At 43.0% G+C, this 69,376-nt stretch overlaps 6 protein-coding genes and 1 long non-coding RNA gene across 11 annotated transcripts; 5 read left to right on the top strand and 2 right to left on the bottom strand.

Annotated features, from left to right (window-relative positions):
• Positions 1–14,408: 14,408 nt before the first annotated feature.
• Positions 14,409–16,076, bottom strand: med10 (mediator complex subunit 10). Its single transcript, XM_089023210.1, has 4 exons — positions 15,812–16,076; positions 15,651–15,734; positions 15,440–15,542; positions 14,409–15,371 (listed from the first exon to the last, which is right to left on the bottom strand). The coding sequence occupies exons 1-4, from the start codon at positions 15,931–15,933 to the stop codon at positions 15,276–15,278; spliced, it is 405 nt and encodes a 134-aa protein (XP_088879336.1). The 5' UTR covers positions 15,934–16,076; the 3' UTR covers positions 14,409–15,275.
• A 666-nt stretch (positions 16,077–16,742) lies between these two features.
• ube2ql1 (ubiquitin conjugating enzyme E2 QL1) lies at positions 16,743–21,876 on the top strand. Its single transcript, XM_089023881.1, has 3 exons — positions 16,743–16,953; positions 17,259–18,186; positions 21,314–21,876. The coding sequence occupies exons 2-3, from the start codon at positions 17,485–17,487 to the stop codon at positions 21,443–21,445; spliced, it is 834 nt and encodes a 277-aa protein (XP_088880007.1). The 5' UTR covers positions 16,743–16,953; positions 17,259–17,484; the 3' UTR covers positions 21,446–21,876.
• A 2,948-nt stretch (positions 21,877–24,824) lies between these two features.
• Positions 24,825–32,009, top strand: LOC148882805 (uncharacterized). Its single transcript, XR_016118584.1, has 5 exons — positions 24,825–25,790; positions 27,060–27,207; positions 29,621–29,712; positions 30,587–30,826; positions 31,881–32,009. It is a non-coding gene; the product is annotated as an uncharacterized LOC148882805 (long non-coding RNA).
• On the bottom strand, positions 30,169–37,388 carry nsun2 (NOP2/Sun RNA methyltransferase 2). Its single transcript, XM_089023008.1, has 19 exons — positions 37,255–37,388; positions 36,788–36,945; positions 36,489–36,593; positions 36,315–36,420; positions 36,144–36,215; positions 35,900–35,984; positions 35,456–35,651; positions 34,916–34,990; positions 33,857–33,987; positions 33,426–33,499; positions 33,207–33,337; positions 32,242–32,338; positions 31,900–32,093; positions 31,727–31,819; positions 31,498–31,633; positions 31,282–31,362; positions 31,014–31,152; positions 30,892–30,931; positions 30,169–30,815 (listed from the first exon to the last, which is right to left on the bottom strand). Exons 1-19 carry the CDS (start codon positions 37,318–37,320, stop codon positions 30,509–30,511), a joined length of 2,286 nt encoding a protein of 761 aa, XP_088879134.1. The 5' UTR covers positions 37,321–37,388; the 3' UTR covers positions 30,169–30,508.
• txlna (taxilin alpha) lies at positions 37,284–42,929 on the top strand. 5 transcript variants are annotated; one of them, XM_089023014.1, is made up of 11 exons: positions 37,284–37,402; positions 38,639–38,798; positions 38,861–39,115; positions 39,198–39,304; positions 39,380–39,550; positions 39,621–39,815; positions 39,890–40,009; positions 40,086–40,160; positions 40,251–40,343; positions 41,386–41,481; positions 41,555–42,927. In XM_089023014.1, exons 2-11 carry the CDS (start codon positions 38,648–38,650, stop codon positions 41,876–41,878), a joined length of 1,587 nt encoding a protein of 528 aa, XP_088879140.1. In that variant the 5' UTR covers positions 37,284–37,402; positions 38,639–38,647; the 3' UTR covers positions 41,879–42,927. The 5 variants fall into 5 exon arrangements, with proteins under 5 accessions (XP_088879140.1, XP_088879137.1, XP_088879139.1 ...); XM_089023011.1 differs by lacking the exon at positions 37,284–37,402 and adding an exon at positions 37,842–38,245 and having other exon boundaries at positions 38,864–39,115; positions 41,555–42,929; XM_089023013.1 differs by lacking the exon at positions 37,284–37,402 and adding an exon at positions 37,845–38,245 and having other exon boundaries at positions 38,864–39,115; positions 39,213–39,304; positions 41,555–42,926.
• A 1,443-nt stretch (positions 42,930–44,372) lies between these two features.
• Positions 44,373–57,305, top strand: trak1b (trafficking protein, kinesin binding 1b). The gene is made up of 17 exons (XM_089023007.1): positions 44,373–44,543; positions 45,379–45,573; positions 46,068–46,144; positions 47,141–47,257; positions 47,340–47,440; positions 48,839–48,944; positions 49,029–49,107; positions 49,184–49,314; positions 49,407–49,481; positions 50,594–50,731; positions 50,839–50,915; positions 51,653–51,877; positions 51,946–52,217; positions 53,479–53,597; positions 54,108–54,294; positions 54,798–54,903; positions 55,017–57,305. The coding sequence occupies exons 3-17, from the start codon at positions 46,094–46,096 to the stop codon at positions 55,810–55,812; spliced, it is 2,580 nt and encodes an 859-aa protein (XP_088879133.1). The 5' UTR covers positions 44,373–44,543; positions 45,379–45,573; positions 46,068–46,093; the 3' UTR covers positions 55,813–57,305.
• A 2,589-nt stretch (positions 57,306–59,894) lies between these two features.
• Positions 59,895–68,291, top strand: LOC148882801 (trafficking kinesin-binding protein 1-like). The gene is made up of 7 exons (XM_089023015.1): positions 59,895–60,488; positions 61,790–61,942; positions 62,934–63,205; positions 64,463–64,581; positions 65,092–65,278; positions 65,782–65,887; positions 66,001–68,291. The coding sequence occupies exons 3-7, from the start codon at positions 63,124–63,126 to the stop codon at positions 66,800–66,802; spliced, it is 1,296 nt and encodes a 431-aa protein (XP_088879141.1). The 5' UTR covers positions 59,895–60,488; positions 61,790–61,942; positions 62,934–63,123; the 3' UTR covers positions 66,803–68,291.
• The last annotated feature ends 1,085 nt before the right edge of the window (positions 68,292–69,376 follow it).

The raw sequence follows: 69,376 nt of genomic DNA, 5'->3' as shown, positions 1-69,376 counted from the left end.
CAAAAAAGGCCCAGCCTATATGTCCGATTTTTCCTTCGGCGACATGCCGCTTCCCCGTCCGGCGAAAATCTCCATCCGCAGTCGAACGGCAGAAACGAGACAAAACCGCAGCCTGGCGGCAGCCATGTTACACACAGGATAGCAGCCCTTCCATCTCTTTCGGAGTCATGCGAAGGATGTAAAGGAGGTCAAAGGGAGCGAGTCGATGGAGGAAGATGGAGGAGATCAGCAATGGGGAGGGCTCAAGATCGAGAATGAGCATCCCCGAAAGCCATGTGGCCTCTTTGCTATCCCTCTTTGACTATTGATCTTTTGTCAGCTCTTCCAAAGACTGATGAAACACCAATGGTCGCTTCTTCAACACCCCCCCGGTTGCTCTTTAACCTTGCACTGGAGCTCAAGGTTTTATTCCAGAGCATCTTGTCCTCCTTCGCTCCTTCACTCCCTTCAGTTTCATCCACCAGTTACTTTATTTCCCCTCTTTATTTTGGTTTTATGCTTTCCGGCATTCATTGTGTCTCATCTAAGACTGGAATGCTTCGCTGTTGTCATGACAACCTGGCTCATCATATAAGTCAGTAAATAAATAAGTAAATAAATGAGTAAGTAAATAATTAAGTGAATGAGTAAGTGAATACTGTCAGTAAGTAAATAAACATGTAAGTAAATAAATAAGTAGATAAGTAAGCAAATAAATGAGTGAATAAATAAATAAATAAATAAATAAATAAATAATTGAGGGTGACGGAGAGTCCAAGCGCAAAAAGTAATATTGCGGTAGTACATACATCGGCAGTACATATGCACCTAAAAGCTAGCAACCACTCATTTGACGACAATGAGGTTAAAATCTCAAGCGAAAATAAATAAATAATAAAAATAGAAATAGGTGGTTTGAAAGGGGAGTAAAAGAAGCTATTTTCATAAAACAGCTAAATCCTTCACTAAACCGCCATGGTGGGGTGGGGTTCAATTTGGATCGTTTGTACAACAGACTGCTTAGGCAACATAGGCTTAGCTATGCTGATGAGGTGATACAAGAGCAAATGGGGCAATCAGGCCAGTCGTAGACCTCATACTCAGGCAGGACAATAGAAGTAATCAGTGGAGCCCCAGGGAGTAGTCCCCTGCTCCCCCCAACCTGAGAGCAGGGACCTTTCATAGCAGTGTCCGGCACCGCCACGTCTGAACAGTAGGGATATGTAATATATAGGGCCGAAGCTACCAGCAAAAGACTTTAGTTTGCTGACGAAGCATCTTGGATAAGAAGCGAAACGTCCGACACCTTCAAAAAAGTACAGATGACTGCTGAAGAAACCTTTTCATCCATAACATTGCGGTAGTTCTTCTTTTGGTTGAGGTGAGCGGTAAAATGTCTCCTGAAAATAAAATACAACAGCGTTGTAAATTTGTGCTACTTTACTCATAAAAGTCAGTGATTGCTTCATAAATTAGTTCACAATAAAACATGGGCCCTTTATGGGACATGTAGTGTTCATAAATCAAAAAGGCATCTAAATTCTGCTCTCAGCTCATCAGTGCGGCACTAATATCTGTTCTTGTACACGGCGGATTAAGCATACGCGACAGTGTGTCGCCACGGGTGGCAAAAGTATCACGAGAGTTTCGTCTGCGTCATTCATTTCGACGCTTCTCTGGGTGTCGTGTTCCCGCGTCCCAGTACTTTTGTCCGCGTAATGTAAATATGAAAAGCACAGATATGAACAACCGACAGTCGTACCAAAAAGAACACAGTAAGGGGGGAACACGGAGCACCGTTTATCCATCTGGGTGGCAGACTGCTGCGTGTCACAATGAATCACAAGAGGACGACACGGGCGCCGGGGGGCGTGATCAAGTCGACGGCGATCATCACAACGTGACGAAAACAAAAGCAAGTCGCACGGGTGAATGCGTCGAGATGCTGTGTTGTTTCAAAGTCGGTTTGATCTGCCTCTTGCAGATGCGAAATGTTGTCGTCTCCACGTCTGTCCACTTTTTTTATGTTTTTTTTCCTCATCTTTATGGCGTTCGCCATTTACTGCCGATTGTTCCTCCGCCCGTGTGGCCCAAACCAAAAGTGGAGACAGTTCTTCAACTTCCCCATCCCTCTTTTAGCTTCTTCGTTCCACTTTTCAGCTCTGCTGAAGAAATTGCCCAAGGCCTACCAAGTTGAAGGTCTTGAGTTTTTTTCTTTTTCAATTTCGGCTGCCATGATAAGCAAGTGAGGGATTTAGCTCAGCCACCTGCAGACACACATTCACACTCACACACACACGCAAATGTGACCTTTATCCGCCCCGTCAGTAGCAGCGTGCATTGCAGATGGAGGAAGTATTTATCATGGCGCATGAGCACATAAACCCAGCACACGTGCACACATTGGGCCTTCCCTCCCTTTAAATTGTCCAGCTGAGAAAGTGACCCGCCACCATATGTCCACCGACCACCCGCCAATCCCAAATCTCCTTCAATTGTCAAACCCATCCGAGTGGAAGACAAAATGAACAGATTTGTTTCTTTCCTTTATAATGAAAGACTCTCTTCTTTCTTTGGACAAAAAAAAAGTTATTTCCTAAATGATATGGGTCTGGAGTTATATGAGCTTGAAATGAGGGCGGCTGTCCAAAATACAATGCAATACATACATATTGGTTTATATAGTGCTTTAACAACAGCTGAAGCTGGAACAAAGCGCAAATATGAAAAAAAGGAAATGATGCCCCCTTGTGGAAGGAGAAACATTGCTAGATGCCATGGTCAGCACTTTATCGGCACCCAAGCATGAAAAACCAAAACCCAAACAAATTCGGGAACGGCGCTCTACGTCATATTTTCAATTCCCAAATAAATTCGTGAATGGCAGTGAATGAGTTAATTATTCAGCAAAGTGCCGCTCGCGGAAAAAAAAGGCTCCTTCTTGCATCTGATTACATCATCGTTGCAGAGTATCCAGAGACCCCCGCCACCCCCCCCCCCCACCACCACCACACGCGTGTTAATGTAAATTGATTTGGATCAAGTAGTACCATATAAGATGAATTGAAATGTTCTCGCAATGTCCCAAATGTCAAAACATCACCCTTTTACGCCAAGGCATTCGATGCAATGAACAATAAAATACTCCAATGCAATCATCATCAATCATCAAAAACAAAAGTACTAATAAAGTGCTTCGGAAAATCAAAGCGGACATCATTCCCAGTCCCCCTGGTAGTTCGAAAAGAAAATGGAAGGTTGGCGTAATGATTTAAGGAGCTTATGGAAAAGCTTGAGCTTGTTTGGCAAAGGATTGCGGAGGGTTGCGCCGATGAGGCTGAAGTGAGCATTTTCGGACAAGAGCCTACCAGCCGAGTCTTCGCGTTGGCTTTCATCCATCTTTTTGCTCCATTTATGAGCGTAATAGATTTCAGCATCGCTATGGAAACAGAGAGGCTGTAATCAGCGCGCGACGCTCTAAGTGGGGCTTCCGAACAAAAGCGGCGTAATGACGGCGACGGCTGGTGGGAAGAAAAATTGTTGACTTTGGCACATGGATTGAAACCGAAGGGGAGGGAAAAAAACAATAGATATATTTCAGGGTGGGGGGTGGTTAAGCGCTTTGATTTATGGTCCGCCATCATTCAAAAGCGATTAAATAAAGCAGTGGCGATCAGTCATCACTAATGGCATTGTTTCCTTTTGTTTTTCAGGCATATTTACATATCTAGATCATTTTAATATTTTTTTTAAAGGACAACCGACGTCACCTTTTTGTTTTTTAACTGACATCAGAAAAACGTTTGATAGCATCTAAAATACCCAAACCACGCAGTATGATATTTTTATTCAAATGCAAAACACCAATATAAATGACTTAAAGTGTCAAAAATCTGCAAAAAAATTGAGCTGCGAATTGGGCATTTTCAGAAAGTCCCGCCCCCAGTTCGTGATGTCACGCCAAGACGTCTTGCATTGCTGGAGAATCCAAACAATGGCTTCAGATTCGGAGAATATGCCTTCTTGTTACACATCCAGTTATGAATATGATTCAAATAGTTCTGAAGAGGAAAGCATACATGTTTGCAATCGATTAAAGAATTTATTCCATGCCATATTGAAGCAACATTGGGGCAACAATAGATCACCAGGAAAGAGGCACAAAATGGCGACCTCCAGTGGCCACCTCCGCTTCCACAGGCTGATAAATTCCTTATATGGAGCTTGGACTCCCTCTTCTGGCGGCTTTTGGGTGCAACACCGTTCTCAGACCAAACAGTACAGCAATACATTGACGTGATGGAAGGACGCTACAATGCGTCTTTTTTACGGTCAGGGGGCGGTCCTTTCATGATGTCACGTACGGACTCGTCACCAACTCAAGAACAAGACTTCCGGAATATTCAGAGCGAGTCTTAAAACGTAAAATATAGCTATATGCGGTGGAATCTTATTGAAGTACGCTCAGTAGAAGTCATTTGAAGCCATTTTACAAATTATGGACACAACTTGTCCGGAGACGTCGGTTGTCCTTTAAGGCACACTACAAATGATTTTCCTTCCTGTGGCTTTTGTATTAATTCTATTTTTAACAACACGATGGGAGCATTAATGAAGGTCCCATTTGAGCTTCTTTGTGTTGTCATTCACAGGAACGCTTTTATGTCAACGTTTTAATGTTAAATTCACTCCGCTCGTCAGTCACTGATAGTAGTGGTGCAAAAACAATGCCATTGATGGCCGTGACTTGTAATTGAGTAGCATGAAAATGTCTATTTAATGAGAGTGGGTGGCAGATGAGGGGCTTAATAATACGAATCTCATAATCATAAATATTTGGATCAGAACACGTCACATCTGCCATTATAAGACAAGCTCACGCCTTTCATAAATCCTCAAGCAATGCGTTATTTTTTTCAACCAGTTTGTCCTTTTAAAATTACTTTTTTTTTCTGAAGACAGATCAGCTGCTCACGACAAAATGGGAAAAAGAAGTCCTAAAATGGCAACTCTCCCCTTTCAGATGAGTGGGCGGTGTGATGTACGCCCCCCCCCCCTACTCTCCATTCTGAGCAGATCGCTTCCACAGTGGGATAGTCTGATGCCTCACACTCCCCTGGGGAGGTGTGTGGGAGGGGGGGGGGTATGTAGAATCCAACATGTACTGTATATATATATATATATATATATATATACACACACATACATACATACATACAGAGAGAGAGAGAGAGAGAGAGAGCCACCATTTCCTTGTCAGACTAAAAGGAGAAGAAGATGATGACATCATCTTCCATCCCCTTTCATACATATAAAATGGCGGCGTGACCTTACACTGTGCGGCGGCCTTTTTATCTGTTTCCCCTTCTTCGCCGGCCCACTTAATGGTCTTATCTAACAAAAATCACCACTGTGAGAAGGGCGGTGTGGGGCGGGGGGGTTGATTCAGCCACTTTGTGTGCAGAATTGGACGTGTGTGTTCTGTCGTTACGAGGGTAAGTTGATTTTGACTGGTCTGATCAATAATGTAGGAGTGGGAGCAGGGGATTTGGATGAGGGGGGGTTTGCACAGAGAATGGTCTTTGATTCCAGTGACTGACAGGGATATAGTACATCGAAAGACCGAAAAGCAGGGCGAGATCAACAGGGAAGTTTTTTGGAAATGTTTGAAGAAACCGGAGCACCCGGAAAAAAAACCACATAGGCCCGCGGCTTCCTCCAAGTGACGAGATCAGCTGCAGTTAGCTCGATGACGCCCGCTTTCCGTGTTTTCGTTGCCCCCCGGCGGTCAGAAGTCGCCGCTAAGCCGCCGCATTATGTTGACACCCCATTACTTTTTTCATTTGCTGCCTTCTCGCGACGCCGTGTCGTCATGGCAACGGCGGAAAGCTTATCTGGATGCTGAGGAAATTGAACCGAAGCGCTGAACCCCGTGGTGATGCTTGTGAGCGTATGTGACATTTGCTGTGACTCGACTTTGCGGGTGGAGTCGAGGGGCGAGTTACCTACGTGCTGTGTGTTGTTGTGTGTTAATATCTCCCACTTTACAGAGTCCCTGAATGCATCGTCTAAAGCTTGAGTTGAAAAGATTTGAAGTGAAAGCGTTTCTTATCATCCGAAGGGATCACTTGACTGCGGCCGAGATGGTACTTTCAGTCACCGGTGCAAGAAGCCCAATGTGATTAAAACTCCATTAGAGAACCACGTTGGCGTTGACTAACATGGTTGTTATAGATTTGTACCATTCGTTGAACCGTTCCGGACATGAATTGCTTTGGCAAGAACATGCTGAATCAAACACAATGCGATTGGCTCCTGATCGGATGTCAGCGCAATGCACAAAAAACACACACAATTGGATTGGATTTGCCTTTATTGGCTGTGAATTATGAAGAATGTTTTTTTCACCTTAACTTTTACTTGCAAGTGTACTTTAATACTGGAAATAAATGGATGGATGGACGGACGGACATTGAAACATTGTCATTGAAACCCCCGTCCGCCTCCCAATGCAGTGTCGATAAAATTGGCGACATGGCGGCGAGGAGCACTGCGATGCTAATGATATGCTAATTAGGAATGAAACGGGGTTGAAAGCGAACACGAGTCTGGCTGCATAATCACTCAAGAGTCTAGCCGTTTGATCTGATGTATGCTAATTCCAGAGATTTGTCGCATGGTAATTTGATAGCGTGAGGCCAGTTCCACCACGACATCTTCGCCTTTTCTTTTTCTGCGTACCTCAGCGTTGTTGAGATGGTCCTTGGACGATTTGCGGGTCGTTAATCAATCGCCAAAAGTATCGGGAAACCTGGACTGGACAGCCAATAGATGTGAGGCAAAAATCGGTCCGTAATTTCCTTTAAGACACCAAAAATACTTGATGGATTTTGGGTTTGGGTGCTCAAACGCTTGCACACTCAACTCATCATCCAAGGTTACCTTCCTTCCAGGACCTTAAACCGAGCTGTCAGAAAATGGCCCTTGCAAAACCGTTCCCACACAGTTGACAATATTGAATTGCTCAAAAAAATATATATATATATATATATATATATATATATAATATATATATATATATATATATATATATATATATATATATATATATATATATATGACCATTGTTAAGGTCAACCTGTCGTAAAGGTCAACCCGTAATTCTGCACCAATCAGGAACTTCTGAGAAGCCAACCGAGGATATTTTACCTTAAAAATAACCCTGCTGTGGCACAACATCTCCACTGTGTTTCTGCTGAGTCGCGCTCAGATTCCTTTTCTCCAAAATAGCCAAGTCGCCAGTTCTATAAGACCTGTCCTCGCTTTGTGCAGACACATCGTCTGCCATTTGGCAACAGGCTGTTTTGTTTTTGCCGTCAAATTGTGAATTGTGCGAAGATCCCGCCTCATACAGATCAAGTCCTTTTCAACGGCCCTCCATAAGTGAATCGGTTTAGATTACGCGGCAAGATGGCTGGGTAAGCCCCTCGAAACGCCGTTGAGGATTCTATGACGAGCAAAAAGAAGCTTAGCTCCATTCAAAATGTGTGTGTGATCGTATTTTTAAGCCCCTTATTAGGGCTATTCTTGTCTCTGCCTACTGTAGCGCACAGGTGCTTACCGAAGATGAAGGAGTTGTGTGTGTGTGCGCGTGAGACAATCTCACCCGGTGACTCAAAGAGGATGACTCGAGTAACATTACGACATCGCACTCCTTTTTCGCGGTGACGTCGATTGTCCAGATGGTGTATGATATGGACGCGGGATCACTCGCCAGAGTTGGCGCAAAAACACTCAGCAATCAACACCAAAATGGCCCCCCAATGTCACATTAGGTGGTAGTAGTGGGGAGGGGGGCAGGGAGTTTGTGGGGGTGTTGATTGATTGCACCACATCACAGCCCACGATGAGAACAAAGGAGCACGGAGCGCCGATGCATTTGTGGAACTGTCGCAGCTTGGAATTGAAGCGGATTTACGTGGGATTCGTCAATGGAAGCTACAGCTTCCTGTTTTGTTTCAACAGTTAGCTTGTAGCAGACGTGGACATCCACCACTCCTCTTTTATCAGCCGCTAAAATGCAGCTGCGACTAAAATTAGCTAACGTGAGCTATCTTTAATTCAATTAAGATTAGCCTAATTCTCTTCATCCCACACGGAACCCGAAGCACACTTGGCATCATTCCTCCTCCTCCTCGTTTCCACTTTGTTTGCCCCCAGCGCGTCTTCCTCAGACTCATGACACCCCCCCACAGTCACCCACCATCGAATCCATCTTGATCCCATCCAATGAGGGTGTGAAGGAGGGAGGGGTGACCTCCGCTTCTTAATATACACGCTGACCCTTTGGGCAGGTATTGACGCGGATGTCCACGCTTTTGACGGCCCGCTTTGTCACAACAACACATGTTCTCCCTTTGTGTTTGCCGCTTTTCTGCCCCCCCCCCGTTCTCCCCTCCTGGTAAAAGAGGAAAGAACAAATCACGGAAAGAGCAGGAAAACAGCAGACGTGATGTCCGTTTGTGACATCGTGTTACATAAGTCGTAAGCCGCGGTTGGTCGCTAGCGGTTAAGCTGCTCATTTTCTCGACTCCATCCACATTTGACCGTTACGACTGATCACGCGGAAGCAATAAATATTCCACGGAAGGCCCCGCCCCTTCCCTATCTCCATATGATGATGTTATTTTTCAAGCATTTTTGAAAATCGTGTACTGCCAAAAAAGATTTTGGCCCATAGAAGGCTTTTCGGAGGGACACTTGAGCCAATCCCATTTGAATATTTCATTTGGGCTTTCTTCTGCGGCGGTAACATCTTTTCCTGTTCCGGGAAAAGAACATTTTCCCAGTCCCATTTTTGAGCTCGTTGAAGCAAAAGAACATTTGTGAGGTCACTGACATGACAGAAATTCTTCCGCAACAAATTATTCGACCGTGCATTCTCGCTGCTAAAAGGATTCTTGCGAGGTAGAAAGTAGGCCCGCTTGAAAGATTTTGACTCTCTCCTGTCATTACGATCAGATATGCCAAATATTATATGTATGTGAAATTGTCACGGCTTGGAATTGAAGCGGATTTCTTTTCGTCGCTGTATGCTACAGCTTCGTGTTTGCTTTCAACGTTGAACTTGTAGCAGACGCGCACATCCCACCGTGACATCCCTGATCCACTGGTGAAAAGGACGCTTTAATCCTCTCATTCATCTAGATCCGCTTCATGCAACAAAAAGGGTGCAGAAAGTGCTCAAGATTGAACCACTGTGTCTTTTGTGTTTTGTCATATTATTTATTTTGTTTTTGACTTCAAGATGGCGCCTCTAGAGTGGCTGCCTTTACAGCAGTTCCTGTATTTGTATTTTTTTTTTCTGCTTTGAAATGTAAATTTCTCCTTTGTGATAGGCTCATCTAATATAATCTAATCTAATCTAATCTATGAGGCACCCCTAAGTGTGTTTACAAAGCATAACAATTGATATTCGCATTATCACGCCGTCTGCATTTTTTAATACTCGTGCAATATTTCTTCTCTGTGTTCCCACCCAGTGACAAAACCCATCGGACATGGAGATCTGATATAAAAATCAGTGGTCCCGCAACATATCCTAGAAGACCTCTTCCAATTCATCAGGTAAACTTTCATTTTATTTTTTTTGCCGCGGAGGGCCACATTGTAGTTACGGTTTCGTCTCGGGTGCTGTTATGAATTTGGGAAAACCATTAGAATGTTGTATTAAGTTCATCCTGTCTACTTGATATCTAATTTAAAGCCATTAGAATGTTTAATCCCCTCCACATATTACATCTAGTGTGCACAACAAATTGATGAATGACTAGTTCATCAATTTACATAGTTACATGGGACATTTTCACATTTTGCTTTGGAATTTAGTTAACATCATGAAATTTTATAAGTTTGATTTGCTTTCACGGGCCGAATAAAATGATATCCTGCGCCAGATTTGCCCCCTGGGCCTTGACTTTGACACCTTTAAACACATTATTTTAACCTCCATAGTCACCGTTGTCTAATGTGAGATGAATTTGTTTCATCCTTTCTGTTATTTTCTCCTTTCTCAACATGCTCGTTTAAATTTTAAACAAACATTTTTCTGCAGAGATTATTTCTCCTCCCACACTCCTTCATTTTTTCTTCAAAAAACACAATTTCCTGTTATTTTGGGACATCCTTCATAAAATGCAGTGTGGATAGCACACAATGGAGGTGAGTGAAGGGCTTCCAAAAAATAAATAAAGTGGGGGAGGGTTGACCTGGCATCTTATGCGTTGACCTCGGTGAGGGTGTTGGAGTTTTATGGAGCGTGCGCATGTGTGCCCGTTGGGAAAATGCATCTTGGGTGACAATGGGACGGGGTAATAGGTCACCGCTGACTATAAGCAAAAATATTCAGGAAACAAATGAACGGTCGACTTGACCATGTGGGACATCACCCATCAAACTCCAAAATCCTTATGCGGTTGCAAATTGCCAACTATCCAGGCGCATATATTATTTTTGAAATGAGCCAGGCAAAATGTTACATCCCGATATATAGCATCTCTTTGCCCGCCCCTGATTCACACGACTTTATGCATTCAGACTTGCATTTGATGCCGAAATGAATAATTGATCACAAAGAAATGTATTGAACCGGAGGGCAGAACAGGATATCATGGCCGCACCCGTATAGCAGCCGACAAATTGCAGGGCAAGATAAACGTTATGACAAAAGAAATGTAAATTGCGTAAGAAGGAGATCGTGTTTATATGAATGTTACCGTATTTTCCAGTGTATAGGGTGCACCTAAAAGCCTTGATTTTCTTGAAAAAGATGACCCTGCCCCTTATATGCCGTTGAGCCTTTTATGGGAATTAATATTGAGCCACAACAAGTTTCGCAAATACTGCCGGCAGCCACGACTCCATGATTCACCCGTAGAAAAAGTCGTGCGCGATGCATGCTGGGATATGTACAGTAAATCAGGTGTTTCATTTCTCTTAAAATTACTTTGTAAGCTTTTTTTGCACACTGATTAGAAATGGCTTTTTTTTTTTGCTTGTTTTTGTTAGCGCTTTGTTCCAGATTCAGCTATTGTTAAAGCGCTATATAAACCAATAATTATGTATTGCATGGTATTTTGGACAGCCACCTTCATTTCAAACTCATATAAATGCAGACCCGAATAATTTATGAATGAACTATTTTTTTCTGATGAAAGAAAAGAGTCTAAGGTTTCTTACGCTGCATTGAATGTTTATGTCGTCCTAAAAGTCAATATTCTATGGGTCCTGGAATTTGAATGAAAATGACAAAAACCCTGGCACTGGAGTGGACATATTTTTTCAGTTAATCAGTTAAGAATTCAACTCAAGTCAAACTATTTACTTCCTAGCAATACCACCTTTCCGAAACATGCTGCCCCCCCCCCCCCCCCCCTAACACAGTAGTATACTGCTGCTTTTCCCAGCACCCCACTTCAAATCGCCCGGAGCACTATTCACCCCCTCTGGCAAACACCAATAGCATAACGCTGACCTGTGGACTATGAGAAGATCTACTGACACCCTTCCCACGTTTCAAACCAAAGCACCCGCGCAAAAAAACCCAACAAGTGATACGGTCATGTATGACATCGGTGGGTAATCACCTTGTTGGTTTTGTTCGGATAAACTCGTGTGCGACGCGGTTTCAACTTGACAAGTGAGATGACATCGGCGGATGAGCTTTGTTGTCAATGTCACACTCGGGGGCTCACGCATTTCAACCTTGAACATCGCACCGCGCCAGGCAAACGAAATGCAGACTTAATTAAACCAAAGGGAAATGAAGAAAAGTCGCTTCACCCACAAACCCAGCCCCCCGCCCCCTTGCTCCTCGCTCTCATCCTTTATTCATTTCTGCCTGGCTGGCTTTCCGCGTTGTTTGTTTTTCCTCCTCGCAAATTAGGCCGGCTCCAGATGCATGTAATCAGCGATGAGTGCGACGCAGAGACGAAAAAAAACCTCTTGTTCTGCACCCATTAAGGCCCATCGGCAAAGGCTTTGGAAAGCGGCGTCATTCACATCGCCGCCGTTGACGGGTCTCGAAGCGAAGGTTCAGGTGCCGGGAGCGTCATGGCTCTGATTGGTGTTTTTTTTTTTTTCATTCGACGCCTTTATAATCCTATTATCGGCACCCTCGCATCATCTGTCCTCGCGGCAGGTCAGCGGCTTGCCCGTTTTATAATGTGACGCATGAAGGCCTCACGTGTGTGTGTGCGCGGTTGGTCATTAGGACTGATGGCGCACAGATGGATCTTTAAAAATGCCGTGTCAAAAAGTGTTTTATTTTTAGTTATTTATTTATTTCTCAATGACGTGCATCTCGTGTGTGAAACCCCCCTCAGACCGAGCTCGCCCCTCTCACGTTGACTCATTCACTCACTGCCCATTCCCGAATTTATTGAGGAATTGAAAATATGACATAGAGCGTCATTCCCGAATTTGTTCAGGTTTTGTTTTTTTTATGCATAGGTGCCGATAAAGCGCTGGCCAGACCTCTGGCAATGTTTTTTCCCTTGCACGAGGGGGCAGCATTTACCTTTTTTTTCCATTTCCATTTGTTCCAGCTTCAGCTGTTGTTCAAGGGCTATATAAACCAATATTGTATGTATTGTATTGTATTTTGGACAGCCGCCCTCATTTCAAGATCAGATAACTCCAGACCCATATAATTTAGAAATTAACTCTTTTTTTCTGATGAAAGAAGAGAGTCTAAGGTTTCTAACGCTCTATTGAATATTTATGTCGTCCTAAAACTCAATATTCTGTGGGTTCTGGAATTTGAATGAAAATGACAAAAACCCTGGCACTGGAGTGGACACATTTTTGAATGAGTTAAGAATTCCCCGCATGATGTCACCTCCGCAGTTACGTACTTTGTGACTCAGATTGGATGATGTGACTTTATGCCGTGATAAGGGCGGTCTAAGGAGAGCCCACCCTCTCCCCGCAAAGCGTTCTAATTTCCATAACCATGATTGTAATTCTTGTTAGTCTGGTGTTGTGTTTCATATGAAGCATGAAAGTAGTGAACTCGTAATCTACTCAATTTGGTTTAGTCAAACATTTTGGCCTTTAAATATACATATTGGTGTGTACGTGTGTGTCAGTTCATGATGTAGGACGGGGGAAGGACTGTTGCCATAGGGACGAATGCAGCAGAAGGAAGATGGGGGTCCGCCTACTGACCTGCGACGGAGAAATCAAATGACAGTCACAGAGCTGAGGCGAGACAGGCGCTGGTCACAATGAGGCGAGTAAAGGGGTGGGGGGCGGTTGGGGCAGTCGCACCCACGCAAACAAATTGCTCGGGCTTCAGCAGCTACTCACCACTTAGCATTAGCATTAAAAAGAGATTATGCTAATATGATCAAAGGTGGTTGTTGTGTCCCGGTTGCAATCCAAGGGCATTGGGGTTGCATGAAACTACGATAACGTTATATGCATCCTGAACATTAATGTTGGATTGACTGTATATACAAGAAAATTAAACCAAAAAAAGATACCTACATAAATGCTTAAAAGCAAACTGATTAATCCATTCACTGCCAGATGATGTGCAAAAATGTGTCCACTCCAGTGCCAGGGTTTTTGTCATTGTCACTCAAATTTTAGACCTACAGAATATTGAGTTTAAAAACAATGCAGTGGATGAAAAACCTTCAGAAAAAAAGAAATAATTCCTAAATTATATGGGTCTGGAGTTATATGAGCTTGAAATGAGGGTGGCTGTACAAAATACAATACAAACTCATTTATATAGCGCTTTAACAACAGCTGAAGTTGGAACAAAACGCTCACATGGAGAAAAGGCTAATGCTTTCGCGGGCTGAATAAAATCATGTGGTGGGCCAGATTTGGCCCCCGGGCCTTGACTTTGACACCTGTGGATGAGGTGATCTCAAGATGTAACATGTGATGTCACGAGTAGGTTTTGCTTGTATGCTCAAGTTGTCCTCATGATGACAAAGATTGTCCTCGTCCACAAACCATCGTCAAAGCAGTCTCATTCAATTTCAACCGTCTCACACCTGTATCGTGATTGGATTGAAAAACCTGCCCTTGACCGCATTTACATCATCTCCGAAAGGACTGGTGGGGGGGTCAAAGGGCAAATGAAGAAGTGGTGATGGCATATCTGATTAATGGCATCCGAATGGGAAGTGGCATCTTGAGTGGGGAGAGATTATCAGGAATATTAAATTATGACTGTTGAGACCTTCAGAGAGACGATCACACTTGATTTTGATCTTCACCTGGAGTTTGAGTTGAATGATTGAGCAATGTGTCCATTGTGATTTCAGAAATACCACATCATCAGGAGGCTTTTGAAATCTCAAGTTTAATGAAGGAAAAAAATGTCAAGGTATGTCCCTCCCTTAATGTATTTGTTTTTTTACATGCCTAAAATGTTTTGTTTTCTAATCTGTCTTGAGGAACAGTAACATGTTGATGCAATTATTTTTTTATTTTTTATTTTAAAAAATATTTTTTTTTATACTTATACTTTCATGTACAGCTTAGTTTTATATTGTGATGAAAGAGAAATGATTGGACTAGTGAGAAATACAGTAAAGTCTCATTATATCGATATTCTCGGGAGTCCGAAAAAATATCGATATAACCGGGACTATCGATATATCCGACCCTGCGCGCATGTAATTTTCTCCTTGCGTTCATAGAAATAGTATCGTAATAAGCGGTACTATCGATATAACCGATATCGATATAACGAGACTTTACTGTATATCTAAAAAAAAATATCTGACTAAGTAGCTGTAGTAATATACTAGAAATGGCAAAATCAGTTAACTCTGGCTAAAAATCAGACAATAGAATGTGACTTACTGTCCGCCTCAAGTGAGCAATCAGTCCAATAACAACGATCCATGTACAAAATCTTTAATATGATACAAGTAAAAAAAAACAGACATGTTGCTGAGCAGGCCTGAAAAAAATACCTGTATTTATACATATCACAGCCTGAGCAAAAAATGTATGTACAACTGTTGTTAATATGTGCTTTGCATTACAAAAAGATATAAATAAGTACCAACGCTTAAGGGGAAAGTCAGGAAAGAGCTTCTGTACAATATGGCGCTTGAAATTTAACCTGCTGCTAATATAGCATCCAATCGACAAGGACATGTACGGACACATTTGTCACTTTTAGGTTTAAGAACATTAACTCAGTCTGATGCGAGTGCAGAGGATTTTTTTTCCTTGAAAATTTAACTGTCACAGGTTGGCAGGAATCACTAGGACAGGCCGTCGTCGCCGTGAATTGCCTTATATTTCGACATCTCCTCCGGGAAGACTTTGCTGAGCTCGGAGATGAGAAGACTCTTGAATTTCTGTAACACAACAAAGAAGCTCTGTGAATCAGCGGTGTCCTGTTATAACATTCACAATTGCTTCTTACCGTCAGGGTGTCAATTTTTCCTTTAACTTGCTCGTTGCGGGCGAGGGCTCTCTCCAAACACTCCTTTGTGTATAGCTGTGGGTTTCGACCCTGATCGATGTACCTGAATAACACCCAGCGGATAAAGGATGCACAATTGACAAGTTATTCCTAATCAATCGTTTTCATCCATCTGTTTTCAACTAACGTCAACATCCTGGCCGATACTTACTCAAATACTTCCAGAGGTACGTTGATCTCATGCAACTGTTGACGGCACTTCTCGATGTCTTGCAGTCCCGTGATCATTAAATTTCTGCAAAAAGAAAATAAAACCATCGAAATGTCCGCCGATCTGTCATATTTAAACGCGTCAATTCAAACGCGACTCACAGTTTTTGGTTGAGTCCGGCTTGGCTGCTCGATTGGAAGTCGCTGACGATAATTCCAAGCTGTCGAATATTTTCGACAAACTTTTCAAGATGCTCCTCAAGGTTTTCGTTTTTCTCCGCCATTTAAATGCTTTTTCTAAAGACGGAAATGGCTTCGAGTGATGTCGTTTATCAAAACAATCGCCGGTCTCTCGTTAGCCACCAAAACTAGCTGAGCTTAGAGTGCAGTTGCGCTTTACGGCAACGAAACAGCCCACGACTGGGAGCTGGTGTGTTACCATCGTGATCAGCAAAGAGTGCCATATTCCGTGTGAAAATGTCGTGCTTCCGAAAATAACCATGTTTTATGCAAGCGTTGAAGATAAAATCAAAAGGTTGGCATGTTCCCTCTCAAGATTAATTTAATGTTTCCTGAAAAGTTCCATGAATATTATAACGTTTATTCATCATAAGCAAAAGCCTCGAATAGGAAAGAGCCATTCGTCATTTATCAAATTCTAAACACAAATTAAAATTTAAAAGATTAGTTGTATATTGTGTGTAAAAATAATCATTATTTGAGTAAATAAATTTCATATGAAGAATAATTTATGTTTGTGTGGAAAAACAATCATTAGTGGAGTAAATAAATAGAATATTGAATGGAAAGTGCAGGTGTCTGACAGCCGGAGCCCCCACATAAACAGGAAATGATAGAACCACCTTCTCAATAAAAGCTTTAGATCATTTCTCAGAAAAGTGACATTGTAGTGTGTTCATAAACGATAAAATAATGATCGAAGGAGGAAAAACAGTGCAGCATCGCTTGCATTTGCACGCACGGACACACGCACATACACACACAATCGTTAGTGTGCGTGAGGAGCTTTACTTTGAAATGCGTCTTTGCAGGGTGAGCGCGTGTGGGTTGAGCGTTTGAGTTAGTGTGCTTGCTGGACTCGTCATCCTCTGCATTACTCGAGCTGCAGCAGCTGAATACACACACGCACGCATCCACACACACACACACACACACACGCTCATACAAAGACAAGCACTATAATAACCGCTTTCCTGCAGCTCCCGTGGATCTTCAGGATTGTCTTTTTTTCACGCATTCGTGGTGGAGATTTGCAGCAGAGATTCCGGATTTCACGCGATTGGGTAAACGAGTTGGTGATTTCATATCGGGTTCACTGGCAATTGGGACACTCGCGTTTGTCGTGCAGGTGTTCGATTTATGACCTCATCTCACGCTATATAATGTTGGAGGCGTTTTTGACAATTCTGTTCGTGTAATCATTCCACTTTAATGGAACACAATTCGACGTGCGGCGTTTATTTGTATGGTGAGACATTGTCCGTAATGTGGCTAGAATTATGGGATTCTGTTGAAATCCGAACAAAACGGTACCTACATTGTTTTTGTTTTGCGGGGTTGATGATGACATTTCTCTATCTGTGTGTAGTCACGCCGTGCAGTGATGATGCACTGAGAGGAAAGGCGCAGGATCGTGGGTTGCCATTACCCCCCACCCCCCCTGGAAGGCTGCAGTGAAGGTTGAGATCTAAGAGTGGCGCAAGCAAGGTGAACTCAACAGTCCCTATCCACGCCGGGGGAATCTCGACCCTCTGTCGGGGAGAGGGGTGGGAGGATCGGTGGAGGAATCCCCAACCAGATCCGTTTGATAAACGATGGCTACTCTACTGCGGAAGATCGGCCTGATCCGCCTTCACGACCGAGACACAGAGGACCCCAAACACCACCAGGGCTCGTTAAAGGGCACCAAGGGCACCCCGAAAAACAACAAACACTGTCAAACGGCCAACGACGCCAACATCCTCAGCACCCCGGAGATTAAGGCCAGGAAGCTGGACCAGCACGGCAAGGACAAGGAGAAGCCAGGCAAGGATGTTAAGGAGAAACAACAGCAGCAGCAGCAGCAAACCGGCGGAGGCGGGAATAAAAGCAGCGGCGCCTCCTCCGTGCCCCCTCACGCTCCTCACCGGCATCACTGCACCCAAGTGCGGACGCGCAGGCTGATGAAGGAGCTGCAGGAGATTCGCAGGTTAGGGGACAACTTCATCACGGTGGAGCTGGTGGAGGACAACCTGTTCGACTGGAACGTCAAGCTGCACCAGCTGGACAAGGACTCGGCGCTGTGGCAGGACATGAAGGAGACGAGCACCGAGTTCATCTTGCTCAACGTCACTTTCCCCGACAATTTTCCTTTCTCACCGCCTTTCATGCGGGTGCTGACGCCCCGCTTGGAGAACGGCTACGTGTTGGACGGCGGCGCCATTTGCATGGAGCTGCTGACCCCCCGCGGATGGTCCAGCGCCTACACGGTGGAGGCCGTCATGAGGCAGTTTGCCGCCAGCCTGGTCAAAGGACAGGTGAGATCACGTCGCCGTATCGACCGTCACAACCGTCGATTGCGTATGTAAATTTGCACTTGTTTCTAATTTACGTATTTGAAATCCCTTTCGTGCATATTTGGAGCCCACACACTCATTTTCCATCCTAATTAGAATCTCACCAAAGTAGTTCTAACGCGACCATGCATTTTTTTTTTGCATTGAAATAAAAAATGGAAAACAACCACAATGGGCAACTGGTGCCACGCAACCCAAAAATATCATCAACTCATTCACTGCCAGACACACAAAAATGTGTCCACTCCAGTGCCAGGGTTTTTGTCATTGTCTCTCAAATTCCAGGACCAACAGAACATTGAGTTTTAGGACGACATAAAACATTCAATCCAGTGTTAGAAACATTAGTCTCTTCCTTCATCAGAAATAAAGAGTTGATTCCAAAGTTTATTCTGGAGTTATCTGAGCTTGAAATGAGGGCATCTGTGCAAAATCCGAAAAAAAAATTGAGAATGGCGCTTTACGTCATATTTTCAATTCCCGAATAAATTTGTGAATGAGTTGTTTAACATTCAATATACAGTAAAGTCTTGTTATATCGATATTCTCGGGAGTCGGAAAAAATATCGATATAACCGGATTATCGATATATCCGATCCTGCGGCGTGTAAATTTTCTCCTTGCGTTCATAGAAATAGTATCGTAATAAGCAGTACTATCGATATAACCGATATCGATATAACGAGACTTTACTGTATATCTCTCCAGAAGAACCGGGACTGAAAAAACAACTAGAAATACAAAATATTGGACAATGAAAATAAATTCATAGCTTAAAGTTGTAAAACCACCGGTGGCCATTAGATGTGTCATTAGTTGCGCTTATGCTACTTTCCTGTGATGCGAGCAAAAACGTTGCAATATGAGCAAAATTGCTACGTCTACATTATTTCCTTGCAGTTGAAGAACAAAATCAGATGGTGGCGCTAATGGAAGACGTTATTTCTTGTACACAGTACGACACCTAAAGTTTATCAGCCATGAAATTGAAACTTCAAAAAATTAAATGAGGGAGCAGAGTGCCTTTGTGATTTGCACATTTGCCTCGCAGTTATGAGTTTCTGGGTTTGAACCTCCACTTGGCCTTCCCGCGCGGGGTTTAGTTCCTTTACCTTGGTTCTCCCTCAACTCGAATGAGGTGTGCATCCTCCAGGAGATTGACGGATGTTTGTTTGATGGCAATCCTTTTTGCCATCCCCTTCCCTTCCTCAATGCTCTCTGCAGTCCCCGTTTGATTGCCTTTCATCAGTCAGCATCCTCTGAAAACAAAGCCCCGCATACCAAGTGAAAGTCACGCAGGCTCACGATACGTGCCCTCCACCCCCACACCCTCCCCCCCAGCGTATCTACGAAAAACGAATAGACCACGGAGGCGGGTGGGAAAGCACCATTGCAGACCTGTGTGATTGAGATCAACTCCATGATGTAATCCTTTCAAATCCTGCCCCCAAGCATCCCCCCCCCCCCCCCCCCCCCCGCTCGGTGTTTTGCTGCATCTCTGCACTTCCAATGGAAATGGTCGCATCCTCAAATGCAGTCCACCTTATAACCCACCCAGCTTGACTTTAAAAATAAATCAACATCTGCTTGCTTCTGCTCAGCGAGACCGAGCAGGATGATTGATACCACCCCACTCTTCCCCCCCCCCCCCCTCAAAAAGTACCAGATTGCCCTCCACATAGAACCACGTTGCAGGGGTTCACAAAGCATCTCCGGAATTGACATCAGATGGAATTGTTAAACATTTTATTTTATATTTATTATTCTTTATGCATATATTATAAATTAATATATATTTTTAAATGGAGGGGCATAAACAAAAAAAATAAACTTTGCAGTTAGTTAGGTATTAATGTATCCTCCATGTTCCTTGCCTGTAGTGTGTAATCGCTTTCAAATTTTGTGCTGGTTATAACAGCGGATCACATTTTTTAATTTTTATCCTCTAATAACCCAATGATGAGTCCCAGAGAAGCTACGTGATAATAATAATAATAATAATAATAATAATAATAATAATAATAATAATAATAATACATTTGATTTCTAAGCGCCTTTCAAAACTCTCAAGGTCACTTTACAGTCACTGGATCTGTTTTTTTCTGTGAGGGAGCAGCGGCAGCCACACACGCCAGCGTTCACTCAACTCGCAAGTAACTCAAATAGATAAAAAAAACTAGCCAGCTAGCTACTAGTTAGCTAACAGATAACCAGCCCGCTAGCCAGCTAGCTAACAGATAGCCAGCTAACTAGGTAGCTGGCCACTAAATAGCTAATAGAAAGCCAGCTAGCCAGTTAATAGATAGCCAGCCAGCTGGCTAATAGATAGCCAATAGATAGCCAGCCAACCTGGGATGAGTCCACTATTGATCTCTTGTTTGTTCATCCCGACCTCATGATGCCGGCGTTACGCAACAGGCCGCCTCCGTTCACCCCCCTCGGGCCGATTCCCCACATGCGACATGGCGTTGGCATGTCCGTCCTGCTCCGTCCATCGAGCGATTGCCATTCATCCAATTCGCCGCCGATTAAAAGGGCCTTGTTGAATGAAAGTGAGATTATGTTCCTTGCAAGCGCGTCACCATGGCAGCAAAGTCTTTAACAATAGCCGGCAATAATGAAGGCCGTCAGTGAAGCGACGGACACCATTTTGAGGTTGAGAGCAACCATAAGTAATGGGGAAAATATGCGTGGCTAATCAGATCGCGTGTGATCCCTGCCCCCCCCCCTCGCTGCGACCGCAACCGAGCCTGCGAGCGTGTCTGCAACGTTGTGACATCACAAGCCCGTCACAATTGATCATACTAGTTTTTTTCCCCATGTAGTCAAAATGTAATTGTATGAAACCAGCTAAAAGGAGGGGGGCGTAATACCAATGAATTCAATGCTAGCATACATGCAAAATGCCATAGATACGCTAACCAATAGCATCAATGTCACAGCGTGATGTAGCAGAGAGAGGTGTACTGACATCCACTGGCGTATATTCTTTATCCTCTGCGGAAAAATCGCGCTCACTTGTCTTCTTTGTTTGCATCCGTATTATCTGACATAAGTCAATCACGATCCTCAATTTCATCCTTCGCAGGGGCGCATATGTCGGAAAGCCGGCAAGTCCAAGAAGGCCTTCAGCCGTAAAGAAGCCGAGGCCACCTTCAAGTCGTTGGTGAAGACCCACGAGAAGTACGGATGGGTGTCCCCGCCCGTGTCGGACGGCTGAGCGACGACCACTGACCTCCGACGTGTAAAATGACACCACGCTAACTCAACAATCTGTCACACTCACTTTTTGCTGTAGCTTTTATTTATTTTGTGTTTCTTCGTGTGTTTGTGTGTGTGTGTGTGTGCGCGCGCTACATGGAGGACTTTGTATTTGATATGCAGACGAGTGATCACTTTCACATCATCATCATCATCACTTTTCCAGGAAGTGATTTGCCCAGGGAATTCTTTCCCCATTTTGGGAACATACCCAAGAGGGAGGTGTATGTGGGGGGGGGGGGCGCATTTGGGAATGCATCTCTTGCTTTTCCAACATGTATTTTTTTTCTTGTCATGCACACGCATTTGGATCCCCGAGGGGACTTTTGCAGCCGAATGAAGCAGACTCACCCTCACCACCACCACCCTTGGCACCCCCCCCCCCCCCCCCCCCCCCCCCCGAAACCGGAGCCCATCCTTCCACTTCCTTTCGACATTACGCACGGTCGTCTGCGTGTGGCTGCGGGCTCATTTGCATATAAATGAAGCCGTTTATTTTTAATAGACGGGCAGCTCGCCGACTTCTCCATTCGTTCGTTCCTTTTTTTTCCTTGAATGCAACTTAAGATTGTCATGTACATGGAGCTGTTCTCTCAACCCCCCTCCCCACCATTACCCACCCCCTTCCAAGCCCGCTCGCCCACTGTCTTTGTTCTCGTGGCTCTAAATTTAGCGCTCGCTGTTTGCATCGCTGAATATTGATTTCGAATGGAAGGGGGAAAAAAGTCACATGTTGCATTATGCAGAGACTTTTGTACCATGCATAGAATGATCGTCACTCATTCCGCTGTGCGTGTTGGTGAGGAGGAAGGCCGCCCCCCCCCCCCTCGTGATGTCTATGAAAGGGGCAACAACCATCTGAAAACTGACAACTGTGAACTGCGAATGACACGAAGGCCTTGAGAGTTACTTTTGATGAATGTACGCCGCCCCTTCTGAGTACCACACGATTGAGAGCGACATCCGGGGATATTTGGGAGAGGGGCAATACAAGAGAAGTGGGTGTACAGCGGAGGGGGGGGGGCACGCTTCTCGGAAATGTCATTTAGTCGCTAGATTGTCAAAACCGCCGTTTGACTGAGCCCAATAGATGAGATTAGATTAGATTAGATGAGCTTTTATTTGTCTCACAGTGGAGAAATTTGCATTTCACAGCAGCCAAAACAAAATACAGGAGCTGCTGTAAAGGCAGCCACTTTGGCGGCGTCATCTTGAAGTCAAAAACAAACAAAATAATAATAATAATAATGTGACACAACACAAAAGCTACAGACAGTCATTCAATCTCCGGCACTTTCTGTACCCTCTTTGTTGCATGAAGCAGTTCTGAATGAAAGAGTGGATGATCAAAGCGTCCTTTTCACCAGTGGATCAGGGAGGTCACGATGGAATGTGCGCGTCTGCTCCAAGCTAAGTTTTGAAAGCAAACACGAAGCTGTAGCAAGTAGCATCCATTGACGAAACGAGATTGTGTCACATCTCCTGCCCCACGTAAAAATCTGCTTCAATTCCAAGCCGCGACAGTTCTACATACGCATGATTGCCTTTGAGCTGTTCTTAGAAAAGATTCAGGTGTGACGAAAGATAGATTCTTGACCAAAACTGCACATTTTATTATTTATTTGGTGTTAATTTGAAGAGGCATCGTTGTGGAACTTCTGATGGTTCCTTTACGCTAAGAACTAGCATCACAGTACCGGGACAATGTTGTTTACCACCCCTGATTTTAAGCACAGTGGTGTATTGTTTTTGTTTTTATTTTTTTAAATATTGTGACGGTCTAAAAAAGAAAAATGTAATAGATGCTATCGGGCGCAGGATATGCTAGACATGCAGTTATGTAAGAATGTTGCTCCAAAATGTAAAATCGGAACAGAATGTGCCCCCCCCCCCCCTCGCCACCGCGATTCCCCCCCCATCAACCCTCGGCTTCCACTCCTGCCATGTGCCGGTTAAATGTCAGAGACAAAGCTACTAATTGGGCTGACATTTCTCCCGAGCGTCATACGACAGAGAGACAGACGGGCGCTTGAGTGCGAAAAGATGGAGGATGTCAAAAGCTCCCTCCTCCGCCCGCTGGCATTTCGCTTCCGTGTTGCGTAGCCCCGTTGTGTTTGTTTTAGAAGAGGGGGGTACATGTGTGTGTATGTAAGGGGGTGATGTGTGGAATCATCCTCTTGGTCCACCGGTGCAAAAATACTGTAAATGAACTTCATATTCATTGACAAAATATCTCTTTAGGCCAAGCGTTTGCCAATCGTTTTGGCAATCTCTAGATTTAGACTAGTAGATGAGAAGAAATGAACTGAGCTAGTTCTGTTGTATTATATTTGCATGTCTATTGTGATTGGTAGCTACTTACTGTATTTTTTTTTCTTTTTCTAGAAAAGTCAAGAAAAACTGGAGATTAAAAAAGCTAAATGATTTTTTTTTTGAAGGGTGAAAAGGAGTTTCTGTACTGTGTGCGCGCGTGCGTCAAATGTCATATTGTCTTCGATGAATGTCTTTTAATTTATTTGGGATTTGCCAAAAATGACAATTTTCAAGCATGATGCAGGTAATGATGCCACAAGAAAATGAAGGGAAGAGGGTGTAGGGGGGAGATTAAAAAAAATCAAGCCACGTAGGGGATTTGTGTTCATCAGGATGACTCAAAGCCTCAACACCTTAAAAAGGGACTTTTCCCAAGGACGAAAATCCTTCGCCGGCTTCAAACAGATTTATGACAGGATCCCATCAAATCACACCATAGTCTCATCCGCCCCGTTGTGATTTGGCTTTATGCTCTTAAAATGTGGATAAAATACCCCCCCGACCCCTGCCCCCACCCAAATCACAGGTGTGCTTCACATCACATGTACAATTACGGGCATGTGCACATCAGACCCGAGATCCCCCACCCCGCCGGACATGATTGTTTGGTCAAAAAAAAGTGGGAAGAGGCTCTGTTTGCGAGACCAAACCAGAATGTGCAATAAAATACACGGCATATTCAAAGTGGTTGGATCGTCTTGGATTTTTGTTTTTCATTTGCATGAAACTGGTACTTTCCGCCATAATATGTCAAATCCTATTTCTGGCTGGAGCAAGCCCCCCCCCTTCCCATATCCCCGCGTTCGCCCAGTAAAACTGCACATTTCACAGTGGCCTTTTGTCGTTGGCAGCCAAAAGGCACACCTGTGCAATAACAGTACTGATGCGTTGACTTTTCAGTATTGGGTGAATGAACCCAGTGGCGAACCGTGCATGTCACTCCTAGGCCTTCAGTGGTGCTACAGCTGCAAGTGTGTGATTTACGTCCACTAGAGGGCTCTGTTGGCCAGGAAATAACTTGAAGAAATTATGTCATTATTAGACATATTTTTTTGAATTATTTCATAAGAATTCATGGACAAAATATAATTCACATTAGTCTGTGATTCAGATATTTTTACGCCGGCAAAGAAGGCCTTGCAAACCCTGACGGCCCACCACTGGGTGAACCAATATGACAGATCATGTCAGTTAGATTCGTCTTCGTGTGTCTTTGAAGCTTCAGATTTACCCGATAGTAGCGAACAATCTCAAACCAAAACATTTTGAAGTTTCGGATTGGAATATAGTTTCATTTAGTTATTGTTTTGCCCCCAGTTTGCAAAGGTTTACAAAATCGCCCACAACTCCGATTCTGTGCACATCAGCACATGCTCAGTAGCTTACGACAATTCTGCTGTAGTGCACAAATTGCACAAGAACCAGTACACACACGCACCTTAACATCCCATCATCATTGCAAACGAACCCTAATTAATGAATCCCCTCCGAGCGCCCTTGTTTTGGTGTAGCTGACGCTCCCCATTGCTCATTAGTGCGGCAAAACCTGGGCAGAATATGGAATCCATATTATGGATCTGTCTCAGTGAGCGAAATATCGATGGAGGGCAAACTCGCCGTGTAGAAGTTGCACAATATTCTCATTAGCCAATCATGTCATGCCGTCAACAGACTTTTGGGGGTAGAAAAAAAAATCCAGTCCATAAAGGTTACTTCAGTTTGAATTTAGAGCCGTGAGGACAAAAAATGGGACACAATAAGTTCATTTCACATTTTTACAGCAATTCTGCGATTGGTCATTGACTTCCCCTCCAGGTAAGCTAACGTTGACATTTTTCAAACATCCATCATGACTGTAAATCCCGTGTGAACATTTCTCTGTTAAATTCCTCAGGTTGTTGTCTTTCCGAGATCCGATCGGACCACACAGAGACCCCTCCCGTCATTCATTTGGGCGCCCAAGCACGTGCGTGGCAAGCAGCAGCTCTTACGTAAGCTCCAGGCCCCGGGATGGCGGCTTTGGCAGTCGCTCCGCCCTCGCCTACTTTCCGCTTCAGCATCGGGGCCATTCTTAGCAGACGAAAGCGCGCTATAAATATTTTATGTGGCCCGGTGCATGTGGGAAAATGTATTTTTAGCAAGCCGCCGTGCTTTCACGAGTGGCAGCCTCGTTCTTCACCGATGCGCAGAATGACAACTGACATAAATGTGTGCTGCAGTCTAGCGAAGGATTAACGTGATGCTAATATGTGTTGACTCTTTCAATCCATTTATTTTACCACTTTAAAAATGTTCAATACAAGCGTCTTTGGTTGTGGTATTTGAATATCAGAAGAAGGTAAAATTTGCGGAATTCCATTCTGGACCGGACAAGGGAACGTGTGAGCGGGGTGATTTCAATGCAAAGCACGGCCAAGATTAGCATGCGCGACTATGAGCGGCGTACACTGTAGCAGCGCTGCCTGCAATTGGCAGATTCGACTCACATTGAAGCTGAATATTGCGATAGGGTGAAGTCACAATTTTTTATTTATTTACTTATTTATAAATTTAAGGTTTCTTATATTGTTTATTTTTTGTTTATTATTTGTGTTTTATTTTATTCATTTTATTTTTTTATTGTATTGGTACTCACTATTATTATTGATTTAGTATTAAATTTATTTATTATATTTCTTTGTTTATTTGTTATTGTTTGTTTTTATTGATTGTTTATTATATGTAATGTTATGTGTTATTTATTTATTGTTTGTATTTTATTTATATTATTTGTACTTTATATTCACTTTTTCACTATTTTTTATTTTTTAGTTTATTGTTTATTTTTTATTCATGTTTATATTTATTTATTTGTTATTTATGTATTTTTTTTTTATTATTTGATTGTTTCTTATTTGTGTTTTGTTTTATTTATTTTATTTTTTGTTGTATTTATACTCATTATTTATTTATTTAGTATTAAAGTTATTTATTTATTGTATTTATTTGTTTATTTTTTCTTTATTAATTGTTTCTTTTTATTTATTGTTTATTTATTTTTATATTTGTTTATTTATTTAATGCTATGTGTTATTTATTGATTGTTTGTATTTTATTTATTTTATTTATCTTCACTTTTATTTATGTATTATTTTTGTTATTTAGTCTATTTAGTTTTTATTCGTATTTATATGTATTTGTTTTTATGTATTTATTTGTTTTTATTTATTTATTTATTTATTTATTTTTTTATTTATTTTTCTTGGTACGTTTTGTTCCAGGTTTGCTAGCGGATCCGCCTTGAGGACCAATAACTGCCACTCGTCAGAGTACCCTCCATCTCACCTTGATCAATTGCGCGGAATGGAACCACCGCCGTAGTGTGTGAGATACAGCAGCACATTAAGCTGATTTACTGGAGCCACTCTGGTAAGAGCCATCACACACACACACACACGAGCAGGTACATATAACGTCCCTTAAAGATTGAATTGGGAGAAAGTGTAACAAAGCAACAAATGCTATGGCAACCACACGGCCGGCGGATGTCGACTTTCCCTGCACTCCGGGCTCCTCCTCTCTTCGTCCTCCTTTCCTTATCTTCTTCCTGACTGGCGGCCGTACTGACTGCTAATGAGGAGCGACGGTTGGGCCAAGTGTGAGAATGAGAGTCAGGAATGCAGAGTGTCTTTGTTGGTGGATGTGCGTGAGTTAGCATTTTTTAAAAGCGGGGCGTTGAAGGGGACGGTGGAGGGAATAAGGCCGTGAAGTGAAGAGAGAGGCAAAACACGATAAAGCGAGGGATGTTCTTCAGCGTCTCTTCTCTCGCTCTGTCTGTTACTAGGCAACACCTGCAGGCATGCACTAAATAAAGCCTTGTGTCCGCCGCTTACTACCCCCACCCGCCATCAACGCCCACCAAACCACCCGCCTTAGCCTTGCCAACTCCAATTCTCACTGCTCATCCATTCAATCACTCTCTTCGCGTCCCTCACCTCTGCTGGTATACAAAATACCCATCAGCCTCCTTGATGGCAACCGCCGAATTGATATCAGACATGATTGTCCAACCTTCCCCACCCCACCAAAAAAAAAATAACATTCGAACTTTCAATATAAAGGCGATATAATGCTGTGTGGCTTTGACAACGAGCAAATGTGTGAGTGTCTGCGTGTGAGCTGTGGTCGACAATCATTCCCGCGTGTGTGCTATGACTGACTTTGTCATTTCCTGTTGTCCTGGTGTGACATGTGGCGGAGAAACGTTGACGTTCTGATACCACGAGGAAGCTGAATATTGTTCCATAAGTGTGTTTAGTTGCTGCCGGTGCTTCTCAGCAGCTGAAGGGAATTTAAAGAGCACTAATGTGTGCCTCTCGAGGCCAAACGGAACCCGCGTGGCTATTTGTTGATCTCTTTCATTGTGTAAACGCACTCCAGCAGCTCTCGCAGGCCGGAGATGTCGTTTGGGAAGACAACTGAAGTCAGAGATTAAATGGTGGCAAAACTGCAGCGTCACTGGGTAAAGTGCACAGAGATAGGGGCTGGGGGGGTGGGGTTTATACGGACAGGCTGAGTCTTTGCCATTGTCTAATTTTGCAAAGGATGACAATAGGCTTTGCACAATTATCAGATAAAGCTAGCAGGCGTAGCCAGAGATTTAGCAACAGATTTTAAAAGGCCTTGCAGTGTTTGTGTGTATTTTTGTGTGTGATTGGTTTAATCCAAACACAAGCGTTTTCTCCTCTGGGCGAATCCGTCTCGCTCAGTCCTTGTTGCGTTGCATAACCGCTCAATTATATAATCCCAAACTATATATGCAATGTGGACGAGGCTTAGCAAAGGCAGCAAGTGGACACCCAGTGTGCAAGCGTCTCACATCACTCGGGCATCGCTGCAAGAGGAAGAGGAGACAAAGAAAGAAAGAAAGAAACTAATCAAAAAATAACAAATAATAAATAGATAAATAGACAGATAAATAATAGATAGCTAGCTAGTTAGCTAGCGAGCTATGTAGCTAATAGATAGCTGGCTAGTTAGCTAGCGAGCTATGTAGCTGATAGCTAGCTAGCTAGTTAGATAGCAAACTATATAGCTAATAGATAGATAGCTAGCGAGCCAGCCAGATAGCTAATAGATAGCAAATAAATAAATGGGTAAATTGATGAAAAGACAGGCAGATAGACAGACAGATATTACACAAATAACTAAATAAAGTGAGGGTGGAGGGACAAAATACACATCCTCCCCATAAACAGTGTTTGAAATAACATCTGCCCGGAGGCCTGGGACGTACAACTTTTACGTCGGGCGTACAGCTTTCAAAACGTCTCTTTTTTTAATCAAACGTTTGTTTTATTCAATAAAGCAAAAGCTCAAGCAAACCGCTACAAGCCAATAGGTACTTACTTAATTAAAAAAAAAACCCTTATACTGAGCATCAATGGGTTTTTTTTTGCGATTGGTCATCTTATTGTGTTTCAAATTGTGAAAAATGGGGCAGGCAACTTTATGGCCGGCCAGGCAACTTTTCAGAGTTGTCTGCCCTGGTGTCCGCTAACTTTTTGTCATGAGTTTCAAACACTGCCATAAAGTAAAACCTGTTTGGGTATGTTTACATCCAAATTTGCTTGTTTTATGCTAGCACGTGGGACCGCCGCCTTATAAAATTAGCATAGCTGTGACGGGAATGTTACATTTTGACACTCTCTGGCACATTCTCCTGCATCGAATCATCTTTCCATTTCCCTGCAAGGCCTTGATCATTTTGCATAAGCGCTTCTGAAAATGTTTTCGGCTCCTCATTCGTCTTCCCTGACTTTTCTTGTTTGTTATGTTTTAGGAGGAAAAAACTGCAGATTTATTGCCACTCCCACCCTCATGATGCCGCGAGGTGCGTACGAGCCCCGGTTTCCTGCCTTCTGCAGCAGAGAGGTGAGAGTCCTTGTTGTCATAACAGCCGTTGTCATGGTAGCAACGCCGGGCAATCAACACCTCTCATCCATCCGTTAGGCTACCCCCACCGACAAAATGCTGAGCCGTTGTTAAATATATGCCACGTTTAAAACGGCAATTATACAACCATCCAATTAGCATTATCTATTATGCTTGCAAATGTCACGTAAGCAAACTGAGATAACAATTAAATCATGATGAAGCGCGACTTGAGCCCTGAGTCACCGTGACGCCCTTTTCGGTTCAACCGCGAGAAGCAAAATGGCCGCTGCCCCCAAGATAGATCAAAAACAGGTGTATTTTGCCGCTTCATTCATTTTTAACAAACGCAATCAAAAAGTAGAATCAAAATGGGGTGTTTTGGACAAGTGGGGGCGAAATATTGAAAAAGAAGCTTTTACCCAGAGTTCCCCTCGAACAAAATGTCAGTGTGGAATTAACGGGTGGACGATTATCTTGCAATGATTTGACATCTTTCACACTTTTATTTAGCTTCTGTGCATTCAGGTGTACAAAATAAGATGACTGCATTAAAAAAAAAATAAAAACAGAAAAGAGGGAGGAGGCTGAGTCCCTTGGGGCAGGCGGAATAGCATTTTTAGCACCCCCCCTAAAAAATAAAGAGTTATCTTCCAAAACATTGCAGCCAAGCTCTCTTCCTCTGACAGGGGTTCCTTCTATAACGACATTGTGCCGATGAATAATAACCCCCCTGTGTAATCTTCAAAATGGCCTACAGCCTTTGGAGCTTCAACTCGGTCCCCTGCGTCCACTCTCAGACGCTCGTCCCTTTACTGTCGCCGTCCACTTTGACTTCCGGTGATCCATTCTCGCTCCCGTTCTCCAAATCCAGGTCCTTCCCATCCTCCCCGACTTCCGCCATCGCTTCTTCCACCCCCTCCTCCTCCGGTCCTTTGACCTCATCTGTTGGCTTCCGACCCACACCCTGCTTGTCCCGGAAGACCTCCACTCCGAGCATTCGTAGGTAGTGGTACCTCTCGTTGCGGGGGACGAAGGCACGGATGGACGTCTTTCCCCTCCAACCGCACAGTTGAATGGAACAGCGAGGCTCCGCAGGTTTCCTGGCAAACGGGTAGGTACAAAAATCAGAACTCTGATCAAACGTCACCTTTGCTTTGACAATGAAACGAGGCTCACTCGGGGTTGGGGATGTACTTCAACACAATGCTGCCCATCACTACAAAAAAAGAGAACGGTCAAACATCGGATTTCAGAAACAACGCTCAAAGGTGTTCCGCAGGGTTCTTTTTGCAGCCCACCTATTTTTTTAGCTTGGGCGTGGGCGTCCTGTTCCAATTTGCTGAGAAAGGGGTTGTCCTCAGTCAGAAGCACTTTAACGTCCTCCACACTCACCGTGATGATTCTCGAGCGAATGTACGGCTGCAGAGTGTAGATACCCTAATAGGGGGTGGCAAAGGAGGGGGGGGGGAGTGGGACATGCTCAGAAAAGCCGAAATGAGACTGAATTAAATTCTGAATCTATTTTGAAAGCATCGAAGAAAATTCCAGATTGATTTCCTGAATCACCTGTTGAGCCAATCGAAAGGGACAACCAAATTCTTCTCCGTCGCTGTTACGAGATAACACTTTCACCCCTGTATTGATAACCTAGAATGGAAAAGTAGAGAAGATAAGCTTCCTGAATCCGAATCGGTGATTCAATCGTATTTGGCTTGGATAAAAATGTTACATGCAAAAATAATTTAAAAAAGAAATGGTGCCGCATCGGCTTTTGGCGCTTACCTTCATGCGCTCGCTGTTGTTGAGCATCACGTTGCGCAACTCTTTGGAGACCATGTACAAATGTCGCTTCTTGCCGTCGTGGGTTCGGGTCAGCACGTTCATCTTGGGGAAGTTTGGAGATAAGTCGTAGAAGGATCTAGGTGACATTCAATGACAGACGGTTGTTTTTTTTTTTCGGACACATATCATTGTCGTATGTCACTTTTGAAACAGTTTTTTGAAGACTCACTGGATGGTGGAGAAGACGGGGTCATCTTCACTGAGGAAAACAAAGGGATCTTCTTTGTATCCAAATAGCTTCAACTTTTTAGAGGGAGGCGGTCTAAGACACAAGGAAAAAAAAAATAAGTGGAATCAAATCGCATTTGTTTACCTGTTTGCAGTTTCGTCAAAGTGACTCACCCACACACGCCATCTTGTTTAGTGCCGGAAGAAGCTCCTTTGGGTGTACCCCCCAGGGCCTCCTTCTCCTTCTCTTCCTCGCCGCCACCGCCGCAGCCTCCTTCCTGCATCTCCTCACCCTCGGGGAGGTGAGGAGTCGACACCGGAGAGCTTTGCGTTTGGGCTTGCGCGCTAGACGAGGCCTCTTTCCTCAGCTGGAGGCGAGCGGGACAAGTAAGTGGAATTTGTTACCAGCTGTGATAAGGAGAAGTGCACGGGGGGAGCGGCAGAGTGCCATTTTGCCCCACTTTTTCCTGCTGAGAGTGACGGTCAAATCATCCGTGATTGTGAATGAAAACGTACCTTGGGATATCTTTTGTTCCAGGGCATGGGGGATTTCTTTAGAAGCACAGCAACGAAGAAACCTCCCGTGTTCTGGTGATGTGGCAGAATCCTCATACTGATGAGATGAGACCATTTTAGAAAAAATCTGGCTTTGCAATTTCACTTCATTAACAAAAAAGACTTTTTCCCACCCCAACTTCATCCATCCATACCTGATGTGCATTCATTCACAGCTAGGAAAATTAACTCATTCACAGCCAGACGTGTGAAAAAATGTGTCCATTTCAGTGCCAGGGTTTTTGTCATTGTCACTCGAATTCCAGGATCCACAGAATATTGAGTTTTTGGACTACATCAACATTCAATGCAGCATAAGACACCTTAGACTTTCTTCTTTCATCAGAAAAAAAAGAGTTAATTCCTAAATTATATGGGCCTGGAGTTATACGAGCTAGAAATGAGGGCGGCTGTCCAAAATACAATGCAATACATACATATTGTTTTATATAGCGCTTTAACAGCAGCCGAAGATGGAACAAAGCTCGAACATGGGAAAAAAGGGGAATTCTGCCCCCTTGTGGAAGGGAAAAAACATTGCCAAAGGCCATGGCAAATTCGGGATTGGCGCTCTATGTCATATTTTCAATTCCCAAATAAATTCGGGAATGGCAGTGAATGTTAAATGCTATTTCATGAGATGCCAGAAGGTAAAATGCAACCTGTCTATCCACCATTTGTTATTCAAACATTAAATTGTCGCTAGGCATTTTCACTGGGGAGGTCAATGCGTTTTTTTTTTTTTTTTTTTTTTGGGGGGGGGGGGACTTTCTGTTCCTTTATGAGCCATGAGATCTTGTTGATGTAACACACAAAAAAAGACTGAATCGTGAGGCAACACTGCCATCTGCAGGCCACATCTTTTGACTTTCCTCCAACTGTGACGTAATCAGCACAAGATGGGTGACGCAAGCATACCCTCTTACCATCTTTCCAGATGCATGCCAGCCAGCTTTTCTGGATGTGTCGGCGCGAACATGGTAGGTCGGATTTGAGTGTGGCGACTGGTGGGCACCTCCGACCAGTCAGCGTACCACTTTCCCTCTTTCGTCATTAGCTGGAGAAAAGAATAGATATATATTCTCAGCATGGTTTGAAGTCAAAGCCTTTAAAATGGCCTCTTTGGCGTTTTCTTTTTGTGGTACCTTCCAGGAATTCACCCCGGGCATCCACTTCAAACCGGGCAGGTCAAGAGTGCAATCAACCAGCTCCAGTGCTCCTTGTAACATCAATGGCACAAGTAAGGCTTCATATACAGTACATAACTCTTTTTTTCCTGATGAAAGAAGACATTCTAATGTTTCGAATGCTGTATTAAATGTTTATGTCGTCCTAAAACTCAATAGTCTGTGGGCCCTGCAATTTGAGTGAAAATGCCAAAAACACCCTGGCACTGCAGTGGACACATTTTTTCACATCGTCTGGCAGTGAATGAGTTAAGTCTTCCGGTGTTGAAAAGGGGTGTGGCCTACTACTGAGTGCAATCAAAAGCCCCTGCAAATATTTTTTTTTTAAATCCTGCATCCCAAAGAACAGATGTCATCCAAAATCAAAGCCCCCACCAAATGTTAGATACCTTCGCTTTTCTCCAGGAGTGCCGCTATGACAGCTTCGTCCTCAATGGGGTTGAGGGAACAGGTGGAGTAGACCATCCTGCCGCCGACGGCCAGCTGTTCTACACCGCGCACAGCAATACGGATCTGGAGGCTGGTGCGTGGAAAAAACAAACCAAAAAAAAACGTCATTCTGCCATTAAAAGCTATTTGATTTACTGCTCAGAAAAAAAGGTAAGCACTCGACAACTTAAAAAGGCCGCTTAAAGGACAACCGACACCATTTTTTTGTTTCCTAACTGACATCACAAAAACGTTTTATAGCATCTAAAATACACAAAACACGCAGGCTGATATTTTTAGTCAAATGCAAAACACCAATAAAAATGAGTGAGTGTCCCAAAACTACTTCAAAATGACCCTGGAAATTGCGAGTTTCAGAAGGTCCCGCCCCCTTGTACGTGACGTCACGCCAGGACGTCTTCGCCTTGCTGTTGAATCAAAACAATGGCTTCTTGTTACTCATCTAGTTATGAATATGATTCAAATAGTTCTGAAAATGAAAGCATAAATGTTTGCAATCGATTAAAGAAGTCCTTCCGTCTCATTTTCAGGCGTCTGGACTCCAATGTAGCTCCCAGAAAAATGGACAAGATGGCGCCCAAGCTCCGTTGGAAATGGGCTGATTTGTCTGCTGGGAATTTGTGTCAACTAGAATCAAATAGTAGTTTTGGTGCAACACACAACGATTCACCATTGCGTTATTTATGTATTTTCCTTCTAATTTCGCCATCAAGACAAAGTTTTCAGACCAAACAAAGTACCCAAAATGCATTGTGCGTCGCTTTCTCGGTCAGGGGCATTCCAGACGTGACGTCACATCAGGCATCGTCATCAACTCAAAAACAAGACTTCCTGAATATTCAGCGCGAGTCTTAAAACGGAAAATACAGCTATATGCAGTGGAATCGTTGTAAAATACGCTCAGTAGAAGTCATTTGAAGTGATTTTACAAATTATGGACACAACTTATCCGGAGGCGTCAGTTGTCCTTTAAGCACGCAATTGTCACCTCTGCTCACCCATGAAGGTGAAGACTGTTGCTGGTGGTCCACTTCTTCCAAACGTCTATGTTCTTCCTCATTGTGCCATCCCCGCTGCATGAACATACACAAGACAGCAGTGGTGGTCGCACACAGAATTAACTCATTCACTGCCATTCCCGAATTTATTTGAGAATTGAAAAAGCATTTCCTTTTTTCCATGTTAGCGCTATGTTCCATCTTCAGCTGTTGTTAAAGCGCCATATAAACCAATATGTATGTATTGTATTGTATTTTGTACAGCCGACCTCTTTTCAAGCTCAGATAACTCCAGACCCATATAATTTAGTAATTAACTCTTTTTTTCTGATGAAAGAAGAGAGTCTAAGGTTTCTGATGCTGCATTGAATGTATTATTATGCAATCCTAAAACTCAATATTCTGTGGGTCCTGGAATTTGAGTGACAATGACAAAAACCCTGGCACTGGAGGGGACACATTTTTGTACACGTCTGGCAGTGAATGAAGTAAAATGGATCTAAGGGTGCATGCCCGTCGTCGCAGTTTTTTTTTTCTAACCTGCATGGAACGTCGCACAAAATGCGGTCGTAGAAGAGGACATCCTTCTTTCCATCACAATCTTGAATCTGCAGCGTGGGGATGCAGGAGGCGTCATGGTTTACCACCATGATGCAGGGACTGTTGAGACGCTTTGCCTGGTGCACCAGCAGGTAGCATCGTTTGTTGTCCACGTCGTTGGCGATGACAAAGCCCTCTGAGAATTGATCATAAGGCCATACCTTGACTTGTCAGTTTAATATTTTGTTCCGGTTTGTAACCCAAATCACCTTTTCCCATTGAAATGAATGTAAATGTTATTAATCTGTTACTCCGGGTCCGTGTGCCGAGGCCACCAAAGGGCAGGAAAATAAAAATGACGCATTAAAAAAAAAAAAAATCAATATCCAAAATTACATTTTTTGGGTTCCGAGAAGCCTTCTGTGATTACGGAGTATTTCATACCTGGAAAGGACACATCCATGTCGGAATGAAGCATTTCAATCAGCTGGGCTGTCTTTGAGCCGGGAGCTGCACACATGTCCAAAATCTTCACAAAACATTTTTATGTGTTAGTGCTCCGAAGACATTTTTCTGGTTTTCAGTGGGAATAAATCAATGTCGTTTTCCAAGATATTCAAATTTACGTGACAGGCACCTCGTCTATAGGCCATAATAAACTGAGTGACAGCTTTGGCTCTGTTGTTACCTTGTGATGGGACTCAATCTTCAGAAGAAGTGGAGGGATCATACTGACGGCTTCCTGGCGGCTGATGTTACCCTTTGGAAAGGTAAACGCAAAACAACAACAGTCTCGATCATCTGATATTTGATCACGTTTTTTTTGTTCAATGCTTCTTTTCTCCTTGCACAGACTCACCGACTCCGTCTCACTGACAAGAAACTGATGGAATTTCTCCAGCAGTGGAGACTTTCGAATAATCTTACGACTCATGTTGGTGTGCCAGGCTTGCTCGTCGGGATACCTGGCAAAAGTGGGTGGAATCAGCGGTTCTTTTAACGGTATTTGTACTTATCTCAGGATAAAGATTACCATCTGAGAGGTTGCGGCGCCTCGATCTTCTGACCATCGATCTCTAATTCCTCAATGTCCTTAAAGTACTTTTCCTTCAAGGAATGAAGTATTTCCTTCGCGTGGCTGGAAACCGGAAGAGATGGAGGGACGTGAACCTCCATGAAATCATTTCTTTAATTACGAGTACTTTATGTTGAAATGAGGGGATGAGTTTCATTTAGTCAGGCCACAGCCTTGTTGAGTAGAGAAAAAAGTTGCAAGGCTCCATTCCAATCCGACATGAATTATGGGAGTGCTCGATAGTGTATCCATTTTACCTTTTATATCCAGTGATACGTATGGTGGCTGGAAGCGGTTCCCTCATTGCATTCATAAACTGTTCAAACTCTCCCTCGGGAACCAAGCCTTGTTCCTTGTAGTAGTGCTCAAACAGCTTATTTTCTTTCACAATGTCAGCATAACCAGCACCCCAACCCTGCAACGCAGACAGTGTTGTCATCGGGTTTTTGAGATGTACGTTAGTTGTCATCTTTTATTTATGTGTTTTTTCAAAACGGATCGAACACATTTGAATGAATAACATTTAGCCTGTAATCAACAAGTAAATAAACGAACTTTCTTTTGAACTGGATTAGTTAACTGAGAACAGGTTTTGCTTTCAATTGTGATTGGTGGGCTGCAGTATAAAACACATCAGCTAGTCCAGTAGACTGGAGGTGGGAACAATGACACGATAATCTTAACACTTTTTCTTCCTAAATTAGAGCAGAAGAGTGACTCTTACAGCGCTGTCCCTGTGGTCTCTGCCTGCAGGCTGGTTTTTCTGCCTCTGTCGACTTCTCTTCCCCATTCTGGAGAAGGTTGGAACTCTAGAGTAAAGTGTGCGAAGCAGCTTTGTAGGAGCAAACAACCCAAAGTAGTGTGCAACTTTGGTAAGTCGCTAAACTGTAGGTGTAACCACAAAGCCGCTATGCTACGATATGTTAAAAAAAAAAAACACCGACGCGTGTGTAGTTTCTGACGCATTTGAATCAAGACCCTTCTTAGCTATCCACCAAATATGCCTGAAAGAAACATTCCAGTAAAATCACTTGGTTATTTTATAAAATGTGTTTTATGATTATTCAACTGAAATTAGGACATTTATGTGGCGGAGATAAATATCGTGTCATTGTTTTTTTGTATGCTTGTATGGGCGACATGATACGGTATGATACCAAATAATATTTGGAAACTGTCATGCAGCTCCACAGACACCTTATTCTAAATACCACTTCTGGGACCTTATTGTGTGCTTGCAAAGGCAACCATCAATGTTACTGTATTCCCGCGAGATCTCTCTTTGGACTTCGCTAGTCGCTGTACCTTACCACATCCATCATGGCAACGACGTCTACGTAGGGCAAAGCGATTTAGGCGGGATTTGTGGATATGTGGCTATGCGCGTGTTTGTGTATGACGGCGAAACCACCTATGGCACAAACGAAGAAGAACACGAAGTTCTAACCGGAAGTGTACATCTTTTAGCTCACGGTATCAAGTGTGGCTGCTAGCATTTCATTGAGTCTAGAGAAATACTTGGTTTTTCTCGACATAAGGGAATTCCATTTTAATATTTGTACTTTTTTACTGTTAATTTTTTGTTATTTAAGTCCTTTGTAAATGAAGTCATGCACGATATCTTGAGCTAATTTACCCACAGTGTTGCTTGCCTTGTGGTAGTTTGCTTTAGTTGTTTTTTTACAATGAGTGGCGAGGTAAAAGAAAAAGCGAAGGTAAGTTAAAACCCACGTGGTAACGTATGCTTGAATTTCATTGGAAAGTTATTTCCTCAGTGAAACGGGAACGAAAGTGACAGCCTGTTTTGGTATACAGACACTATTATTCGAGAAAGTAATGAAAACGTTCAAGGCAAATAGACATAAATATAAACGCCGAATGGATTTTTTTGGGGAGGTGAGTTTGTTCTCCTGTTCGTCGAGACGACTACGAACCGGTTGGATGCAGCAACATAACTTTACGAACATTTTTCATTGAGAATCGTGCCAAGGGGGAGTCTCGATTTTTTTTAAACCTAATACAAAAGTTCACAATGATCAGATTGTCACATTACAAGAGTTTGACGCATTTCGTGCCTATGCAAACAATCCAATCTTAAAAAAAAACAGAATTCTGTGATGAAGCAAGACACAGAGGAGTCAGTCACCCAGGACAACGAGGATCCATCAACGACAGCTGACGTGACAGAACCCCCCGTGGCTTCAAAGGACAGCAGTCACAGCCGCCCCAAAGAGTCTGCAACGCCCCTTCAAGAAGATGCCAGTGAAGGTAATGTGAATGTATGTAAGAGAACCTACAGGAACAACATCACTTATTTTCCACCTCCTCAGCAGCGGCAGCAGCCCAGGCTCGGTGCGACAAGGCCAACGAGCTGAGCCGCCAGCTGGAGGACATCCTCAGCATCTACTGCAGAGAGAGTCTTTCGGACGATGCCGTCGCCAACGGCCAGTCGAATAGCCTCGAGATGAATGGGCTGACCGATGACAAAGGCAAGAGGGCCAGAGGAGGTAAAGCCAAGGGGGGTGCCGGCGGTGGAGACAAAGAGCAGAAGAAGATGCAGGACAAGAAGAAAGTGAAGGGACTGGGTGAGGAAGAGTTTTTGGTCGTAGTAGAGATACTGTACAAGTACTGATTGAACCCGTTGAAATAAAAGTAAGGAAGTTGTAGTTGTGTTTCATACAGGCAAGGAAATCACCCTCCTCATGCAGACTCTCAACACCTTGAGCACACCCGAAGAGAAGCTAACGGGCCTCTGCAAGAAGTACGCCGAACTGGTGAGCGTTTCCCCTCTCGCCTTCCTTGCTGACATTTCAGTTCCTCCAATGCCCGCTCGTGTACGCCTTCCGCAGCTGGAGGAGCATCGAAACAGACAGAAGCAGATGCGAGTGCTGCAGAAGAAGCAGACTCAGATCGACCAGGAGAAGGACAACCTGAAGACCGAGCACAGCAAGGCCATCCTGGCTCGCAGCAAGCTGGAGAGCCTCTGCCGGGAGCTGCAGAGGCACAACCGTACCCTCAAGGTGCACAACGCGCGTAACCAAGAAGCTACGTGACCTCCTTTTATGATTATTTTTTTTGTTGTCTCCGCAGGAGGAAGGCATCCAGAGGACCCGTCTGGAGGAGGAGAAACGGAAGGAGGTGACTTCGCATTTCCAGGTGACGCTCTATGACATCCAAGTTCAGATGGAGCAACACAACGAGAGGAACGCCAGCCTGTGCCAGGAGAACACCGAGCTTGCCGAGAAACTCAAGAAGCTCCACGAGCAGTACAAGCTACGACAAGAGGTGCCGGACCGCCGCTTTCAGCGCCAGCGCACTTTTTTTTTTCACACTCCTAAATGAGAACTGTACCCCATCAGCATATCGACAAAGTGGTGAAGCACAAGGACCTGCAGCAGCAGCTGGTGGACACCAAACTTCACCAGGCGCAGGAACTGCTCCGCAAGTCGGAGGAGCGCCACGAAACGGAGAAACATTTTGTAAGCCACGACGCGCACGTCAACGCCGCCTTCTACTTGTTTCCGCTTCAGTTTCCAACTCTCTTGTCGTCATCAGCTGCTACAAGAGGCGCTCGAGTCTCAGCGCATGTGCGAGTTGATGAAGCAACAGGAAGGTCACCTCAAACAGCAGGTCCCCCCCCTCCCCCAAATAAAATCCTCTCCTCCCCCGCTCTTTTTACCCACAGTGCCATTCAACCCGACATGTTTTTTTTCCTCTCAGCTGTCTCTGTACACCGAGAAATTCGAAGAGTTCCAGACCACCTTGTCCAAGAGCAACGAGGTCTTCGCAACGTTCAAGCAGGAGATGGAGAAGGTGAGGAGTGTGACGTCCAGAAAAACATGAAAACAGTGATACCTCAGCTCATGAACTTATTTGGTTCCCAAAAAGTGTGTGTAAGGCAAAGTGTGTCTTCCAAACATTAATTTCCCATAGGAAACCATTAAAAATGAGAATAAACCGTTTCCAGGTCCCCATAAAACATAATTTTCTACTAAATAAGCCTTAAAACTACACAAAATATACTTTGTTTTGTGTATATTAAATGTGCTATCGTATTGTAATTAAAGAAATAAACTGTACTGCATAATAAAGTCGTTTTATTTACCTTTGTGATGGTCGTTGATGTAGTTGCCTCTTGACGAGTGAAGTTGCCGTGCTTTCTTGACGATAATACCCTCACTCACAATGTGCCCTGCTAGCTGCTTTTTGTTAATCCAAATCAACAGAAGTTTTTCAATCTCTTCTATTGCCTGAGAACGTTGCTTAGACAACACAGAAACACCCTTAGCCACACGTAGCAATGGTCAACTTAGCATACTGGTACTGGGACGCTAAGTCACACAAACGCACACCTCGTTCGTGTTTTTCGATGATGTCCTTCTGCTCTACCGTCATTTTCGTTTGTGTCCTCTTCGGCTTAACACTAGCCTGTGGTAGGGTCTTTTTCAGTCCCATAATAGCAAAAGTACTCCGCTCGATAACAAAACACATCTGCACTCAAAGAAAGGTGGTGACGAAAACTTGTCCGCCAGCCACCGTGGCGCTGCGTGGTTTGATTCGTCCGCCGAAAACTAGTTCGTCTGCTAACATTATATTCTCGCAAATTTAATGTTCGTAAGACGAAATGTTTGTGAGCTAAAGCGTTCGTAAGCTGAAGTATCACTGTATCATACTCAAATGAATGTATTTTAGTTTATTTCAATCCGTTTAGTATACTTCGGCAATCTAGTTAAATTGGCCCCCATCCATTTTAAAATTTGGCCCCCTTTTCAGACACAAGGGGGCCAACTTGGCCTCCTTTTATTCAATTTCTGAGTTGCATCCCTGTGTTGACCTTTGCCGCCGTTTTGCGCAGATGACTAAAAAGATCAAGAAGCTGGAGAAGGAGACAGCCATGTATCGCTCCAGGTGGGAAAGCAGCAACAAAGCTCTTCTGGAGATGGCTGAGGAGGTAAAGAAATAAAATAAAATGGTTTTTTTGCTGGGAAACGGAACGTCAGTCCTCGCGGTCGTTTTCCACACAGAAATCCGCGCAAGACCGTGACTTTGAAGCCCTCCAAGGTAAAGTCCAACGACTGGAAAAGCTGCGCCGTGCCCTCAAAGTGGAACGTAACGAGCTGAACAAGAAAGTCCAGAAGCTCAGCGGCACCACCGCGGCGCCCACCTCCGACTCCGAATGCCCTTCGCCGACACTCACGGACTCCCTGCCGGAAGGCGGCTCGGACGCTGCCGCCAGCGGCTTCAGCCACCCCTTCCCCGAATCCAGTTCCCCAAACCCGCCTCGTCACCCCGAACTGAGCACGGGCACCCAAGTGGAGGCGGTTCAGCCTATCGCCACGCAAAAATGATGATCACTCCACCCCCCATTCTCCGCCCATATCAGAAAATCAAACTCCCCCCCCTTTTTTTCCTTCCCTAATTCTCACCTCAGATGGGCGTTTTGACAGCGTCACATCCACCGCCATTTCCAAAGCATCACATTGAATCACAGTTTTCAAAGTACCTCATTTTGGTTGTTACCTTTTGGTAAATTTCTCTCTTGATTGATGCTGAGATACAAAAAAAATCATCCTAAGAAAACAGCCTTAGTTTGATGGACTCCCCTCGTTTATTCTCGCTCAATCCCATGGAGATTTTCTACCGTTAAAAATGGATTGAATTTTTCCAAAAACGATTGATCCTAAACAATCTTCATATTGAACCGATTGATTTTCATGTTCCCCTTGGACAAACAAACACTTGATTGCTTAAAGAGCCATTCATGTTACGTGTCGTATTGTGAACGCTACTTGATGGAACTCGATAAAGACGTCATTGAATATTAGGCGGTCATAAGAAATGTACCGCGCTCGTTGCGGACCAAATACGCTCCCTCGGTTTTGAATCTGCGGCCGGTCTGAAGTGGAAAGTGCTTAAAATGGTGGTTCCTTCTTCAATCCTATCCAAGTATCCGTCATCCGTCAAAGCTGCCAGGCTTTGATTGTTACCTCATCTTCAAATGTTGGAGTTGGAATTATTTTTTTCCTTTTGTGTTATTTCTTATTTAGTCATGATTTTAAAAGCCATTTATTTCTGTAGCACTGGAAACCAGTATTTTTTTTGTCTCACATAACAGATTAATTGAACACAGCAAAAGAACCAAAGATATCCCTTGTTTCTTTTGCTGTGACTTTGTCTGTCCTTAGACTTCACGTTTTGTTAAATAAAACATCTGAGTAGTGCAGATTATTATACGTGTATTTATTTATTTTTTGCTCAATGTCATGGCTCTGAATTTAAGTGTCTGACATCCCCTGCAGAATAATTTTGATATAAGTTGCAAAACTGCACAATCTAAACGAGTTGAGTTCATTAATTCACAGGAACACAAGAATCCTAAGAAAGTCGTACATTCCTGTTCACACCCCAAAAAGATTGTTCTGAACAATGACCCTCAGACTTTCCTCCCTCTTGAAGAAGGGACAACATTTTAGTCATGGTGAGTTTATAATGCTCGGTATCCGTGAAAAGATTGAAATGAAATCATGAATGTCTCCGTTCCTGACACGCATGTTGACCATCTTGACGTGATTGATGCGGACAAGGGGTTTAATGGTTTATGATGGGGTGAGATGTTCACCAAAATAAAATCTTTTGGCTGTCAAAATACTGAAACTAAAATACTAAATAGACATATTTTAGTATTTTGGATCATGTTTTTTTTCACGACGTAAACAACTCATGCCTGTGATTTATTTTGAAAGCCCACCCGGAAGTGCTGTCGTTGCCTACTTTGTAGTGCCTTGACGCTGGAGCGCCCGCCTGACACAAGGGATGGCTGCTGGAGGAGACAAGTGGACCGGGCCTTTTGCGACTTTAGAAAGCTCTGGAAAGCGAACTTGAGCGTCCTACGAGTTGACTGGTAACCCGACTTGACCCCACGGTGCCGTCCTGCACCACCGTGTTCCTCCCCGCCCTGTTTACAACGGCAAGACGGCGGAAATACGACGACCCAGACGGAGACGGTTTGGACAGCCTTTTTGAGCGTAAGTGGCTTGCAGCATTTAAATGCGTTTGTGGTGATTTCGGGCCGTTTATTGTCTCCCGTTGGAAGGACAAGAGCCATTCAAATGTTGAGACCTGCGTTCGTGACGTCACGCGGTGATGGGGATGAAGCCACACCCTCAAATGACCCTGTCTCATGGATGAAAAGCCAGTTGAGATGGCTATTTTAGTTCCATACGCTAGTAGTTCATTCAGCGCACTAGTGTGCCCACGACAATGTTACTAGTGAGGCAAAACCGTCCACAAATTGACATCTGCGCGTGTAAAATGCTATAATTTGATAAGGTTACTCGAATTAGTAGCATGCAATTGTCATCCCGTGCGCAGTTTTCCTTAGACATGCTAATAGGTACTACTAATTGGGAAAATGACGTTACAAGATAGACATGAAAAAGTGTGTATTTTTTTTATTCGTTTAATTCATTTACACATGCTCAATTGATTTATTGTAAATAAACGAAAAACAATTAAAAAAGGTAACTTTAATTTAATGTTATTAACTGATATTCAAGTTAATTCGTTGGAATGAGTCAATTCAGATCGATTCCCTGCTGTCTCAGTATGTTTCGGCAGAGGTGAATGTCCTTTGCATGATTTAAAGCATGCAGCAGGCAGACTGCTGAGTCTGCATCACTCAACTTTAAGACAATAGGCACATTGATCGCAGGAGACTTGGGCTTTACCAAACATTGATATGATTCCGATTGTTTACACTAAGTGCTTGTGCATTTTATCGTTCTGTCTGCGTCAGCTCAAGAAATCCATGGCCACCGTTTCCCTCCGACACTGATCGGTGAGTCAAGCTGGCCTCCTCGGGCCCCTCCCAGCCCCCTGCTCCGGACCCGGACCTGGACCCGGGCCCTGACTGGGCGTGCGGTAATGAGGATCAGTACACAGGGGAGGGCCAATCCAGTCAGGCTGACGTCTTCCGGGCCCTCTCTGACTATAAGGACGCGGAGACCATTACAGGTAAAAAAATGTCAGGTTGTTATGTAAATTCCCCGAAGCCACACAAATTCATGATTGGCATTTGTAAATTCACTGATTGATGGATTGTTTTTATTTTGTGAGGGGGGGGGGCTATCATCTGATATTTGCTGCACAACTCCGCCGAGTCATCAACTCATTCACTGCCATTCACAAATGTATTCAGGAATTGAAAATATGACGTAGAGCACCATTCCTGAATTAGTTCAGTTTTTGATTTTTCTTGCTTGGGTGCCGATAAAACGCTGGCCAGACCTCTGGCAATGTTTTTCCCTTCCACCATGGTGTAGCATTTCCCTTTTTTCATGTTAGCACTTTGTTCTAGCTTCAGCTGTTGTTAAAACGCTATATAAACCAATATGTATGTATTGCATTGTATTTTGGACAGCCGCCCTCATTTCATGCTCATATAACTCCAGACCCATATCAATAATAATAATACATTTAATTTATAAAAGTCTTTCAAAACTCTCAAGGTCACTTTACAGTTGCAGAATACGTTTTTTTGCCAGCGTTCACTCAACCCGGAAGTAACTCAAATAGATAGCAAGCTAGCTAGCGAATAGATAGCTAATATCCAACGAATAGATAGCCATTATCTAGCAAATAGATAGCTATTAGCCAGCAAATAGATAGCTAATAGCCAGCAGGAAATAACTTTTCTGATGAAAGAAGAGAATCTAAGTTTTCTTATGCTGTATTGAATGTTGATGTAGTCCCAAAACTGAATATTCTGTGGGTCCTGTAATTCGAGTGACAATGACAAAAACCCTGGCACTGGAGTTTCTATTACTTTAACATCATTCTGTCCCTTCAGATGTGTGCAACAGCACCGACCTGCCCGAATTTGAGATTATCAGTCTCCTGGAGGAGCAGCTGCCGGTTTATCGCTTGCGGGCCGACACGTTTTACGGCTACGACCACGATGACTGGCTGCACACCCCCCTGGTGGCTGCCGATGCCCCCCTCGACCTGACCACCGAACAGATAGAAGAGACACTCAAATACTTCTGTAAGTCTGCACCACTTCACGTATAACACTTGAAATGGTTTATTATCATACACGACTGGGGTTGGAAGAGTTTTGAGTTTTTATTGAGAGGTACTGATTTAAAAATAAAAGATCTAATTTTAAAGCCAGTTTGTTGCTTTAGTTTTTTTTAAAGTTGTTCTTGGCATGTTGCAGCAAGCTCATCATTGATTGGATAAAGTCAATAAGTGTTGGCGCTCGCGGGTTGTGCGCCATGGAAAGAAGAAAAAAAACATCAACATCATCAGCGTCATTGTTGACGAAAGCCCGGCACAAATTTGACCTGGTCGCGATCTCTGAATGTATTATTTTGGACAACTGCAGAGGTTGTGTAATGTCACTGGCTCTTTGTACTTCCTGATTAACCTTTTTTTCCTTGTGCGTGTGTGCGTGTGTGTGTGTGTGTGTGCGTGTGTGCGTGTGTGCGTGTGTGCGTGTGTGTGTGTGTGTGTGTGTGTGTGTGTGTGTGTCCGCAGTGCTGTGTGCTGACAGAGTGGGCCAGATGACAAAGACCTTCAGCGACATTGACGCCGTCACACGTCTTCTGGAGGAGGTGAGCTCGCTCGTTTGAGATGTCATGGAGGGGGGAAAGCCCTCATGAAAGCACACACACACACAAACAAATCGCACCCCCCCAAAAAAAATCACACGAATAAATACCTCTCACGTTTCTAAAATGACCTCAGCTCTCACACACAAATAAGTAACTAAATAAATACATAAAAGAATAACGAACTAAGTAACCAACTACCTAAATAAATAAAGACATAAATACATAAAAGAATAACTAAGTAACTAACTACCTAAATAAATAAATACATAAATAAACTCGTCTGATAAATAATAATAATAATAAATTATTATATTATTAATAAATAATAAATAAATACAGAAATTGATATCAAATAAGAAATAAAAGTTAAATAAATAAATACCTGAATAAATGCATAAATGCTAATACATAAATACATCGAGAATAAATAAATTGAGGATCAATAAATGCATCAAGGATGAACAGACGCTGGTGCAAATGGCTGCCGCTGCTCACCTGCACAAAAAAATCCTGTGACTGTCAAGTGTCCTTGAGAGTTTTGAAAGGCGCTTCGAAATTAAAATTATTATTATTATTATTATTATGATTGTTAGAATGATTATTAGTATTAGTATTAGTATTAGTATTAGTATTAGTATTGGTAGTGGCAGTGGTAGTAGCAGCAGCAGTAGTAGTAGTAGTAGTCGTATTATAAATAAATTGATTTAAAATAATAATAAAAATTAAATAAATAAATAACTCAATGCATACACGAATAAAAAAACATAGCTAAATCGAGGATAAATAAATTGCGCATAAATATATACATCATGGATAAACAAATAAAGGATAAATAAATAAAAGATAAATAAATAAATATGTTTTACTTTTCCCAAAATAAAAGTCTGAGGCGTTTGGGTGCGTGAGAGATATTTTTAGGCCAATGTGCTATAAATATTCAACTGCTTGTGTTGCGAATACATCAAATATCTCTCAATGTCACGTTTGATCTATTAGAAAGAACGAGATCTGGAGTTAGCCGCCAAGATCGGACAGTCCCTCCTGAAGAAGAATCGCGTTCTGACGGAACACAACGACTATCTAGAAGAGCAAGTGGGACAAATCACCGAAGAGGTCCACCGACATGCCAGATTTCTCATTAATCTGCGCCCAGTAGGAAGGATTGACTTAAATGTAAACTCTTTTGGTCCGGCAGGTGGCCCAGCTGCACCATGAATTGAACCTGAAGGACGAGCTGCTGCAGTTTTACACCAATGCGGCCGAGGAGAGCGAGGGCGAGTCCGGCGGATCACCAACGTATGATTGATTGATTGATTGATTTGTTTGTTTGTGTTTTTGTTTGTTTGTCAACTACATGTACTTTAAAGGAGAACCAACACCATTTTTTTGTTTCCTAACTGACATCAGAAAAACGTTTTATAGCATCTAAAATACCCAAAACAAGCAGGCTGATATTTTTAGTCAAATGCAAAACACCAATAATAATGACTTAAAGTGTCCCAAAAGTACTTCAAAATGTCCCCGAGTTTCAGAAGGTCCCGCCCCCTTCTTCGTGACGTCACGCCAGGACGTCTTTGCCCTGCGCTAGAATCAAAACAATGGCTTCAGATTCGGGGAAGATGCTTTCTTGTTACTCATCCAGTTATGAATATGATTCAAATAGTTCTGAAGAGGAAAGCATAAATGTTTGGAATCGATTAAAGAAGTCTTTCTGTGTCGTTTTGAGGCACCTGGACTCCAATGAAGCGTCCCAGAAAATGCACAAGATGGCGCCCAAGCTCCCTTGGAAATGGGCTGATTTGTCTTCTGGGAATTTGTGTCAACTAGTATCAAATAGTAGTTTTGGTGCAACACACAACGATTCACCATCGCGTTATTGATGCATTTTCCTTCTAATTTCGCTATCAACACGAAGTTTTCAGACCAAACAAAGTACCCAAAATGCATTGTGTGTTGCTTTCTCTGTCACGTGACGTCATGTCAGGCATCGTCATCAACTCGAAAACAAGACTTTCTGAATATTCAACGCGAGTCTTAAAACGTAAAATATAACTATATGCAGTGGAATCTTTGTAAAATAGTAGAAGTCATTTGAAGTGATTTTACAAATTATGGACACAACTTGTCCGGAGGCGTCAGTTGTCCTTTAAGGCACCCGTCCGTGATCGCTTGAGTTACACGTGCACAGTTGGCTTCTCCAGTGAAAGTTGCAAATTGCTAATGAATAATTGATGCCCAGCCATAAGCTTTGTAATTTCATTTATTGCATTCTATTTATAATTGTATTTTATTTATTATTGTATCGAGGCTTGTCTGTGACTGTAAAGTGTCCTTGAGAGCTTTGAAAGGCGCTTGAAATAAAATGTATTAATAATAATAATAATAATACATTTCATTTATAAGCTAAGAAGATTTATAAGCGCCTTTCAAAACTCTCAAGGGCACTTTACAGTCAGAGGATATTTTTTCTGCGGGTGAGCAGCGGCAGCCACGCGCACCAGCGTTCACTCAACCCGGAAGTAACATAAAGTATTATTATTATTTTTAATTGCTTATAGATGCCACAAGGTGGCAGCAGACAAAGTGAAGCGATTCTCTTCCAACATTTTATACTCGTTTTTAATCATGAGATGTTGACGCTCAAAAGAGTCCAAAAAATATCCCATATGTGAATTGTTCTTGTGTTCCCCGAAGGGGTAAGAAGAGTCGGGCGGAAGCTGCCGCGGGAGGTTTCCTGAGCGACACCCTGCAGAGGAAACTCAAGGAGCTGGAAGAAGAGAATCTGTCGCTGCGCTCGGAGGTCTGTCGGTCAACGACGGCCATCTTGTAAGTCTCGTAGTTAATGCCAATATGTCACCTCGGCCCGTTTTATGCTCGTGTGCAGGCCAGTCATCTCAAGTCTGAGACCGAGACGTACGAGGAGAAGGAGCAGCAGCTGGTTAATGACTGCGTGAAGGAACTTAGTTAGTTTCCTCCATTTTTTTTTACCCACTTGACTTGAACGAGCTTTGAAAACGACTATTTTTTTTCCCCCTACAGGATTGTCCAGTCTTCAAATCTCAAGCATCGCGGAGGAGCTCGCTCGCAAGACTGATGACGCCTCCCGACAGCAAGAGGAGATTACGCATCTCCTCTCCCAAATTGTAGACTTGCAGAAAAAGGCCAAATCTGTGAGACACACACACACACACACGCACGCGCAAGAGAAAAGCGGCGTTCCTTGCCGTGTTTTTCTGCCAACTTCCTGTTTGTCCATGCGCAGTTTGCCGTGGAGAACGAAGAGCTCTCCCAGCATCTGATCGCGGCCAAAGATGCACAGAGGCAGCTCACCGCTGAGGTGATTTTTGAGTTGTCGTGGTGACCGTGTGTTGAAATTAAGTCATTCGCTGCCATTTATGAATGTATTCGGGAATTGAAAAGTTATTATGATATTATTATTATTATTATTATTATTATTATTATTATTATTACTATCGTCATTATTATTAGTAGTAGTAGTATAATAATAATTAATAATAATAATTATTATTATTGTTAACACTATTGTTATTATCACTATTATCATTATTATTATTACTACCATTATTATTATTATCACTATCATTATTATCACTATCATTGCCATTATTATTATTATTTATGTTATTACTATCATTCTTACTATCATCATTATTATTATTATTAGTAGTAGTAGTATGATAATAATAATTATTATTATCACTATTGTTATCACATTATCATTATTATTATTATTACTACCATTATTATTATCACCATCATTATTATTAGTATTATTATTTTTATCACTATTGTTATTATCACTATCATTGTTATCACTATCATTGCTATTATTATTATTATTTATGTTATTACTATCATTCTTACTATCATCATTATTATTATTATTAGTAGTAGTAGTAGTATGATAATAATTATTATTATCACTATTGTTATCACATTATCATTATCATTATTACTACCATTATTATTATCATCATCATTATTATTATTAGTATTATTATTTTTAACACTATATATATATATATATATATATATATATATACAGTAAAGTCTCGTTATATCGATATTCAAGGGAGTCCGAAAAAAATATCGATATAACCGGGACTATCGATATATCCGACCCTGTTTGCATGTAATTTTCTCTGTGCGTGCATAGAAATAGTATCGATATAACCGGGACTATCGATATATCCGATATCGATATAACGAGACTTTACTGTATATATATATATATATATATATATATATATATATAGTGATAAAAATAATATATAATATAATATATATGTAATATTATTATTATTATTGTTATTAATGTACATGTATTGTTTTTCTTTATTTATGTATTCATTTATTTTTATTCATGTGTTTGTTTGAATGTTACCCTGTCATTAAAAATGTGACCTTAACACGCAACGCTCCCACCAGCTCCAAGAGTTGGAGGAGAAATACTCGGAGTGCATCGAAATGCTGCACGAGGCCCAAGAGGAGCTGAAGAACTTGAGGAATAGGAACTACACCGTTGGAACGCCCAGACGCTTCCACCCGCTCGGATTCTACCCCATGGTGAGAACCCCAGCAGTGTTGCCTGAATATCTGTGTGTGTGTGTGTGTGTGTGTGTGTGTGTGTGTGTATACACAATATGTACACACTTCACGCGTGTGCTGGGCAGGATTCCTTGGCTGCCGAAATTGAGGGAACCATGAGGAAGGAGCTGAGCCTGGACGACCCCGACTGTGAGCAGCAAAAGTATGTTTTAAGGATTTCATTTTTATATTTTGGGGCGTCGCACTAATAGTGTTGCACCCCAATGGCCGACGGGTGTATCAAAAGCCAGGCGTTTATTTATTCAAGTGGGTATGCAGTACAGTGAGACCTCTACTTACGAACTTAATTGGTTCCCAGACACAGTGTGTGAGGCGAAAAGTGTGTATCTCAAAAAAAAATTCCCATAGGAAACCATTAAAATGGGAATAATCCGTTCCCAGGTTTCCATAAAATATACTTTTCAACTAAATAAGACTTAAAACTACACACAACATACCATATTCTATGTATAATAAATGTGCTATTGTATTGTAATGAAAGAAATACACTGCATTGTATCATAAAGTCACTTTATTTACATTTGTGATGGTCAAAGTGAGGCGCATTTATTTACCTTTTTGATGGTCGTTGATGGCTTATGGAAGGAGAGTCACCTTCCATAAGGACTGTTGGTAACTTAACCTCTGGTGCTGTTCGGTCGTGTGCTCCCGCCGAAGATCACTCCGCCAGCCGTGGTGGGTGTGTATTATGAAAATAGTGCTTATTAAAAGGTTTAATTTTCATAAGTTTGACATTTGTAAGACGAAAAGTTTGTAAGTTAAGGTGTTTGTAAGTTGAGGTCTCACTGTATATATTTTTTAGATGAGAAATTATAGTCTATCTCCATCGCTACCGCATATTCAGATTGAAATGTCAATTTGGGATGTTTCCGCCTGCAGGGTCCACCGTAAGCGTGTTTTCGAGACGGTGAAGAATGTGAACCAAACGGTTCGTCGGCGCTCCGTGACCCCGACGGGCGGCAACATCCCGGGCTCCAATCAATCTTTGTCGTCGCGGACGTCGCCCATGTCCAGCGGGCTCAGCAGCCCTCGCTCCGGCGACTTGGGCGGGGACGGCGTCGCCCTGGACAACCGCCTCATGGAGACGGCGTCCAATCAGGAGAGGTGAGGAAGGGATCGCGTCGTTGAACGAGACGACTTTTGCGACGCAACTTTTTCCTGTGAATCTTTAGGAACGCAGACAGCCGAGAGAAGAAAAACGGCGGCGCTGAGGATTTGCGTCTGGCCCTGCGCCGCCTGTCGCTGCGGCGTCAGAACAACCTGAGCGAGCGCCGCTTCTTCGAGGAGGAGCGGGAGCGGCGGAGAGGCGGCCTTCCCGACGCCGCCGGCCAGGGGAGCATCGTGACTCCCTCGGAAAGCATCATGTCGCTGGGGAACCTCCACCTGTGGGCCTCTAGGGGGCCCTACTTGCCCGACAAACTGCAGATTGTCAAGCCGCTGGAAGGTGAGGGCGGGGCCAAAAAGCAGCGAGGGAGGAGGATGAGGCAGGAGGGCCGCCCCGGGACGACACCCGAGGGTGGAAGAGCGGGCGGATGGGCTTGGATGATGAAAACCGGGGCGGGGTTGGAGAGGGAGCGGGGGAGGAGGTGGGCCGGCGCCAAAGTGGGAAGCGGAAAGAGGAAGACGGTGAGCGAGGGGAAGGCCACGCCCCCCTCGCTCATGCTCTTCACCTCTTTGTGGTCTCTGATGCATCGTCATAAGTCAAGTGTCTTTGCTTCCCGTCACGCTTTCTGCAGGGACACTCGGCCCAGAGCGTGGTTCTAAAGCCCCTCACCCCCGCACCTTGCTAATCTTTATTGTGATATTTTTTTATGTATTTGTTTGTCTGTTTGTTTATCTATTTATTTATCTATTTTTTTCATGTATATTTAATATTTATATTTATTCAGTTATTTGTTTTATTATTTATTTTTTGTTTATTCCGTTATTTTCTTATGTATTTATTTTTATATTTATATAATTATGTACCTATTGGTGTATGTATTTATTTGCATTTTTGTATATTTTTTTAATTATTTATTTGTTAATTTTCTATAATAATAATAATTTTCTATTTAATTTATATTTGTTTACTCACATATTTATTTATTTTTCAGATTGTCTATTTGTTTATTTTTTTTCTTATCTATTTATATCTCTTTGTTTTATTTTTATTTCATGTATTTATCTATTTTTTTTTATTTAGTTATGTATTTGTTTATTTATTTTCATATCTATTTCTTTCTTTATTTTTCTATTTCATTATGTACTGATTTATGTATTTATTTATTTGCATTTTTGAATATTTTAGTATTTATTTTTTTTTTTTAAATTTAATTTATACTTGTTTATTCATACATTGATGAAGAAACTCAATGTGATGCAATAGCATGATGCAGTCTCAATATCGAACATAATGGTGGGATCATTTATTGATCCGGCCATCGAATTGGGTCGCATCAGATTACGTCGCCGCATGCTCATTCTTCATTTTGTTTTGCTTTTTCGACTTACTTCTATTTCCTTTCCTTCTGTCCACATGTTGTACTTCACTTTCATCATTTCATCTTGTCTGCCAAATAAAACTTTTTATTCCTCCTCCTGTCATTCAAATTTCATTTCTCTTTTTTCCTTGTCACTTTTATCACTTTTTTAGTCACTCAAACCATCACCAATGCCATCTCGGGTGTTGTTTTACCACGGTCTCACGTGTCTTTTCGCCGTAGGCTCGGCCACTCTCCATCACTGGCAGCAATTAGCCCAGCCGCACCTCGGGGTGATTCTGGACGCCAGGCCGGGGGTGGTGTCTAAAGGCTACAGACCCCTCGAACTCGACCTTGAACAGGTCCGTACATTCCCATCGTCCATTTTGTCAATATTGATTCATGGCACGCATGATTGGATTCAATTGAATTAGCCTTTAATAGTCTTGCAGTGGAGAAATTGACATTTCACAGTTGCAAAGTGATGAAAGTGAGAGTAAAGGAAAGGAACGAGTAGAAAAAGAAAATATAGAAGCTGCTGTAAAGCTAGCCACTGTTGCGGCGCCATCTTGAAGTCAAAAAACAAAATAATATGATAACACAAAGACAGCCATTCAATCTTTAATACTTTCTGCACCCTCTTTGTCGTATGAAGCAGTTCTAGATGAAAAAGTAGAGGATCGTAGCGTCCTTTTCACCAGTGAATCAGGAACATCATGGTGAAATGTGCACATCCACTACAAGCTAAATGTTGAAAACAAACACAAAGCTGTTGCCTTCATTGACGAAGAGAGATTGTCTCACATCTACTGTCCCACGGACAGTAAATCCGCTTCAATTCCAAACCGCGACATCTGAAACTTTTTCCTTAGGTGTATTCCTGGGGGAGTTTCGAGGAGGAAGAAGCAGGAGAGCAGTATTTCCAGAATCTTCCTACCACCTCATCTGTGGCCTCCCCGGCTTTGCCATGTACCTCCTCCAGCCAGGTGCATCCCTCAGCACAGTTGACTCCGCCTTCGCCGTCCCCGTCGCCGCATCTCAGCAACACTGATGCACTCGGTGAGGCGGGAAGCAATGCCTTGAAAACTGAATTGTGGGAGTTTTTGTATAACTCATTCACTGATGTGCGAAAATGTGTCCACTCTCGTGCCAGGGTTTTTGTCATTGTCACTTGAATTCCAGGCCCACAGAATATCGAGTTTTAGGACTACATAACATTCAATCCAGCGTTAGAAACCGTACACTCTCTTCTTTCATCAGAAAAAAAGTTAATTCCTAAATGATATGGGTCGGCGTTATCTGAGCTTGAAATGAGGGTGGCTGTACAAAATACAATGCAATACATACATATTGGATTATATCGCACTTTAACAACAGCTGAAACTGGAACAAAAAAGGGAAATTCTGGCCCCTTGTGGAAGAGGCCATGGCCAGTGCTTTATTGGCACCCAAACATGAAAAAACAAAACCCGAACAAATTTGGTAATGGCGTTCTACGTCATATTTTCAATTCCCGAATAAATTTGTGAATGAGTTAAATGCGGATTTGTTTTTGTGCGCAGCTGCCTACTATCCAGGTAAATGCATGGCCCACACAAGCTCCACCTACACCTTCACAACCTGCCGCATTCTGCATCCGACTGACGAGCAGACGCGGGTCACCCCCAGGTAAGCCAAAATATGAATATAATGCCCCTCACCCCCACCCCCACCTGACAGAAATAAAAATGTTATTTAAAGGACTTTTTAAAAATTTGACCAAGTCGCTTTGTTTTGTTCAGCACTCTGCACGTCATCCCTGCGTCGTCCTCCTGCGTCATGAGCAGCTCTCTGCTGGCCACCCCCGCCGCAACACCCTGCACGCCCCGCAGGCTCAGTCTGAGGCCGTCGGAATCTTCAACAAATCTCAGGCAAACAAATAAAAAATTGCAAAAAAGTTCCTCGAGTTATCAACCGGAAAGCGCTTCTGACCTGACTTCTTTGTTCCATAGAGATGCCACGCGTACAACTAGCACTTGCCTGGGCCTAGTGCGCCTCCTACAGGAGAGGGGGATCTCTGCAGCCATGTATCACCAGACTCAAGGGTTGGATGCCACTCAGGACAACCAGGGGTTTTTATTCAGCACTTGCGTTACTCCCAACAGACAACTAGACCCCGATCCCATTCGTCCCTCAACCCCTCCGAGCTCCCCTACAGGACACGGGTCTTCATCCATCGCCACCTCCCTGGGTTTTGACTTCAAGAGCCCCTCCTATGACAACTTCCTGGCTTCCAAGCCAGCGCGATCCATCCTGAAGGAAGTGACGGGACGGACAAGGGGCCGGCAGAAAGGACGGGACTGCGAGAGCCAGACGGACGTGAGCGTGACCGTGCACAATCTCAACCTGCTGGACAAGGTGAAACGACTCGGGGTGGCCGGGGCGACAGGGGCCAGAGCTGCCAGTCCGGGGCCCATCCTCGGGGGGCCTCTGGGTGGGCTACGCAGATCAGGCTCCCCCTTTGGGCCGGACGGGATCAGACGGAACCGGAGTTATCCGGCCAGTATGGCCATGAAAGCTCCGGGTCCTACGGAGTAATATTGATTATATCGATTAAATACAAATATAGCAAACATTTAGCATACCTGTCAACATATACGTTTTCCCCGTATTTTATATGTTTATTTTTATGATTTCAAATAATGTACGGCGTACTACAACATTTATACAGGAATCATTTATAAGGGCAGCTAATAGGCACATTTGACAGGTATGATTTAAATCAATTGAAAAGAAAATAGAATACAAATATCAATTAATTACTGATATATGAGCAAGGACGGGCTGCTGGTAAGTCACATCTTCTTCTGCTCACCATTTTATAGCCGCAAATAGAATATTACTCTCAGCAAATGAATATAATTTGTAGCAATGAGCTTCACGACACATAAATGCAGCGCCCCATTCCACTGTTTTTAACTTACTGATGGATTATTCAATGTTGACAGATGTTTTTGTAATGTTTGGCTTCTCATTTTCCCTGAACTGAAAGTGGAATTGTTTGAGTTGGGCGAATGTGTATTTTTCCTCAATGTTAGCAGTGCTTGCTAACTAAAATGAGAATGAGTTCAATTGCTTAAAGGACAACTGACGTCTCAGGACAAGTTGTGTCCATAATTTGTAAAATGGCTTCAACTGACTTCTACTGGGCGTATTTTAATAAGATTCCACCGCATATAGCTATATTTTACCTTTTAAGACTCGCGCTGAACATTCAGGAAGTCTTGTTTTTGAGTTGGTGACGAGTCCGTACGTGACGTCAGAAAAGGACCGCCTCCTCACCGTAAAAAAGACGCATTGTAGCGTCTTTCCATCACGTCAATGTATTTTGCTGTACTGTTTTTTTTTAAACCATGTCTTACACCCAAAAGCCGCCAGCAGAGGGAGGCAATCTCCATCGAAAGAATGTATCAGCCTGTGGAAACGAGCTGATTCATTCCTCACCGCAGCTGGTCGCCATTTTTCTGCCTCTTTTTGGATGAGACATTTCCCCCCGCCCGTTTGCCTCAAAATTGCCCAAATAAATTCTTTAATCGATTGCAAACATGTATGTTTTGCTCATCAGGACTATTTGAATCATATTCATAACTGGATGTGTCACAAGAAAGCATATTCTCCGAATCTGAAGCCATTGTTTTGATTCACAAGCAATGCAAGACATCTTGGAGTGATGTCACGAAAGGGGGGCGGGACTTTCTGAAAATGCCCAATTCGCAGCTCAATTTTTTTGCAGATTTTGGACACTTTAAGTCATTTTTATTGGTGTTTTGCATTTGACTAAAAATAATACTGCATGTTTTTGGTATTTTAGATGCTATAAAACGTTTTTCTGGTGTCAGTTAAAAAACAAAAAAGTGACGTCGGTTGTCCTTTAAATCGAAATATTAGCATTTAAAACCTCACAGAAAGATGGAAACACTGGAAATACAGACAGCGGGTGCATCTCTAAAATTGATTAGATATCGGGTTATTTTATTAAAAATTATTAAACAACGCGTTATTTGATTGTCATTTTAAAACAGAAACCACAAAATCGAAAGTTAAAACAAGTAATAAAAGTTTGATTTTCTATTACTACAACCCGTTTACAGTGTTTTTGGCATTCCCGGAAGTTGTCTCTGACTGTATTTTTCACTCTAACCATAAGATGGTGACAGAGTATCGCGTTGGGTGTTGTGAAACTTTAGGCAGGTTGTTCTACTTAATAACATGCCACACTTTATTTTTGTGGGGAGAAATTGAAACAATTCAAGCCAATGAAAGCGAATTACTTGCCACAAAATACTCCAAGATGACTTTTATTCCGTATGACCCCGTCGTCTTAAAGCGCCACGCTGTCGTCCTCTTGTGGTCGGCGTGAGAAATACTGTCAAACAACGTCCAACTTGTGCCCAATTGAGTAAGTTCTATTTTCATTGTTTAATTATTTTTTTTAAATCCAAGTTTGTGATTGGACTCACAATTACTCATTCCAGTCAACTAAGTATAAAATGAAGCTATTTGAATGTCTGTGTTTCGATTTTACCATGCAAGTAAATATAGTCATTTTTCCCATTTGTCATTACATTTTCCTTCCCCTAAATTACAGTATCCCAAAAGGGTATAAGAGACTTTTGAGGTATGGCTCAAGCAAATAGTCGAAGCTTGTTCTACCCCTGGCACATTAAACCACCTCCCAAATAATTTATAAAGTGTTGCTCCTGGAAAACTGGGCGAAACAGCCGCAGTCAGTCGCAGGTGTTATATAACAGCCCCCGGGCTTAGTGAAGCTGTCATCTGCTGGAATTGTAAAACAATGGGAGTGCGGGGTCAGAACAGAGCGCGGCCCTTGCTGCGATAATAACATTGTCGGCTGACTATATTTAGAGGCTCATTTTGCTTCGTGTGCGTGAACACTTGTAACATTACTCTTTTTGTGGGGACATAAATCTGTTGACATGACCCCATTTTGCAGGCAATGTAAGGCCACGGAGCCGTGCTTGCGCATACGTCAATGTGATGTCACCGAAAGATGTGCGTGTGCGCTTTCGCCAACATACACACAGTTTGCGATAACATTTGGTATCCTTGCACTAAGATCCATTGCGGGAAAGGGTTCTATAAAGTTGTCACCTTTTTCCTTCCTCGGAAACTGGGGCCTTGGATAACAAGAAAAAACATTCAGACTTGTGCTTGCCCGAAAAATAAAAAGAGAAAAAGCTTTCAAGAACAGAATTTAGGGTGAATCAAATGCAGTTTAAATCGTGGCAGGTGTGCACTGACTCAGCTGCTTGTCAATTATAAAAGGGTGTGCACATCATACCAGTTTATTATTACTTCCACTCTCGAAAGGATTTCTTTTGTGTCCGGGTTGTTGTTGTTCATACTATTGTATTGTATTAATGGTGGGAAATTTTTTCAAAGGATTTGACCTGACCACATCTTTTACATCACAACAACCTAGCATTTGAATTCTGGGTGTGTAGACGTTTTATAATAACAATACATTTCATTTATAAGCGCCTTTCAAAACTCTCAATGTCACTTTACAGTCACAGGATAACATTTTCTGAGGGTGAGCAGCGGCAGCCTCACGCGCCAGCGTTCACTCAAATAGTAACTTAAATAGAAAGAAAGCTAGCTAGCTAGCCAACAGACATCCAGCTAGATAGCTATATAGCTATTAGATAGCTAGGTAGATAGCTATTTAGCAGTTGGATAGCTAGCCAGATAGCTATATAGCTATTCGATAGCTAGCCACACAGCTAGATAGCAAATAGATACATTTGTTCATTTTTGCCATCTCCTTTCCGACTTATACTCACTGTAACTCACTTAATAAAGTTGCTAAAAATCGTTTCTAAGATTTACGTGGCTTTCAGTGACCTTGTTTAGCCTCTCAAGAGAAAATATGGACTTATATTTGACCATTCCGCAATGAAATGATTAAAATATTTTTGTAACACTGTTTGCAAGACCGCAACTTCGCACCAGCAAACTGAAAAAAAAAAAAAAAAAAAAAAAAAAAAACGAAAATCACAAAGAGGCTTGAGATGATTTCACGTCCTGTGTTCATTGGCTGCCAGCCAATCATGAGAAGATAAGCTCATCAACATCGCCAAAGTTGCTCTCAGGGTTATCAGCACTGATGTTTACCCAACCCTGGTCACCACATGTTCTCAATTTCTACCCAGTGGACACTCCAGTATCTGCAAAAGTCCTCACCCCCTCCCCTCCTCCCCACATTAACATGCACACTTTTGCGCAACATCATCAGACAGTCTCAGTCATACCTTGACTATCAATTTTTTTCCAAATATGAGCCATTTCTCTGACTCTTATTATTATCATCATGACCGTATTATTATTTTGGGATCCAAAATTCACACTAAGAGGTCGATTCACTTGGCAACAAGCAATTGTTTGGCACAGAATCTATTGAAAACAAACACTTTTTACTTGAAGTCAGCAGTGTATATGGATCCTGATACAACTTTCAGGTCACATTTAGTGCCGAGTTTGCTTTATTTGCTACAAAAAAAAGCCACATGTGTCACATTATAAAGTATGTGTGGCGACTGAACATTTTGTCCGAAAGGACCTTGCCAAGGAGCCAAGTGACAAAGTCCATTTCGGGAGTGGTTTACGCTGGATGAATGGGCCAAATAAAATCGGCATCCAAGAGCTTTAAACCTCTGTGAAATACTGTTTACTGCGACTGCGGGATAGTCATAAAATGTACATTTTACAGACAAAAGTACCAAACACGTCAACCGCCGCTTGACCCCCGGGGTCCAATAATTCCTCATCTTACCAAGACTATTTGGACATTTGCAACTTTTGTGGGAATAGTTTAGTGGGGAAAAATCTTAAGAGCTCGATCAAACACTTTAAAAATGAGCCACAGAAGAGACGGCAAAGCCTTTTTTCTTTTTCTTTTTTGCCCAACATCATGAGTGCTCATCTCAAATAACTTGTATGACTGGACAATTTTTTTCCCACAGGCATGCCTGAAGATCTTGTAAAGAGTCTTCCCAGAAGCGTGAAAAACCAGGAGAGGGTCGACTCCACACTCCCTGTTGAGAGAAAAAAGTGTGACGCGGCGTTTCAAAATCTGTTCCTGCGCCATTTGAGGCCTGGTGACTCCACGTAAACCCACCCAACGATGAGGACTACGATTAATCTGTTGACCATTTCTGCTTTGGGCAACAGATTTGCCGACTTTGGCCTAACAGGTACTTCACCGTCGGAACATTAATATGAATCAGTGTCGTATTGTGTTGTATTGTATTGTATTGTATTTATTTGCTATCGATTGGATTGGATTTGCGTTCATTAGTCTCGGAGTGGAGAAATTTACATTTCACAGCAGCAAAGTGATGAATTTGTTAGCTATCTAGCCGGCAAGCTAGCAATTTATTAGTTATATAGCTAGCTAGCTAGCTAGTAGTGAAAGGAGCTATTTAGCCGGCAAGCTAGCAATTTATTAGTTATATAGCTAGCTAGCTAGCTAGTAGTGAAAGGAGCTATTTAGCCGGCAAGCTAGCAATTTATTAGTTATATAGCTAGCTTGCTAGTCGTGAAAGGAGCAGAAAAACAATTTGGAATGATTTAAAAATCATTTATGGACAAAATATAATGAATTAGTCTGTGATTCAGATATTTTTAGGCTGGCAGAGAAGGTCTTGCAGGCCCCGACGGCCCGCCACTAATTGTATTGTATTGTTCAGTATCGTATTGTCCTGTGTTGTAATTTAGCCCAAGCTGTCTTAAACACGGATTGAGGCAAAGCGAAGCGTTGTCCGGCGGCGCTCTGGATTCAAACTACAATCAAGTGAATCAGATAAGCCGGCGGGCGTGGCCTTCGCTGGAGTGACGTAAACGTACGGAAGATGAGGTTATATAATGTTTTTGTGAGATTTGTGGCTATGTTCTTAAAAGCCCTGCAGTTTTGGTTGTAGGAATTTTGCTCTCCTGTGCACCCCCCCCCCCCCCCCCCCCCCCCCCCCCCCAAAAAAAAAAAAAATTCCAACGTTGCCCTTTTGCCGTCCTTGTTGAAGTTCCGGAGAGATTGTGAAATGTTGTCTTTCTGGTTATCATCCAAGACCCTTTTCTACATTGCGTCATCATTTTTTTTTCGATGCCAACTCAGCCAAAGTGTCATTTGAACCCGGGGTTAACTTTAACGGCACGTTGGATATTTTTAAAAACGTTTTTTGGCTCAACTCCCAAAGTCGACCTATTTGGGGGGGGGCACTTTGCACTTTGGAAGTTTCTTTACGATGACTGAAAATTTTGGACTTAAAAAGTTTACAATGAGACTTGGACTACTTGGACAAAGTTACTCTTTGTGTTATTTCATCTTTTTTTCAAATAATGAGCCGATACATCAAGTTTTGGGTCAGCGCCAGTCCGTGGGGTACGAAAGTTTAAAACACGGCCTTCAAAACACACACACACACATACACAGAGACGACCCCCCCTTACACATCCCCCCTCCCCACTTCCTGTTGGATTTTGTTCCCGCTGTTCTCAGAAACCGAGTCATGACTTTGGAAATGGAATGTTCTGGACCTCGTCGGCGGGGTTTGGGACCAATCAAGCATCCAGAGTCGGCCGGGCCAAAGTCCGACGCGCTCCACGTCGCCCAGGTTAAAGCCCTTTTGACCTTTCCGTGCCACTTTTGAGGGTAAGTCCCCACCGCCTCGCTAGCAAAGTTTGCAGCGAACGCTAACCGCTTCATGTTCTCAAGGTATTTTCTGCAGGAATAAGAATGCGATCAAAGTCTATTAAGTTGGACCCAAAATGGCCGAAAGGGTTTTTGGCGTCTCGGTCTTAAAAGTTGACATTTCCATGAATCACCCTCGCTCCCGCTTGGCCGGCGTTCAGCAGCGTGGCTCCAAGTCGCTACTCTGGTCCACTTATCAACTTGAAATGAGGATCCTCCTCCGTCAGCTGGCCTCGTTATTTTGTTTCCATCAAGGGGGGGATGGCGGGGAGGGGGTTATTTAGCCTGGCCAGAGATCTGTTTGCTTTATCTCAAGTTGCCTCCTCCTCATGCAGTAAGAGTCATTCGAGATTCCCCAGATTGTTTTAATGGAGGGTGAGCTCAGCCTTGACCTAAACAAATGCGGTTTGGATCCTCGGAGAGTTGCTATAAATAGGCTCGTCTTTTGGCAGGAGATAGCTGATATCCAAAGAGGTCCATGGGCACCATCGGGGGCGTGGGGGGCGGTCGTGGACACTGTCCGCCTTACTCCTGTACGAAACCTTTAGTTGGCAGCAGTGCAATTTAGATCAGTTTTAGATTCAGGCCTTTATTTGTAGACTTTGTTCAAAGTGGCGGACAACTATTTCATTTTGGGTATGCAAACTGCAATATACCATTGTTTGATATTCCAAAAATGTACAAATAAAGGCCTGACCGCAATCGACCCCCCCTGACGCCCGTCGCCCACCTCCCCTCCGTGTGAGGTTGAGTGATGAACACACGCTGATAAGAAGAATGCTGAAATCAGTAATCCGCCCTCTGCCTTTATTTCTTCAGAGTTGGCAAAGGCGGCCAAATGCCAGATCCTGAGGATTTATTTATGCGCACAGCGAGTGATTAAACTGAGGTCGGGATCGCGTCGTTGAACGAGACGACTTTTGCGACGCAACTTTTTCCTGTGAATCTTTAGGAACGCAGACAGCCGAGAGAAGAAAAACGGCGGCGCTGAGGATTTGCGTCTGGCCCTGCGCCGCCTGTCGCTGCGGCGTCAGAACAACCTGAGCGAGCGCCGCTTCTTCGAGGAGGAGCGGGAGCGGCGGAGAGGCGGCCTTCCCGACGCCGCCGGCCAGGGGAGCATCGTGACTCCCTCGGAAAGCATCATGTCGCTGGGGAACCTCCACCTGTGGGCCTCTAGGGGGCCCTACCTGCCCGACAAACTGCAGATTGTCAAGCCGCTGGAAGGTGAGGGCGGGGCCAAAAAGCAGCGAGGGAGGAGGATGAGGCAGGAGGGCCGCCCCGGGACGACACCCGAGGGTGGAAGAGCGGGCGGATGGGCTTGGATGATGAAAACCGGGGCAGGGTTGGAGAGGGAGCGGGGAAGGAGGTGGGCCGGCGCCAAAGTCGGAAGCGGAAAGAGGAAGACGGTGAGCGAGGGGAAGGCCACGCCCCCCTCGCTCATGCTCTTCAACTCTTTGTGGTCTCTGATGCATCGTCATAAGTCAAGTGTCTTTGCTTCCCGTCACGCTTTCTGCAGGGACACTCGGCCCAGAGCGTGGTTCTAAAGCCCCTTACCCCCCGCACCTTGCTAATCTTTATTGTGATATTTTTTTATGTATTTGTTTGTCTGTTTGTTTATCTATTTATTTATCTATTTTTTCATGTATATTTAATATTTATATTTATTCAGTTATTTGTTTTATTATTTATTTTTTGTTTATTTATTTTCTTATGTATTTATTTTTATATTTATATAATTATGTACCTATTGGTGTATGTATTTATTAGCATTTTTTGTATATTTATTTAATTATTTATTTGTTAATTTTCTATAATAATAATAATAATTTTCTATTTAATTTATATTTGTTTACTCACATATGTATTTATTTTTCAGATTGTCTATTTGTTTATTTTTTTCTTATCTATTTATGTCTCTTTGTTTTTTATTTTTATTTCATGTATTTATCTATTTTTTTTATTTAGTTATGTATTTGTTTATTTTCATATCTATTTCTTTCTTTATTTTTCTATTTCATTATGTACTGATTTATGTATTTATTTATTTGCATTTTTGAATATTTTAGTATTTATTTCTTATTTTTTTTAATTTAATTTATATTTGTTTATTCATACATTGATGAAGAAACTCAATGTGATGCAATAGCATGATGCAGTCTCAATATCGAACATAATGGTGGGATCATTTATTGATCCGGCCATCGAATTGGGTCGCATCAGATTACGTCGCCGCATGCTCATTCTTCATTTTTTTTTTGCTTTTTCGACTTACTTCTATTTCCTTTCCTTCTGTCCACAAGTTGTACTTCACTTTTATCATTTCATCTTGTCTGCCAAATAAAACTTTTTATTCCTCCTGTCATTCAAATTTCATTTCTCTTTCTTCCTTGTCGCTTTTATCACTTTTTTAGTCACTCAAACCATCACCAATGCCATCTAGGGTGTTGTTTTACCACGGTCTCACGTGTCTTTTCGCCGTAGGCTCGGCCACTCTCCATCACTGGCAGCAATTAGCCCAACCGCACCTCGGGGTGATTCTGGACGCCAGGCCGGGGGTGGTGTCTAAAGGCTACAGACCCCTCGAACTCGACCTTGAACAGGTCCGTACATTCCCATCGTCCATTTTGTCAATATTGATTCATGGCACGCATGATTGGATTCAATTGAATTAGCCTTTAATAGTCTTGCAGTGGAGAAATTGACATTTCACAGTTGCAAAGTGATGAAAGTGAGAGTAAAGGAAAGGAACGAGTAGAAAAACAAAATATAGAAGCTGCTGTAAAGCTAGCCACTGTTGCGGCGCCATCTTGAAGTCAAAAAACAAAATAATATGATAACACAAAGACAGCCATTCAATCTTTAATACTTTCTGCACCCTCTTTGTCGTATGAAGCAGTTCTAGATGAAAAAGTAGAGGATCGTAGCGTCCTTTTCACCAGTGAATCAGGAACATCATGGTGAAATGTGCACATCCACTACAAGCTAAATGTTGAAAACAAACACAAAGCTGTTGCCTTCATTGACGAAGAGAGATTGTCTCACATCTACTGTCCCACGGACAGTAAATCCGCTTCAATTCCAAACCGCGACATCTGAAACTTTTTCCTTAGGTGTATTCCTGGGGGAGTTTCGAGGAGGAAGAAGCAGGAGAGCAGTATTTCCAGAATCTTCCTACCACCTCATCTGTGGCCTCCCCGGCTTTGCCATGTACCTCCTCCAGCCAGGTGCATCCCTCAGCACAGTTGACTCCGCCTTCGCCGTCCCCGTCGCCGCATCTCAGCAACACTGATGCACTCGGTGAGGCGGGAAGCAATGCCTTGAAAACTGAATTGTGGGAGTTTTTGTATAACTCATTCACTGATGTGCGAAAATGTGTCCACTCTCGTGCCAGGGTTTTTGTCATTGTCACTTGAATTCCAGGCCCACAGAATATCGAGTTTTAGGACTACATAACATTCAATCCAGCGTTAGAAACCGTACACTCTCTTCTTTCATCAGAAAAAAAGTTAATTCCTAAATGATATGGGTCGGCGTTATCTGAGCTTGAAATGAGGGTGGCTGTACAAAATACAATGCAATACATACATATTGGATTATATCGCACTTTAACAACAGCTGAAACTGGAACAAAAAAGGGAAATTCTGGCCCCTTGTGGAAGAGGCCATGGCCAGTGCTTTATTGGCACCCAAACATGAAAAAACAAAACCCGAACAAATTTGGTAATGGCGTTCTACGTCATATTTTCAATTCCCGAATAAATTTGTGAATGAGTTAAATGCGGATTTGTTTTTGTGCGCAGCTGCCTACTATCCAGGTAAATGCATGGCCCACACAAGCTCCACCTACACCTTCACAACCTGCCGCATTCTGCATCCGACTGACGAGCAGACGCGGGTCACCCCCAGGTAAGCCAAAATATGAATATAATGCCCCTCACCCCCACCCCCACCTGACAGAAATAAAAATGTTATTTAAAGGACTTTTTAAAAATTTGACCAAGTCGCTTTGTTTTGTTCAGCACTCTGCACGTCATCCCTGCGTCGTCCTCCTGCGTCATGAGCAGCTCTCTGCTGGCCACCCCCGCCGCAACACCCTGCACGCCCCGCAGGCTCAGTCTGAGGCCGTCGGAATCTTCAACAAATCTCAGGCAAACAAATAAAAAATTGCAAAAAAGTTCCTCGAGTTATCAACCGGAAAGCGCTTCTGACCTGACTTCTTTGTTCCATAGAGATGCCACGCGTACAACTAGCACTTGCCTGGGCCTAGTGCGCCTCCTACAGGAGAGGGGGATCTCTGCAGCCATGTATCACCAGACTCAAGGGTTGGATGCCACTCAGGACAACCAGGGGCTTTTATTCAGCACTTGCGTTACTCCCAACAGACAACTAGACCCCGATCCCATTCGTCCCTCAACCCCTCCGAGCTCCCCTACAGGACACGGGTCTTCATCCATCGCCACCTCCCTGGGTTTTGACTTCAAGAGCCCCTCCTATGACAACTTCCTGGCTTCCAAACCAGCGCGATCCATCCTGAAGGAAGTGACGGGACGTACGAGGGGCCGGCAGAAAGGACGGGACTGCGAGAGCCAGACGGACGTGAGCGTGACCGTGCACAATCTCAACCTGCTGGACAAGGTGAAACGACTCGGGGTGGCCGGGGCGACAGGGGCCAGAGCTGCCAGTCCGGGGCCCATCCTCGGGGGGCCTCTGGGTGGGCTACGCAGATCAGGCTCCCCCTTTGGGCCGGACGGGATCAGACGGAACCGGAGTTATCCGGCCAGTATGGCCATGAAAGCTCCGGGTCCTACGGAGCAATATTGATTTATATCGATTAAATACAAATATAGCAAACATTTAGCATACCTGTCAACATATACATTTTCCCTGTATTTTATATGTTTATTTTCATGATTTCAAATAATGTACGGCGTACTACAACATTTATACAGGAATCATTTATAAGGGCAGCTAATAGGCACATTTGACAGGTATGATTTAAATCAATTGAAAAGAAAATAGAATACAAATATCAATTAATTACTGATATATGAGCAAGGACGGGCTGCTGGTAAGTCACATCTTCTTCTGCTCACCATTTTATAGCCGCAAATAGAATATTACTCTCAGCAAATGAATATAATTTGTAGCAATGAGCTTCACGACACATAAATGCAGCGCCCCATTCCACTGTTTTTAACTTACTGATGGATTATTCAATGTTGACAGATGTTTTTGTAATGTTTGGCTTCTCATTTTCCCTGAACTGAAAGTGGAATTGTTTGAGTTGGGCAAATGTTTTTTTTTCCTCAATGTTAGCAGTGCTTGCTAACTAAAATAAGAATGTGTTCAATTGCTTAAAGGACAACTGACGTCTCCGGACAAGTTGTGTCCATAATTTGTAAAATGGCTTCAAATGACTTCTACTGGGCGTAGTTTAATAAGATTCCACCGCATATAGCTATATTTTACCTTTTAAGACTCGCGCTGAACATTCAGGAAGTCTTGTTTTTGAGTTGGTGACGAGTCCGTACGTGACGTCAGAAAAGGACCGCCTCCTCACTGTAAAAAAGACGCATTGTAGCGTCTTTCCATCACGTCAATGTATTTTGCTGTACTGTTTTTTTTTTAAACCATGTCTTACACCCAAAAGCCACCAGCAGAGGGAGGAAATCTCCATGGAAAGAATGTATCAGCCTGTGGAAACGAGCTGATTCATTCCTCACCGCAGCTGGTCGCCATTTTTCTGCCTCTTTTTGGATGAGACATTTCCCCCCGCCCGTTTGCCTCAAAATTGCCCAAATAAATTCTTTAATCGATTGCAAACATGTATGTTTTGCTCATCAGGACTATTTGAATCATATTCATAACTGGATGTGTCACAAGAAAGCATATTCTCCGAATCTGAAGCCATTGTTTTGATTCACAAGCAATGCAAGACATCTTGGAGTGATGTCACGAAAGGGGGGCGGGACTTTCTGAAAATGCCCAATTCGCAGCTCAATTTTTTGCAGATTTTGGACACTTTAAGTCATTTTTATTGGTGTTTTGCATTTGACTAAAAAATAATACTGCATGTTTTGGGTATTTTAGATGCTATAAAACGTTTTTCTGGTGGCAGTTAAAAAACAAAAAAGTGACGTCGGTTGTCCTTTAAATCGAAATATTAGCATTTAAAACCTCACAGAAAGATGGAAACACTGGAAATACAGACAGAGGGTGCATCTCTAAAATTGATTAGATATCGGGTTATTTTATTAAAAATTATTAAACAACGCATTATTTGATTGTTATTTTAAAATAGAAACCACAAAATCGAAAGTTAAAAAAAGTAATAAAAGTTTGATTTTCTATTACTACAACTCGTTTACAGTGTTTTTGGCATTCCCGGAAGTTGTCTCTGACTGTATTTTTCACTCTAACCATAAGATGGCGACAGAGTATCGCGTTGGGTTTTGTGAGACTTTAGGCAGGTTGTTCTACTTAATAACATGCCACACTTTATTTTTGTGGGGAGAAATTGAAACAATTCAAGCCAATGAAAGCGAATTACTTGCCACAAAATACTCCAAGATGACTTTTATTCCGTATGACCCCGTCGTCTTAAAGCGCCACGCTGTCGTCCTCTTGTGGTCGGCGTGAGAAATACTGTCAAACAACGTCCAACTTGTGCCCAATTGAGTAAGTTCTATTTTCATTGTTTAATTATTTTTTTTAAATCCAAGTTTGTGATTAGACTCACAATTACTCATTCCAGTCAACTAAGTATAAAATGAAGCTATTTGAATGTCTGTGTTTGTTTCGATTTTACCATGCAAGTAAATATAGTCATTTTTCCCATTTGTCATTACATTTCCCTTCCCCTAAATTACAGTATCCCAAAAGAGTATAAGAGACTTTTGAGGTATGGCTCAAGCAAATAGTCGAAGCTTGTTCTACCCCTGGCACATTAAACCACCTCCCAAATAATTTATAAAGTGTTGCTCCTGGAAAACTGGGCGAAACAGCCGCAGTCAGTCGCAGGTGTTATATAACAGCCCCCGGGCTTAGTGAAGCTGTCATCTGCTGGAATTGTAAAACAATGGGAGTGCGGGGTCAGAACAGAGCGCGGCCCCTGCTGCGATAATAACATTGTCGGCCGACTATATTTAGAGGCTCATTTTGCTTCGTGTGCGTGAACACTTGTAACATTACTCTTTTTGTGGGGACATAAATCTGTTGACATGACCCCATTTTGCAGGCAATGTAAGGCCACGGAGCCGTGCTTGCGCATACGTCAATGTGATGTCACCGAAAGATGTGCGTGTGCGCTTTCGCCAACATACACACAGTTTGCGATAACATTTGGTATCCTCGCACTAAGATCCATTGCGGGAAAGGGTTCTATAAAGTTGTCAC

This window comes from Hippocampus bargibanti, linkage group LG20 (assembly GCF_051943395.1).
Source record: "Hippocampus bargibanti isolate YZ-2025 linkage group LG20, ASM5194339v1, whole genome shotgun sequence".
Taxonomy (NCBI): domain Eukaryota; kingdom Metazoa; phylum Chordata; class Actinopteri; order Syngnathiformes; family Syngnathidae; genus Hippocampus; species Hippocampus bargibanti.
This window is presented reverse-complemented; position numbering and strand designations above follow the sequence as displayed.

Excerpts from the sequence above, each read along its gene's own strand:
- med10 (XM_089023210.1), bottom strand. The coding sequence starts at position 15,933 with ATGGCGGAGAAAAACGAAAACCTTGAGGAGCATCTTGAAAAGTTTGTC. Across the intron at positions 15,735-15,811 it reads GCCGGACTCAACCAAAAACT|AAATTTAATGATCACGGGAC; the intron begins GTGAGTCGCGTT and ends TTCTTTTTGCAG. Across the intron at positions 15,543-15,650 it reads GTACCTCTGGAAGTATTTGA|GTACATCGATCAGGGTCGAA; the intron begins GTAAGTATCGGC and ends GGTGTTATTCAG.
- ube2ql1 (XM_089023881.1), top strand. The coding sequence starts at position 17,485 with ATGGCTACTCTACTGCGGAAGATCGGCCTGATCCGCCTTCACGACCGA. Across the intron at positions 18,187-21,313 it reads CCAGCCTGGTCAAAGGACAG|GGGCGCATATGTCGGAAAGC; the intron begins GTGAGATCACGT and ends CATCCTTCGCAG.
- nsun2 (XM_089023008.1), bottom strand. The coding sequence starts at position 37,320 with ATGGGGAAGAGAAGTCGACAGAGGCAGAAAAACCAGCCTGCAGGCAGA. Across the intron at positions 36,216-36,314 it reads TTGTCAGTGAGACGGAGTCG|GGTAACATCAGCCGCCAGGA; the intron begins GTGAGTCTGTGC and ends ACCTTTCCAAAG. Across the intron at positions 32,094-32,241 it reads GGAACAAAAGATATCCCAAG|CTGAGGAAAGAGGCCTCGTC; the intron begins GTACGTTTTCAT and ends GCTCGCCTCCAG.
- txlna (XM_089023010.1), top strand. The coding sequence starts at position 38,216 with ATGAGTGGCGAGGTAAAAGAAAAAGCGAAG. Across the intron at positions 39,551-39,620 it reads GGCACAACCGTACCCTCAAG|GAGGAAGGCATCCAGAGGAC; the intron begins GTGCACAACGCG and ends TTGTCTCCGCAG. Across the intron at positions 39,816-39,889 it reads AGTACAAGCTACGACAAGAG|CATATCGACAAAGTGGTGAA; the intron begins GTGCCGGACCGC and ends GTACCCCATCAG.
- trak1b (XM_089023007.1), top strand. The coding sequence starts at position 46,094 with ATGACAAAGACCTTCAGCGACATTGACGCCGTCACACGTCTTCTGGAG. Across the intron at positions 47,441-48,838 it reads GAGTCCGGCGGATCACCAAC|GGGTAAGAAGAGTCGGGCGG; the intron begins GTATGATTGATT and ends TGTTCCCCGAAG. Across the intron at positions 51,878-51,945 it reads ACGGCGTCCAATCAGGAGAG|GAACGCAGACAGCCGAGAGA; the intron begins GTGAGGAAGGGA and ends GTGAATCTTTAG.
- LOC148882801 (XM_089023015.1), top strand. The coding sequence starts at position 63,124 with ATGTCGCTGGGGAACCTCCACCTGTGGGCCTCTAGGGGGCCCTACCTG. Across the intron at positions 63,206-64,462 it reads GATTGTCAAGCCGCTGGAAG|GCTCGGCCACTCTCCATCAC; the intron begins GTGAGGGCGGGG and ends TTTTCGCCGTAG. Across the intron at positions 65,279-65,781 it reads CAGCAACACTGATGCACTCG|CTGCCTACTATCCAGGTAAA; the intron begins GTGAGGCGGGAA and ends TTTTGTGCGCAG.